The sequence below is a fragment of the Dendrobates tinctorius genome, unplaced genomic scaffold (genome assembly GCF_039654945.1).
Source record: "Dendrobates tinctorius isolate UK_male_01 unplaced genomic scaffold, ASM3965494v1 ptg000086l, whole genome shotgun sequence".
NCBI lineage: Eukaryota > Metazoa > Chordata > Amphibia > Anura > Dendrobatidae > Dendrobates > Dendrobates tinctorius.
The window spans coordinates 68,644,750-68,716,838 of record NW_027361754.1 but is presented as its reverse complement, the minus strand read 5'-3'; the positions used below and the strand labels follow the sequence as shown (position 1 = coordinate 68,716,838).

At 45.1% G+C, this 72,089-nt stretch overlaps 1 protein-coding gene across 1 annotated transcript; it reads right to left on the bottom strand.

Annotated features, from left to right (window-relative positions):
- Nucleotides 1-24,278: 24,278 nt before the first annotated feature.
- On the bottom strand, nt 24,279-67,753 carry LOC141097980 (membrane-spanning 4-domains subfamily A member 4A-like). Its single transcript, XM_073585550.1, has 7 exons — nt 67,643-67,753; nt 64,738-64,906; nt 59,917-60,048; nt 46,866-46,922; nt 35,790-35,951; nt 33,099-33,218; nt 24,279-26,726 (listed from the first exon to the last, which is right to left on the bottom strand). The coding sequence occupies exons 2-7, from the start codon at nt 64,900-64,902 to the stop codon at nt 26,619-26,621; spliced, it is 744 nt and encodes a 247-aa protein (XP_073441651.1). The 5' UTR covers nt 64,903-64,906; nt 67,643-67,753; the 3' UTR covers nt 24,279-26,618.
- Nucleotides 67,754-72,089: the final 4,336 nt, after the last annotated feature.

Here is a 72,089-nt window from a genome sequence, read left to right as displayed (position 1 = left end):
AATGATGGGAGTGATGGGTAAAACGCGGTGATGGAGAAGGCAATGATAGGAGTAGAGATGAGCGACTTTGCCTTTTTTAGGGTCGAGTCGGGTTTCATGAAACCCAACTTTCTCAAAAGTCGGGTCGAACGAAATCGGCCGACTATAGGGAAAAGTCGGAGGCCGACTGAAACACGAAACCCAATGCAAGTCCGTGGGGAAGCAAAGTCGGCAGGGAGTGGAGGACAGTAAACACACCTACAGTGCCCATTTCAATGCCAAAAACATCAATTCTTATTACTGAAGCTTGTCAACCTTAATTTACTTCATAATAATAGTTACACATTGAAAACAGGGGTTTTTTAGTCTAAAGTTGTGGGGGGGTAGGGCTGGCTCCAGGTTTTCGTGTGCCCTGGGCCAAAGAGTGTCAGTGCGCCCCTTTAACACATTCCACAACTCATGATGCTCGGATACAGCACAGAAATATAGGTATAGTACAATGACAAATACTTCACTGCTTACATGACATGACTGATCTATTTTAAATTGTACAATAGCTCAAAAAAAGGACAGTATATTACTCCATACAGTATTATAGCCACCACATTGTGCGCCATACAGAATAATGAGCCCCATATATTTCTCCATACAAAATAATTGGCCACATATAATGTTCCATACAGTATATGATGAGCTCCACATAATGCTACAGTATATGATGGTCCCCATGGACGATGCTCCAGTGTGTTATGGGCCCAAATAATGCTCCACATATAATGGGCTCCATTTCTAATGCTGCAGTGTATAATGTGCCCCATAGATTCTGCTCCAGTGTCTGATCTGCCCCATTTGGAATGCTCCAGTATATGATGGGCCTCATGGATGATGCTCCAGTGTATGATGGGCCCTAATAATGCTCCATATATAATGGGCTCCATTTCTAATGCTCCAGTGTCTAATGGGCCCCATAAATGCTGCTTCAGTGTCTGATCTGCCCCATTTGGAATGCTCCGGTATATAATGGGCCTCATGGATGATGCTCCAGTGTATGATGGGCCCTAATAATGCTCTATATATAATGGGCTCCATTTCTAATGCTCCAGTGTCTAATGGGCCCCATAAATGCTGCTCCAGTGTCTGATGTCCCCCATTTGGAATGCTCCAGTATATGATGGGCCTCATGGATGATGCTCCAGTGTCAGATGTCCCCCATTTGGAATGCTCCAGTATATGAAGGGCCCCATATATGCTGCTCCAGTGTCTGATCTGCCCCATTTAGAATGCTCCAGTATATGATGGGCCTCATGGATGATGCTCCAGTGTCAGATGTCCCCCATTTTGAATGCTCCAGTATATGATGGGCCCCATTTTTAATTAACCCAGGCATGGTATGTGAAGAGAGCTCCATGGAGTAATCTGAAGTGTGTGCTGCCGCATCCTTCACTTTTGGTGTGGGTGAAGGACACAAGTAAAGTGGTTGCTCCTGACCAGAAGCCTGCACTTACGACTCAGTGCTTGCATTTTTTTAAACTTCAGAAGAGGAGGCGATAGAGCTGGAGGCTGTTTCAGCAATGTAAGCCAAAAACAGTTCCTGATGCTCCTGCTTTAAAAGCAGTCTACCTACTCCCAGAAAACGACGCCTTACAGGCCTTTCAGAGCTACAGGAGGAGCGCAGAGAGATGGCTGCTCTGGCATGAGGCTCCTGAGTTTTTTTAGTTTTTTCCTCGTTTAATTGTTAATTCTCCATTTGGTTCACTCACCATTGCGTAGCTAAAGTAGTGTGGAGACTGCGATCAGCTGGGACCGGTGTCTTTCTGTCCTCGTGGAGCTCCGTGCCTGGATCCAGCTGGGAGAGAGTGAAGCTGCTGGCTGCCTGCCAACTTTCCTACAACTTGTACCCATTTCCAGAAAGCAGATGATCCCAGGATAGGAAACCTGGCGGAGTGTGCGGTGCTGGAGTTGTTCTGGAGATCTTGTGGTCCAAGTGGAGCTGTAGGGCTACAGGATTCGGCAGAGCTGGGAGTAGTGTGGAGACTGCGACCAGCTGGGACCGGTGTCTTTCTGTCCTCATGGAGCTCCGTGCCTGGTTTCAGCTGGGAGAGAGTGAAGCTGCTGGCTGCCTGCCAACTTTCCTACAACTTGTACCCATTTCCAGCAAGCAGATGATCCCGGGATAGGAAAACTGGTGGAGTGTGCGGTGCTGGAGATGTTCTGGAGATCTTGTGGTCCAGGTGGAGCTGAAGGGGTGAGCTGGGCAGGTTTGGACTGACTGTTGGCGTGTCCCCTGATGTCCCTGTCTTGTTGCACCCATGCCCTCCCCCCCAGCAGTGCTGGGAGCACCCTTTATGGAAAGTTGTACATTTAACTCTGCTAAGCTGTGACTGTTCAGTCTTTATAGCTACAAGCTGAGTGTAATCATGGCAACTGCACTCTGTAAACCTACTCTTATGATTTCAAGGGACGATTTATTATTCTGGAATCATCCTCAATTTCTCATGGACTCCCCTTCTTGGAGCATGATTGCTAATTCAACAATTGAGTACATAAAATCCATTACTTCTGTGAAACCTGTGGAGGTGTACTGCAAGAGAGGCAGGAGAGGAGGCGTCCTGGCACGCCTTCGGAGGAGAGGGTTCAGAACAGCTCTTCCTTCACTCCACTTGGCTAATGTCCGTTCCTTATCTAACAAAATGGAGGATCTGAGCTTACTTTGTAACATGAGATCTGATACGGCCAATTCAGCTGCTCTTTGTTTTACTGAGACCTGGTTGAATGAGACCATCCCTGATTGCAGTCTGGATCTACCTTGTTTTGTTATCTACAGAGCTGACCGTGATTGTGTAGCTTCAGGTAAACAAAGGGGGGGAGGGGTATGTCTCTACATCAACACTAGTTGGTGCTGTGATGTTAACATACTGGGAAAAGGTTGCTCTCAAGATCTAGAGTACCTTGCACTCAATTGTAGACCATTTTACTCTCCAAGAGAGTTATCATCTATGGTTCTGGTTGCAGTATATATTCCTCCTCAAGCATCTGTTAAAGCTGCTATTGGTGAATTAGCTTGCAAAATATCAGAATGGGAGAAAGGATCTCCAGAAGCATTTGTGATCGTAATGGGGGACTTTAACAAAGGAAAACTCAACCTGGATCTCCCCAAATTTACTCAACATATAAACTGCTTCACGAGAGAGAATAATACGCTTGATCACTGCTATACAGTCATAAAAGGGGCCTACAGGGCAGTGAGGAGAGCAGCAGTGGGCTTTTCAGATCATTGTCTAATTCATTTAATTCCAGCCTACAGGCAAAGGTTGAAAACATCCAAACCTACAGTTTATACAAAGAAGACATGGTCTGAGGAGGCAAAATTGCAACTACAAGCATGCTTTGAATGCACGGACTGGGAGGTATTCCAGGAAACATGCTCGGGTCTGGATGAATGGGTTGATGCAGTGTCCTCATATATCCGTTTTTGTGAAGACACGTTTATTCCATCCAAATCTGTCCACTTTCGGGGAAACAACAAGCCGTGGTTTACAAATAAAGTCAGGTTGATCCGTAAGAGAAAAGAGGAGGCTTATAAAGCAGGCGATATTACTGAATTCAAGAAACTTAGGAACTCGCTATCTAAAGAGATCAAGTTAGCCAAACACGAGTATGCAAAGATTCTGGAGGAAAGGTTCTCATCAAAAGATACTAGATCTGCATGGAGAGGATTAAGAGAGGTCACCAATTATAAAAGCCACCCCACTATAGTGAACCCCAGCAGAAGTCTGGCAGCAGAGTTAAATGAATTCTACTGCAGATTTGAGGCAAGCTCTACACACAGTGGCTATTCATCTCTAAGCTCCTCAGTCTGTTCATATAAAGATCATTCATTGTGCAACACCCAAGTAGTGATCTCCGAGGCAGAGGTGATACGCATCCTGAAGGGACTTAAGGTCAAAAAGGCACCTGGCCCTGATGGTGTATCTCCAATGTGTCTGAAAGTATGTGCTACCCAGCTTGCCCCTATACTGACAAATATATACAATGTGTCACTGAAAGAGTGCGTTGTACCTCAGTGTTGGAAAAGTTCCACAATTATCCCTGTCCCCAAGAAAGTGGGATCCTCTGAGTTGAACGACTATAGACCAGTAGCACTCACATCTGTAGCTATGAAAGTCTTCGAAAGAATTATGATGTCCCACCTGATAAAATTCACGCAGAAGCTATGGGACCCGCTTCAGTTTGCCTATAAGGAGAATCGTTCGGCAAACGACACTGTCAATCTGGCACTGAAGTACATTTTGGATCATACAGATGAACTGCACTCATATGTCCTGTGAGAATCATGTGGGAATAGTGGATGAGGGCAGGTATATCTCACCCAGATTCCTTTCCTATGTGGCCTAGTCTGGTCAGTATCGCACCTGATTGCTAATGAATAATGGGAGATGGATATAAAAGGATGCCAGGTGGTTATGTGAGTGTCTCAGCCTGGGAACACAGAGAGCCTGTCTGTGTGAGAGACACACGTGAGTGAAAGCAGTGCCCACTGCAACTGTGGTTTGGCTGGATGGGAGAAGCCCGCCAGTTGGTAGTTAGGTTGTCCATTGTTTAGTTAGTGCCGGACAGGCAAGGATTTGTTTTATGTTTTATTTCCTTTTTGCATTGCTTTCACCGTTAATAAACCTGACCCAGGGTCAGTTACACCCGAATCCCAGCTCTGCGCCTGAGTTTCATGCTGAACGCACGTGACCTTTGACCCCAGCAAAACCGATCCCGGAGTGTTTTATCACATTGTGGTGGAGAATGCGGGCATCACGTTGCAAGCATGAGTATGGAGGACGTGGTGAAAGCGCTGGTACAGTCCACCGCCGTCCAGCAAGAAGCTAATCGGGTGATGATGGCCCAGCTGAAGGAGTTGGTGGACATGACAGCTACCGATCGTTCGCTTCTCCAGCAGGTGGCGCAGCGCCTGGCAAGCTTACCTGAGGTTAACCTGGAAACAGAGTCGAGAGTGATTCACGTGAGTCGGTACTGGCAGAAGATGACGACCGAAGATGACGTCGAGGCATACCTGACCACGTTTGAACGGACGGCGGTGTGAGAAAAATGGCCGAAGGCACGATGGGCCGGCCTGATTGCCCCGTTTCTTTCCGGTGAGGCCCAAAAGGCGTATTATGACTTGGAACCTGAAGCTGCGCAGGACTTTGACAAATTGAAAGCCGAGATCTTGGCCCGGCTGGGAGTGACGACCGCTGTCCGTGCACAGAGAGTGCATCAATGGACTTATCAGCCGGATAAACCACCGCGGTCACAGATGTTCGACCTGATCCTCGTGACGAAGAAGTGGCTACAACCCGAGGTGTTGACAGCGCCAGAGATAATCCAGAGAGTCGTCATGGACAAGTACCTGAGAGCTCTACCGCCAGCCCTGAGGAAGTGGGTAAGCCATGGAAATCCTACGACGGCAGATCAACTGGTGGATCTGGTTGAATGTTACTCCGTGGCGGAAGGACTACGAGACGATGCTACCCCACCTCGTTCTTCATCATCTCCACGTGGAACCGGTAAGACTGTTCCAGGGAGTAGGGGAGATGGAAAAATCCCTAAGACAGTGGGGGAGGAAAACGGGACTGCCCGCACTGCGAGGCCGAGAGTAACGAACTATGGTCTAAGCAAGGGGCCCGTTAGGTGTTTCCGCTGCCAAGAGATGGGACATATTGCTGCGAACTGTCCAGTCACTACTGAACCCATGCAGTGCGACGTCACAGACTCTAAAAACCGCATGTCTATGGTTGCACGGGTAGTGAGTGTGAATGCCGGTCAAAAGGATGTGGAAAAACACTTGTGTGATTTAACTGTTGATGGCAAAAATGTGGTGGCATTGTTAGACTCGGGAAGTGTGGTGACTCTGGTGAAGGCCAGTCTGGTGTCAGCCCCGACTGGACCATCAGACAAATTTTCTGTAACGTGTGTGCATGGAGACACCTGTTCGTACCTCACCACGGTCATATGCATTACTACTTCCTATGGGTCTGTGCAACATAAAGTGGGACTCGTCCCGGCGTTATTGCATGATGTTATCCTGGGCCGGGATTTTCCCCACTTCTGGCAATTGTGGGAGAATCACTTGATGCTCTCGGGTAATAGTGTACATGATTCTTCTCCCAGGGCGCGTGTGGGTCCCGAACCCCTGGAAGAGGTCTCCCTGGAAGACTCGGGGGAAGAGTCTGCGGGAAATGACCTGCAGTTCCCGTTTTCAGTCATGGCGGGTGATACGGAGGAGACCGGGGAAGAGGAGGAGGCCGACAGCAGTCCACCTCCCTGTTTGCCGGATTTAGAAGTTCAGAAAGATGACTTCCAAAGCGAGCAAATAAAGGATCCTACCCTTTCTCAGGCTAGGACAAATGTAAAAGTGATAAATGGGGTACCCGTAGAACCTGGCTCTAGGCTGGTATATCCTTACATGGTTCTGGAGAATGATTTACTCTATCAGATAGAGAAAAAGGGGGAAGATACTGTGCAGCTATTAGTCGTGCCAAAACCCTACCGGCGGCAGGTGCTGGACCTGGCCCATGGACATGTGATGGGAGGTCACCTGGGAGTCCAGAAAACCACCGAAAGGATATTACACTGTTTTGTTTGGCCAGGCATGCATCACGATATTTGTGTATATTGCGAGTCTTGTCCTGACTGCCAAGCCTCTGCACTTAAGCCCCGGTTCTGTAGCCCTTTGGTACCCCTACCTATTATTGAAGTCCCGTTTGAGAGGATTGGGATGGATTTAGTTGGGCCCCTTCCACGGTCTGCACGTGGACACCAACATATCCTGGTCATCTTGGATTATGCCACTCATTACCCAGAGGCCATCCCTTTGCGTAACACGGCCACCAAGACGATTGCCAAGGAACTGGTGCATGTGTTTAGTCGGGTCGGTATACCAAAACAGATACTCACCGACCAGGGGACCCCCTTTATGTCCAGGGTAATGAAGGAGCTCTGCCGATTGTTACAAATCGAACCGTTACGCACATCCGTGTATCACCCTCAAACAGACGGGCTGGTCGAACGGTTCAATAATACTCTGAAGCAGATGCTGAGAAAGGTGATAGACAAGGATGGGAAGAACTGGGACTATTTACTTCTGTATTTGCATTTTGCCATCAGGGAAGTACCCTAGTCTTCCACGGGATTCTCGCCTTTCGAGTTATTGTACGCCCGACGTCCTCGCGGACTGTTAGACGTTGCAAAAGAAACCTGGGAGGGTCACTCCGTTTAAAACAGTGATAGATCACGTCACACAAATGCAGGTCCGTATTGCGGCTGTTATGCCTATCGTCAAAGAACACATGATACAGGCTCAAGGAGCCCAAAAAAGAATCTATGATAGGGGCGCCAAGATCCGTACGTTTGCACCCGGAGATAGGGTGTTGATCCTGGTCCCCACGGTGGACAGTAAATTCCTGGCAAAGTGGCAGGGCCCCTTTGAGATTAAGGAAAGAGTTGGTGAAGTAAATTGCAAAGTATACCAGGCAGGTAAACGGAAACCTGAACAGATTTATCATGTAAATCTGATAAAACCCTGGAAAGATCGGTCTGCCTTGTCAGCGGAGCTGGCCCGTCCCGTCTGCTCGCATACCGTACCGGAGGTACGGGTTGCAGAGACTCTCTAGGAGTGGCAAAAGACTGAGGTCAGGCAGTTTCTACTTCACAACCAAAAGTTTTTCTCAGAAAAACCCGGGCAGACTACGCTAATGAAACATGACATTGTAACGGAACCTGGTGTCACAGTTCACGTAAAGCCCTACCGAATCCCGGAAGCGCGGCGTGAAGCCGTTTCCCGAGAAGTGAAGGCAATTTTAGAGTTAGGTGTCATTGAGGAATCGCACAGTGCTTGGTCCAGCCCGATTGTGCTAATTCCTAAACCGGACGGCACCATCCGGTTCTGCAATGACTTCAGGAAACTGAATGCGGTCTCAAAATTTGATGCCTACCCTATGCCCCGGGTCGACGAGTTAATAGATCGGTTAGGAAAAGCCCGGTATATTACGACCCTAGACCTAACAAAGGGGTATTGGCAGATCCCTCTGGCGGAGGCTGCCAGAGAAAAGACGGCATTTGCTACCCCAGAAGGTCTATTTCAGTATCTGTATATGCCGTTTGGACTGCACGGAGCACCGGCGACCTTCCAGAGACTGATGGATCGAGTCCTGAGGCCACATAGGCAGTACGCTTCGGCCTATTTGGATGACATTGTCATTTACAGCTTGGACTGGGAGACTCATCTCCAGAAAGTACAAGCTGTGATTGACGACCTGTGGGAGGCAGGTCTAACCGCGAACCCCAAGAAATGTCACATCGGGCTAGAAGAAGCCCGGCATTTGGGGTATGTAATTGGGAGGGGTGTTGTTAAACCCCAGGTTGATAAGATTCAGGCGGTTCAGGACTGGCCACAACCTGTCAACAAGAAGCAGGTGCAAGCCTTCCTGGGGATCGCCGGCTGTTATCGCCGGTTCATACCCAATTTTGCAGCCATCGCTACCTCCCTGACGGATCTTACAAAAGGGAAAGACTCCGTCATGATTAAATGGAGTTTAGCGGCTGAAGTAGCCTTCCATAGCCTAAAACAGGCACTTTGCTCTCAGCCCGTACTGGTGACTCCGGACTTCCGCAGCGAGTTTGTGGTACAAATGGATGCCTCTGATACCGGTATCAGGGCTGTACTGTCACAAGTGAGGGACGGAGTGGAACACCCAGTCCTCTATCTTAGCAGGAAGCTGAATAAACACGAGCAAAGGTATGCAGTCGTAGAAAAAGAGTGCCTCGCCATTAAGTGGGCTCTAGAGGCCCTCAAATATTACCTGGTGGGCCGAAAGTTCAGGCTGATCACTGACCATGCCCCTCTCAAGTGGATGCACTTGAACAAGGAACGGAATAGCCGGGTGACCCGGTGGTTCCTTGCCCTGCAGGCCTACACGTTTACGGTGGAGCACCGCCCAGGGGTACAGATGGGAAATGCAGATGCCCTGTCCCGAGTGCACTGCTTGGCGGGTGTCATTGCTCGACCGGAGTGGTCTGAGCAGAGGGGGGGATATGTGAGAATCATGTGGGAATAGTGGATGAGGGCAGGTATATCTCGCCCAGATTCCTTTCCTATGTGGCCTAGTCTGGTCAGTATCGCACCTGATTGCTAATGAATAATGGGAGGTGGATATAAAAGGATGCCAGGTGGTTATGTGAGTGTCTCAGCCTGGGAACACAGAGAGCCTGTCTGTGTGAGAGACACACGTGAGTGAAAGCAGTGCCCACTGCAACTGTGGTTTGGCTGGACGGGAGAAGCCCGCCAGTTGGTAGTTAGGTTGTCCATTGTTTAGTTAGTGCCGGACAGGCAAGGATGTGTTTTATGTTTTATTTCCTTTTTGCATTGCTTTCACCGTTAATAAACCTGACCCAGGGTCAGTTACACCCGAATCCCAGCTCTGTGCCTGAGTTTCATGCTGAACGCACGTGACCTTTGACCCCAGCAAAGCCGATCCCGGAGTGTTTTATCACAGTCCGGATTCTTTTCATGGACTTTAGCTCAGCGTTCAATACCATTGATCCAAATTTACTTCATAAGAAAATGGTAGCTCTTGGAGTCCCTCTCAACTTATGCTTGTGGATTTATAGCTTCCTGACAGCCAGGATACAGAGTGTAAAAGTTGGACCATTCACTTCGGACACCTTGGTCACAAACATCGGGGCACCTCAGGGGTGTGTTTTGTCCCCGTTACTGTTTTCTCTCTATACGAATGATTGCATCTCTTCAGCAGACTCAGTAAAAATCTTGAAATTTGCCGATGATATGACACTGATTGGTCTCATCAGGGGAAATGCTGAAGACTTGTATCGGAGTGAGGTGAAAAGAATATGTGACTGGTGTAAAGCCAATAATCTTGTACTCAACACTAAAAAAACTGCTGAGATGGTTGTGGATTTTAGGAAAGATCAACATGAGATACTTCCAATCTACATCCATGACGAAGTGGTTCTTAGGGTCACAGAGACCAAATTCCTTGGTGTTATCATCTCTCATGATCTTAAATGGGGGAAAAATGTGGATGCTGTTATAAGAAAAGCACAACAGAGGATGTTTTTCATGCGTCAGCTGAAAAGATATGGTTTGTCTAAGAATCTGCTGATCTTATTCTTTAATGCTGTCATCAGATCTGTGATTTGTTCCTCTGATAGTCTGGTATGGGGGAGCCACTGCGCATGACAAACTCCGCTTACAAAGGACTTTCAGAACAGCAGAGAGAATTATAGGTTTCCCCCTGCCTAAAATCCAGGATCTTTATGATAAGAGTATTCGATCCCACGCATTGAAAATTTCATCCGATCCCTCTCACCCGGGACACTCCTCATTCCAACTACTCCCTTCAGGACGTCGCTTCAGAGTCCCCAAATGCAGCACCAACCGCCATATGAACAGCTTCTATCCACTCTCTGTTCAACAATTAAATCATCATGTGTAGACTATATACTGTATCTGTCTTGTTAGATGTTACTTGTTGTATCTGTTGTTATATATTATGTTGCCTCTTTGCCACAAAGAATTCCTTGTATATATGTAATATGTACTTGGCAATAATAAATTTGATTGATTGATTGATTGATTGACGCAGGCTCAACACCTCCTGCCTTAGCTGCTATTGTGTTTTTGGCACTACCAGCAGATGCACCACCACCATCATCAGTACCAGGTGGCCCCCCACACCCACGTCCGCATCCTCTTCCACCATACTTCCTCATGTTTTTGAAAATTGACCCAAAATACCAGCAGATATATGGTACTGTATCAGACGCTTACAGCTCTATACAGTCTAGGGATAACAGTAAATCTCCGTATATATTTCATGAGTCATACACAGACGCTCACAGGCTCAGTATGGATTACCCAATAAAATAAAAAGGTGAAAAAGGGTACAGTATCACCAGATGCAAGGTATATATAGTATAATGTAAACATTCTGAATTTCCGTATACATTTCAGGAGGCAGACACAAATGCTCTCAGGCCCAGTATGGATTACACAAGAATATGAAAAGCTGTAAATGGGTAATGTAACACAAGCGTACAGCTGTATACAGTATTTGGCAAATTTGAAATCTCGGTATATATTTCCGGAGTCACCCTCAGACGCTCACTCAGTCTGGGTTTGACCATAATAAAAAATGTTGTAAAAAAGTACTGGATAACAAGATAGCAAGTATATATTATAGGGTACAATTGAAATCTCCGTATACATAGTCCCGTAGTCAGTCTCAGACTAAATGTCGAACAAAGGTACTGTATATCAAGATACAAGCTGTAGCGAGTATAGGGCAAAAATTGGTAACTCCGATTCACCGTATATATAGAAGGTGTAAACCACACACGCTCAATCACTATGGATGATACCGTAATACAAAATTTGGAACAAAGGTACTGTATCAGCACCTACCAGGTGTATCCAGTCTAGGGGTAATTGTAAATTTCTGTCTATACTTCCGGAGTCAGACACAGACACTCACAGGCTCAGTATGTATTACACCAAAATTTAACAAGTAGATAAAGGGAAAGGTAGTCGAAGCGTACAACAGTATACAGTGTTGTGGTACTTTTAAATCTTCGTATATATTTCAATCTCGGTAAGCCAGTCCAGACTCTCCGCTACTGGAAACTACATGGATACAAGTACAGATGGAAAGTCGAGTGTTAGCAGAAATTTGGGAATTTCTCATCGCGGGAAAACCTCCCGGTAGATGTTGCAGAGGCGATGCAGACCCTCAATTACTGTGTCTGTGGAGACAGCGAAAACGGTTCTTTGTGAAGAAAGGATTGCTTTATCGCTGTAGCGTGGATCACATCACCGTTACTCATTTCCATCAAACTGTGATCACAGGGAGAGATGTAGACATGGTCCTCACTGCCTATCATGATGTGTCTGGTCATTTTGGAGTGCAAAAGACAGAAGCCACAGACCGTAGGCGATTCTATTGGATTGGCATGAGAGGAGACATTGAAAAATGGTGGCAGGAATGTCACACGTCTGTGACTCACACAACTGTGAAAAGTGATCATAAAGCACCACTGCATCCGCTTGTAAGTTGACGTCCATTACAAATGGTAGCCATTGATCATCTGAAGGTAGAGGCCAGCAGGATAGGGCATAGCTACATCTTAACCATCATCGATCAATACACCAAATTTCTAGTGGCCATCCCTGTGAAGGATTTAACTGCCCAGACTACACAGCAGTGGAGCAGGGAGAGGTAAGTATTGCAACTTGCAAGTGCTGTGGCCATGACCAAGCAGGGGGGGCACACTCGTGGTCGATGGTACTGGCACAGGGCCCCTCATAGTACACTGGTGTGTCTGATGGCTAGTGGGCCCCCCACCATCAGAGACACTGAATTGTATTATGAGGGGCCCTGTGCCAGTGCCTTCGGCCATCTGTGAGCCCATTCATCTGTTCAGAGCAACGGCACTTGCCCGGGTGCACCAGGTGTTGACCCCAGCCATTGGGGGGGCAGCCCACTTAGGGAGGTTTAAAAAATGGCATATGTTGATGTGTTGGCTGGACATTCTGCTGCTGCAAAGGGCGGAATTGGACAAATCCAAGGAAGAGGAGGACAAAAGCGAGGCAGTTTTCTGGCAACCTATGTGTCATCAGGGGAAGGTGGGACAAAATCCTTTGAAACACATGCATGGTTCATTTTAATGAAGGTTAGATCTTCAAAATTTTGGGTAGACAGATGGGTCCTTTTTTCTGTCAGGATTGATCCAGCAGCACTTAAGACTCTTTCAGATAACACACTAGCAGCAGGGCATGCGAGCTCCTGTAAGGCATATTGTGCCAATTCAGGCCAGGCGTCCAGTTTAGACGCCCAATAGTCAAAGGGGAATGACTTGTGAGGGAGAACATCGATATGGGAGAAGTAGTTTGTAACCATAGTTGACAACTGCTGTCTCCTGTCACTTTTAATCGATGCAGTATTAGCAGTCGTGTGAGTGGTACTTGAGAAATCATTCCACAACATGGTCATTAAACTTCTGTCTCCAACGCCACTTCGACTGTGTACACCATGAACTCATCTTCCATTGTGCCCACTACGGCTCATGGGAGAACCAGCACCGCTGCTGTGTGCTGGGAAAGCCTCAAACAACCTCTTTACCAGAGTTGCTTGTTTGTTAGCCAATATTATCTCTAGGTTCTCCTGTGGCATGATGGTGTGTAATTTGCCTTTGTAGCATGGATCAAGGATGCTGGCCAGCCAATAGTCATCATCTCTCATCATTTTAGCAATGTGGGGGTCCCTTTTTAGGATCCGCAAGGCATAATCGCACATGTGGGCCAATGTTCCAGGTGTCAATGATGCACTGCCAGTGGTGGATGGAGGAGCACTTTCTGGCAAATCCACATCCCTACAGTCACGCACAAACACTGTACCTGACCTTGGAATGCCGACATTTTCTCTTGCCCCCTGAGAAGCATCCTCCTGCCCAAAATAATCATCCCCCTCATCCTCCTCCTCTTCCTCTTCTTCCTCCACCTCATCCAGGACAGTTCCCTGACCAGACATCATCTTTAATACAGCCTGCTGACGCTTACCACTACCTGTTCGATAGTGGGACACCTCGTGTGCAACACTGCCAGCTGCGGATGGAGTGCTTGTGCGACTGCGCTCTGTGGACAAGCTTTCGTTGATAGAGGAGGAGGAGGAGCAAAAGCCTACAGCCAACTGTTTCCTATACCAAGGGCTAGGCAGCACTGTTCCACCGCCGCTGTCCCCAGTGGAGCCTGCATCCACCACATTAACCCAGTGCGCATTGATGGACACGTAACGGCCCTGGCCATGCCTATTGGTCCAAGCATCTGTTGTGAGGTGCACCTTTCCACTCACTGACTGTTTTAGTGCATGGATAATGTGGTCTTTCACATGCCGGTGGATGGCAGGGATGGCTTTTCGAGAAAAGAAGTGGCGACTGGGTAGGTCATAGCGTGGGACAGCGTAGGCCATGAGGTCGCGGAAAGCTTCGCTTTCAACCAAACGGTAGGGCATCATCTCTAATGAGATTAGTTTGGCAATGTAGGCGTTCAAACAAAGTGTACGCGGATGAGAGGATGAGTACTTTCTTGTCCTACTCAGAGTGTCTGGTAGGGTGAGCTGGACTGGAGAGCTGCATATGGGGGAAGTACCATAATAGTTTCATGGAAAACCACCCCATTTATATAAGTCAAATAAAGACATACAAATATATCACTACAAAAATGGGCATTACTGTGGACATAGTAGGACAATCGTGAATATATATATGGAACATATATGAAAAAAAAGCGAAAAAAAGTCCCACACTACAATTTTTTACAAAACTACCAAAATTATTTTATTAGAATATAACAGGAATACAGAAAAAAGATGGAGTTAGAGTCAAAAATTGACCATAAATAGCACATGGGCAGAAACATGGGGTGCACCACTGGTGCATGGACAGAGGGATACATATAATTTTATCAATACATAGTATAAAAATTAAATATTTAACATTATCCCATATTAGTGTAAGACAACCAGTCATGGTATGCAAAATAAAGACACAAATGTGGCCATCACAGATGGTGGAACCTGCCGCCAAACAAAGATGGATACAGCAAACAGTAATAACACCAAATGAATTCACTACATGATATTACCTTTAGACTGGTCGATAGTAGCAGTTCACCCAGGTGTACCCTCCCCGACGCACGTTTTGGCTAGATGGCCTTCATCAAGGGGTAAAAGGAAGTAGGAAACAGGAAGTATTTAAGATATAAGACCACCAATGAAATTGTAAGAATTAAACACATGATCAGAAAAAAATCAAATCATGTGACATGTTGAATGTCCCTCCCATAAAATGACGTTCATCGCCATGGAGAATGAAACAAACCACCACAAGTTTATTTGTAAAGTGTCAAAAAGAAAAAAGGAGCAGTGTATATATATATATATATATATATATATATATATATATATACCCACAATCCCATTATGATGTTACAAGTACCTACCACTACCTCACACAAGAATAATCGCAAAGCGCAACCAATCACAATCAATGGTGTCAGGTAGCCATGGTAACCCAGAACATACTAGGCATCTAGCGCGTTATGTACTCAAAAGCACGTCATATCTGCCCCACATAACATAGGTATAGCCATGACAACCAGTACGTGAGAAAGCCAATGACATCATCATAACATGACACATCGCCGGCTCACCCCACGACATAGGCCGCCAACCATATATGTCAGAATGACACAGGTGGCGCACTGTAGATGTGGGAGCGCATCACGTCCTCCCTCTGTGATGCGAGCGTCACCGTGCAACCAAGACGCGGGGCGGCGTCGGTGTCACGTGACCGGTGACATCACCATCACGTGACCACTCACCAGGCAACTAAGATGCCGAGAGCTGCCATGAGTGTGGGGAGCAGCAGCGCACGCACGTACCGGGAGGGCAGGAACTGCTCTGAGGGGTTTATGCCCACCCGGTATGCGCGTGTGCCGCTGCTCCCCACACTCGCAGTGGCTCTCGGCGTCTTAGTTGCCTGGTGAGCAGACTCTTCCACCATACTTCCTCATGTTTGGGAAAATGTACCAAAATTACCAGCAGAGAGATGGTACTGTATGTGGAGCGTCCAGCTGTGTAAGGTGTATTAAAAAAATTAAATCTACGTATATATTTTGTTAGTCACAGACGCTCTCACAATATGTATTGGACCGTAATCCAACAAGCAGATTTACGGAATTGTATCAGAAGTGTACAGCTGTATACGTTTTTGTGTAACTAACAATCTCTGTATGTGTATTTACGGAGTGTCACACACACACGCTGACTCTGTATAGATGTGACTGTAATGCAAACGGCAGATATACAATACTGTTTGAGAATCGGACAGCTCTATACGGTGTGTGTATGGAAAATTGTCAATCTCCGTCTATTTGTATAGGGACTGACACACGCTGTCTCTGTCTAGTTTTGACCATTATCAATCAGCAGATATATGAAATTGTTTGAAAAGCGGACAGCACTCTAAGGTGTAGGTCTGGAAAAATTGAAAAACTCCTTGGCTTTTTTTTCCAGAGTCACACACAGATAGCTTCTATTTGTCCGTGATCCAAGGCAGTACACGGTAGTGTGTGAGGAGCGTACACCGCTATACGGTGTCTGTATGGAAAATTGTCAATCTCTGTCTATTTGTATAGGGACTGACACACGCTGTCTCTGTCTAGTTTTGACCATTATCAAACAGCAGATATACAAAACAGTTTGGAAAGCGGACAGTACTCTAAGGTGTAGGTCTGGAATAATGGAAAAACTCCGAGGCTTTTTTCTCTGGAGTCACACACAGATAGCTTTTATTTGTCCGTGATACAAGGCGGTACACGGTAGTGCGTGAGGAGCATACACCGCTATACGATGTCTGTATGGAAAATTGTCAATCTCCGTCTATTTGTATAGGGACTGACACTGTTACACCGCTCCAACATACTCACCTGGCTTTCGCTCCCACGCCATCTTTGCATACTCACCCGGCCTCCGCTCCCACGCTGCAGCCTCTCACCAACCGACGGCCACGGCAGACACCTGACAGGCTCGCGGCCGATGCCATCTCTGCATGCAATGCGCATGCGCCATAAGCTGCGGCCGCGCCTCCCTTCTGCTTCTTGTGCTCCGGCTGTGCCCTGACCCGGAAGCACCTTCGGACCAATGGAAGACCAGATGGGGCCATATCAGGCCGTTTCCCCCTGAGGGAGGCGCCTGATCGTTGTGTTACCTTTCACACTGGGCCCTGCTTCCTCCTGTGCTTTCTGCAGCCTCTCGGTGCCGTCCTCGGTGTTTCCTGCAGCAGCCTTGCAGCCTGTCTTCCGTGTTCCCTGCAGTCTTATCAGTCCTGCTCCAGTGTTCCTGCTTCCTCCGTCTCCTGCCCTGTTCCTGTGTTCCTGTTCCATCCTACTCCAGTCCTGCCTCCGGTGTTCCTGTTTCATCCAGCTATCCACACTCCTACAGTCCTACTCCAGTCCTGTTCCTGTGTTCCTTCTCCAGTCCTGCCTCCGGTGTTCCTGTTCCATCCAGCTATCCACTCTCCTACAGTCCTACTCCAGTCCTGTCTCCTGTGTTCTGCTCCAGTCATCTCTCCACGTTCCAGCCTTACAGTCTACACTTCAGTCCCACACTCCCACTCCAGTCCATCCTGAGCCACCCCTCTCGGTACCGGCTACCGTGGTACTTGAACCCCTGGGCCTGCTCCTGACGGTCCCTGTATAGGGGTCGGTTCCACCTGGCAGCTCACCAGGGGCCCCTCGGTGCCACGGTCCAGAGGGTCCACTCCTGGAGAGTCCGGATCCTGACCACCCACACTAAAAGACACACGCTGTCTCTGTCTAGTTTTGACCGTTATAAAACAGCAGATATACGAAACTGTTTGAAAAGCGGACAACACTCTAAGGCCAGTTTCACATTTGCGCTTCAGAGCGCAGTAACGGCCTGCGCACGGCTGCCGCTAAGCTCCGTCCCCTGCCGCGCCTCCACTGGTAGCTCCGCCTCTGGTCGCATGATGCTGCATGTGTCATGCGTCCCCTATCTTTATCACTGAGGATGCAGGCCGTGCGCAGTATGCGTTTGGCGGCGCCTGCGTCCTTTTGACGGTGCGCAGAGCACAACCAAATTGTAACAGGTTGCGTTTGGCTCTGGTCGGCGCACCGTCAAAAGGATGCAGGTGCCGCCAAATGCATACTGCGCACGGCCTGCGTCCTCAGTGATAAAGATAGGGGAAGCATGACGCATGCAGCGTCATGCGCCCGGAGGCGGAGCTACTGGAGGAGGCGCGGTAGGGGGCGGGGCTTAGCGGCGGCCATGCACAGGCCGTCGCTGCGCCCTGAAGCGCAAATGTGAAACCGGCCTAAGGTGTAGGTCTGGAAAAACGGAAAAACTCCTCGGCTTTTTTTTCCAGAGTCACACACAGATAGCTTCTATTTGTCCGTGATACAAGGTGGTACATGGTAGTGTGTAAAAAGCGTACACCGCTATACGGTGTCTGTATGGAAAATTGTCAATCTCCGTCTATTTGTATAGGGACTGACACACGCTCTCTGTCTAGTTTTGACCATTATCAAACAGCAGATATACGAAGCTGTTTGAAAAGCGGACAGCACTCTAAGGTGTAGGTCTGGAAAAACGGAAAAACTCCTCGGCTTTTTCTTCCAGAGTCACACCCAGATAGCTTCTATTTTTCCGTGATACCAGCCGGTACACGGTAGTGTGTGAGGAGGGTACACCGCTATACGGTGTGTGAAAAAATGAACGCTCAGTAACTCACCAGGACAAAATAATAAAAGTTGGAGTGCTTTGAAAAAAGCAATTTGAACAGCAGTGTGCACACAGCAATGCAGCTAGCAGGTAGCCTTAAAAGGCAGCCTAATCACCACCAGCACTGTTGCACAAAAGCAAAAATCCTCCCCTTTCACTGCACACTAACTGTACAGTGAAAAGCGCTATCAGCAGAAGCAGTTTTTTTTTCTTCTTCCCTGCCTAATGCTCTCCCTTATTCAGAATCAGCAGCAGCACCTCTACCTATTCTAAGATTGGCAGAAGTAAGATGGCGGTCGGCGGTCACAGCCTTTTATACCCACTGTGACGCCACACAAAGCCAGCCAATCACTTCAATGCCCTTCTCTAAGATGGTGGTGGCCGCTGCCTATGTCTTCGCGTTGCCCACAGTGTGCGTCCACCTTCATTGGCTGAGAAAAGGTGCTGGAAGCATTATTTGAAACGCGACTTTGGCGCTCTGATCGGCGACCTCATGGCCGACCTCACGCTATGATCGGGTTTCGATCGGCGAAACCCGACTTTAGCTAAAGTCGGCGGTTTTTGAATTTGACCGACCCGCTTCGCTCAACTCTAGATGGGAGTGATGGGGTGATGGAGCAGGCAATGATGGGGGTGATGGAGCAGACAATGATGGGAGTGATGGAGAGAAGGCAGTGATGGGGTGATGGAGCTGGCAATGATGGGAGTGATGGGGTGATGGAGCAGGCAATGATGGGAGTGATGGGGAGAAGGCAGTGATGGGGTGATGGAGAAGGCAATGATGGGAGTGATGGAGCAGGCAATGATGGGAGTGATGGGGAGAAGGCAGTGATGGGGTGAAGGAGAAGACAATGATGGGAGTGATGGGGAGAAGGCAATGATGGGGTGATGGAGAGGGCAATGACGGTGTGATGGGGAAAAAGAATTGTTGATGGGGTGGTGGGGGAAAATGCAATGATGACGGTGGTGGAAAGGGCAATAAATGGTGGAGGTGTTGGAATGGGCAATGATGGGAGTGGTGGGGAGAAAGCAAAGATAGTGGTGGGAGAGATGAAAATGATGGAGGTGGTGAAGAGGGCAATGATGGGGTGGGGGAGAGAACAATAATGGGATGCGACGGGAGGAGGACAATGAGGGGTGTGGGGGATTGGGATGGGAGGAAAGGGAACTTATAATGGCCTTAGGAACAGGGGGAGGTGGAGGAAGACATTATTATCGCTTATTATGTCTAACACAGTTCCTTAGTATATAGTGTACTCACTAATTCTGTATAAAATCATCCTTAGTCACAGTTTCCTCTTTTATTATGTATAACACCATCCCTTATTACGTACCATCCTCTCTAGTTTATATGGTGCCATCCCTTATTATATAACTTCCTCTGCTGTTATGTATAGTGCTATCACGTACATAGTGTATTCTTGTTAATTTTGTTATGTACAGTGCCCTCTTTTATTACATAGCCCCCTCTCTTTTTAGATATAAAATGACTGCTGATCGAGGAGCCGGTGACCAAACTACCAGTCCATCAGCTCCTCCATTAGAAAGGAAGCTTTCCCATGCTTCATTAGCCATCATTGCATTATATAGCTAACAACACAGGACGGTATGTAATAAAAAACAGGGCTCTATATAATTCAATATGTACTGTACATAACAAGAGAGGGCACTGTGTAAGGGACAGCAATATACATAATAAAGGAGGCTATGTAATATAAATATATGCATGTGTGTGTGTGGCTATATAATATCTATCTATCTATATATATATATACATATATATATATACTCACGCACATGTAGCTTTGACGCCATAAAAGGAGGGTGGCCCAGACACATTTATTGCACAGGGGCCCCAAGCTGTCAGTGTCCGCCCCTGCGTGTGAACAAACGCTAAAAGCTATATTTTTTGTTTCTCTGGTTTATTTAGCCTTACAGTGGGGCAAAAAAGCATTTAGTCAGTCAGCAATAGTGCAAGTTCCACCACTTAAAAAGATGAGAGGCGTCTGTAATTTACATCATAGGTAGACCTCAACTATGGGAGACAAACTGAGAAAAAAAAATCCAGAAAATCACATTGTCTGTTTTTTTTTTCATTTTATTTGCATATTATGGTGGAAAATAAGTATTTGGTCAGAAACAAAATTTCATCTCAATACTTTGTGATATATCCTTTGTTGGCAATGACAGAGGTCAAACGTTTTCTGTAAGTCTTCACAAGGTTGCCACACACTGTTGTTGGTATGTTGGCCCATTCCTCCATGCAGATCTCCTCTAGAGCAGTGATGTTTTTGGCTTTTCGCTTGGCAATACGGACTTTCAACTCCCTCCAAAGGTTTTCTATAGGGTTGAGATCTGGAGACTGGCTAGGCCACTCCAGGACCTTGAAATGCTTCTTACGAAGCCACTCCTTCGTTGCCCTGGCGGTGTGCTTTGGATCATTGTCATGTTGAAAGACCCAGCCACGTTTCATCTTCAATGCCCTTGCTGATGGAAGGAGGTTTGCACTCAAAATCTCACGATACATGGCCCCATTCATTCTTTCATGTACCCGGATCAGTCGTCCTGGCCCCTTTGCAGAGAAACAGCCCCAAAGCATGATGTTTCCACCACCATGCTTTACAGTAGGTATGGTGTTTGATGGATGCAACTCAGTATTCTTTTTCCTCCAAACACGACAAGTTGTGTTTCTACCAAACAGTTCCAGTTTGGTTTCATCAGACCATAGGACATTCTCCAAAAACTCCTCTGGATCATCCAAATGCTCTCTAGCAAACTTCAGACGGGCCCTGACATGTACAGACTTAAGCAGTGGGACACGTCTGGCACTGCAGGATCTGAGTCCATGGTGGCGTAGTGTGTTACTTATGGTAGGCCTTGTTACATTGGTCCCAGCTCTCTGCAGTTCATTCACTAGGTCCCCCCGCGTGGTTCTGGGATTTTTGCTCACCATTCTTGTGATCATTCTGACCCCACGGGGTGGGATTTTGCGTGGAGCACCAGATCGAGGGAGATTATCAGTGGTCTTGTATGTCTTCCATTTTCTAATTATTGCTCCCACAGTTGATTTCTTCACTCCAAGATGGTTGGCTATTGCAGATTCAGTCTTCCCAGCCTGGTGCAGGGCTACAATTTTGTTTCTGGTGTCCTTTGACAGCTCTTTGGTCTTCACCATAGTGGAGTTTGGAGTCAGACTGTTTGAGGGTGTGCACAGGTGTCTTTTTATACTGATAACAAGTTTAAACAGGTGCCATTACTACAGGTAATGAGTGGAGGAAAGAGGAGACTCTTAAAGAAGAAGTTAAAGGTCTGTGAGAGCCAGAAATCTTGTTTGCTTGTTTCTGACCAAATACTTAAGGGGGTTTTACACTAAGCGATATCGCTAGCAATATCGCTAAAACGTCACTGGTTTTGTGACGTTATAGCGATATTGCTAGCGATATCGCTATGTGTGATACTTACCAGCGACCGGCTCCCCCGCTGTCCATCGCTGATCGCGCGAGAATGTCCAGCTCCATTTCTCGTCGGGCGCTTCCTGCTGAGACTTCCTGCTGTGACGACGAGTGACGCTGGACGCGGGCGGGAGGACGCAGGATCGCTGTGTGTGAATGGTAAGTATCGTGCGCTGCGTCGCTGCTGAATCGCTGTGAGATCTTTCTGTATGAAAGCTCACTAGCGATCATTTAGCGATGCACCAGCGATCCTGACCGGGTTGGATCGCTGGTTGGATCGCTGGTGCATCGCTAAATGTAAAAGGGCCTTTATTTTCCACGATAATATGCAAATAAAATGAAAAAAAAACAGACAATGTGATTTTCTGGATTTTTTTTTCTCAGTTTGTCTCCCATAGTTGAGGTCTACCTATGATGTAAATTACAGACGCCTCTCATCTTTTTAAGTGGTGGAACTTGCACTATTGCTGACTGACTAAATACTTTTTTGCCCCACTGTATATACAAGTGATTATGCAGGAAAAACTGTTTCACAACTTTTTTGGTGTGTTAAATGCAATTTAGGTTAGGTTTGGTAGTTGTTCTTGTATATCTGTAAAAGTGGTGCAATATTGCGACAAAATTATTCCCAGAAACCATATGTGAGTCAGAAATGCATGCAGGCATTTTCTCCATTCTCTTCCCATTCTGTTTCATCACTTTCCCATCCATTTCAGCCTTTTCCTCAGGCCCCCAGACCCCTTTTGTATGGTCCAGCAGAAAATTACTCGGATTTCTTATTGACTTGCATTGTACTCGCTATTCGGAACGAATGTGCGATTTTTACAAAGTATTCGTTATGAGTATAGCGATTACAAATATTATGGTACTCGCTAATCACTAGTGCACACAAATGACACACAGATAAATCCGTGTGTCATCTGCGTGACATGTATCGGCACCTGGGAAAAATCGGTACAGTTTGTGCTGATCCCAGGTGCTGACTTCTGAAGGCAACTCTTATCATTGTCAACTGGTCTTCCTGAGATCAGCGCAACCAGGCAACAATGATGGGAGTTGCATTCAGCACCCACTGTGTACATCTTGTGTAAAGTTAAGAATTAAATAAAAAAATGGTGTGGGCTCAAGCTTAATCTTCATAACCAGCATACTGAAAGCCCACTATAGGGGCTGATGTTAATAATCTGGGAAAAAGGATCCTAGGCTATTCATAACAGCTCCCAACTGGTTGCTTAGCCTTTTCTGGTGAATTTATGGACAACCCTAGAAAAAAATGATCTATTAATTCAAACCAGCAAAGCCTAAACAGACAGACATGGGTTGATATTAATAGCCTGGGAAGGGGCCAAAGATATTGCCCCCCCCATCCCCGGTTTCCAGCATCAGTCCTAGCCTTTACTGGTGAATTTATTGATGACCCTAGAAAAAAATGTTCTATGAATTCAAACCAGCAAAGCCTAAACAGACAGATGTAGGTTGACATTAATAGCCTGGGAAGGGGCCAAAGATATTGCCCCCCCATCCCAGGTTACCAACATCAGTCCTCAGCTGCCCCAGAAATGGCGCATCCATAAGATGTGCCATATCTGATGCTTAGCCTTGCTCTTCCCCTTGCCTTATGACTGTGATAAGTGGGGTAATAGGGTTGAGGTTGATGTCAGCTTTGTATTGTCAGCTGACATCAAGACCAGAGGTTAGTAATGGAGAGGTGTCTATAAGACATCCCCTTTACTAACCCCATAATCATATTGTAAGAAAGACACACCAAAAATAAAGTCCTTTATTTGAAATAAAACTCAACATATACTTTTACACATTTATTAAAAAAACAAAATAGATGCCTGTAATCCATTTAAGCCTGTGTCCTCTGAAAAAGACCAAAAGAAACGAAAAAAATAAACAACCATATTCCTCACATGTCCGAAGAGAAGATAATCTGTTTGTCCCATGCCATAATCAATTATTGCTTCATCTGGATTTCAAGCTGAAAATTGGCATGATGCGTTCGTTAAGGCTGAAATCCAGGAGGCACTGAGCTGTAACAAGCAGTAACGTCATAGAGGTGTGGTTCCCACACTCAGTTCACTGTGAACAGGGTGACTTCAATGAGGTCACCACTAGCACCGTGAGAAAAATTCACAGCTAACTGTACTGCTTTTCCCAGGTGCCGGTACATGACGGACGCCACATGGATTTGACACATGAATACACGGACAGCAAACGGACGCAGACAGCAAATGGATACACGGATGTCACGCGGATGTCACAATGTCACATACGTACGTAGGGATGGCACATGGACATGGACCATGGATCTCACCAGTACTGTTTTTTTCCTGTACAGAAATCACCAGGATGTTTGAAAGAGGCTGATGAGTTAGGATATTCTTCTGTGCTAGTATGTGCTAGTGATATGGAGAAGTTACAGTGGCTGTTGGGATTAATAAGCATCAAAGTACAACTTTGTGGAAAATATTGGTGCAACTTAAGCAATATAAAATAATTTTATTTCTAGGCACGTCAGGAGAATAAGCCGTGTAAAAAACTGCATGTGAACAAGTGATTAATTATATTCACATATACCACTAAATGCTATATAAAATATTAAAACAAACTACAAAAAATGCGTGCAGCCAGAAGTATAAATATAAATTCAATGAGCAAAATACAGACAATAGATAAAAGACAAAGGTTTAAATCAGGAGAAACACCAGAGAGCGACAAACACAGCGGGAGAAAATGGTGTATAAAATGAGTACAATTAATATGCATATAATAACACCAAATAAAGAGAATATTAAAAAAATGAGAGAAAAAGGGAGAAGATGACAATTGACCAACAAATAGTTATTTGCAGAAAAATAAATTAATAAGGCATAGTTCAGTAAATAAAGCTGAATATGTAATGAAAATAAATGAATCGGAAATCAAAAGGCATTTTTACCTCTATGTTGCTCAGGCTGGAATGCATATTCTGCTCATCACACTTTCATTCTCACTTATATGCACCATTGACTTATTTACTTTCTATTTTTATTATTTTTTCTTCCAAAAAATTTTTTATTTTATTTTCACAATTTATATTGTTCCTGATTTTTTATGTCCTCTTTATGTAAATAAATACATTTTCATGAGCATTATGAAAATGTTTTTGTCTATTTTATATTTTCATTTATTTTATATATTCCATATTCATTTGCATCCCCCTTTCCCTTCCCTATAGTCACATCTCTACATGTGCTAATCCTGGTTCTGCTTAGTTTATCGCTTCAATTTTCCCTTTCTGAGCACTTAATCTCTCTCCCCATCCTGCTCCTGGTGCGCGCTCGCTGGCCTCTGTCGGGCTGGTACATTCCCTGCCTCGTCTGTTTGAGCATGGTTTGGCTCGTGTATTGGCCTCCCATGTCTTTGTCGTTGACGAGGCCGTGGTTGCCCTCATGTGACCTGCCCCACCTCTGATGACGCATCGCGGGATGTGGTTGCCTTCTGATGGCATCCTTTACCTGAGCAGCTATCACCAGTGACAATTGCCTGATGGGGGATTTTCATTGTCTCAGGGGAGTTTAAATGAAGTGATCACTGGTCTGATGCCTCCTCTTGACGAAGACTCGCGCCAAAACACATATAGGGGATAGCGCCATTCCAACGGGAAGGACATATGGTTAAAGATGCCTTTTGACCTCCGATTCATTTATTTTCTGTCAGGATCCTGTCAGCGTTGGCAACTGCCACGGATGAGCAAGGTGACTTACCCACACTGCGGGAGAGCACGGGGCCCAATACGGTAGTGAAGGTTTAAGCAGACAGGACCTGAGTCACGGAAAATAGTAAGGAGTACTAGGACCTACGATCATGTGACTGCAGGGGGCGGGGCTTAGCGTCCTACTATTGCAGATGATGTAATGTACCTACTGCAGGAATACTGTAGTAGAGGAGAGGAAAACGCAGGTCAGACAAGCAGAGGTCATACACGAGAGGGTGGTGCAGTACCAAAGGGAAGAGCAGAGAATAGTCAAGTCACAAGCAGAGAGTCAAACACGAGAGAGCGGTGCGGTACAAGAGGGACAGGCAGAACTCGTAACAGGGACAGAACCAAATCAAAACCAAACAAGCAACAAGTTATCAGGCACAAGGCACACGTATACAAGAGGTCAACTAACTCAGCCCAGGGCAGGAGTATAACTGACACCGGACCCAGGTCCAGTGAGCATGAAATAACCGCCGTCTGCCAGAGAGAGGCAGAAACAATTAATCCCATATCTGACCAGGACGGGCCAAAGCCAAACCCCGTCCTGGATCATGACATTTTCATTACATGTACAGCTTTGTTTACTAATCTCAGTCTAATTTATTTTTTTTGCTGCAAATAACTGTTTTGGTCAATTGTCATCTTCCCCCTTTTTCTCTCATCTATTTAATATTCTTCTTTTATAAATGTTTTTTAAATGTTTAAATACTGTAAACATTTGTTTTCTGTCTATTGCCCGTATTTTTCTCCATAAATTTATATTTATACTTCTTCAGCACACATTTTTGTAGGTTTTTCTAGTTAATTACCGTAGGCATTTTTAGTCTTTTTATTCCAATATACAATTGCCTTTGGTGTTTTAATTATTCCATTACTTCATTCTTCATTTATTTATCATTCTTTTGCACCAATTGTTTGCCTCCTGCCCTTTTTGTTTATATAAAATAATAGTATTTAACTGAATATTCACAAAATGATATATCACTAGACAAGTAATATAATCACAGTTTGCATATAAGGATCAAGTCATTGATTTGTTTTCTTCTTGTCGTTGTCGGTTCTTAAAGACTCGTGACTTCATGTCTGTGTGTTTAAGGCGGACGTTAATGCTGCTGTGGAGTCAAGAGGACCATCCTTGGTGGTATCAGGTACGTTCAAAGACGATGTTTGATAGATGACCACCACCTAAAATGAAAAAATGAGAATATGAGTAAAAGTCTATGCTGTCATCTGTAAAAAATGTATACAATTAATTTGCATGCATACTGTATATATAGTATATTAAAGAAAAACACTCCTCAGCAATGAAATTACAACACCAAGAATGAAATGTCAAGGAGATATGGGAATCATAGGATGGATAGGCATGGTAATGATATTCAAATGATGAAAAAGCGCCATATTCCGAAATCCCGGAACTTACAGCCTCTGCTGCTATCACTGTGGTTATTAATGGTCGCACTGAATGCACTTGGACAAATCATCAAGATCCTCTGCTGGCAGCGCCTGTGTAATCACCGACCAATGATGTCCCAGAAGTTTGCATAAGAAGTTGCCAGCAGCAGATCTTTATGATTTGCACATCTATTATACATACTATCATTTATAATGTGTTTATCATGTCTTTGATTTTACATCTGAATTGATGGGTGTTTTCAATCCATACAATTTGCTAGCAACTAATTGAATAATTAACACACACATTTGTAAGTTCTCTGGAATGCTTTAAATTACTTTTTGTTCATTGTGAAACAATTTAAGCCATGATTAAGAACCTTTCAATATTAAGGCTGTGTGCCCACGATGCGATTTTTAAGCGTTTTTGCTGCGAAAACGCTGCGAAAATGTTTAAAAATCGTGTACAGAACGCACCCCATGCATTCCTATGGCATTCCGCACATGCTGTGCTAATGCTGCGCTTTTTTCCACGGTGGAATCGCATCGCGGAAAAAATCGCAGCATGCTCATTCTTCTGTGCGGAATCACAAAGAATTGCCGCGACTCCGCACCCATAGGAATGCATGAGAATCGCTTACTTCCCGCATGTGGCTATGCCCACCATGCGGGAAGTTAAGCGTCTCATGTGCGGTTGGTACCCACGGTGTGGAGGAGAGGAGACTGTCCTCCAGGCCCTGGGTACCATACCCCTGTAAAAAAAAGAATAAAAAATCGGGGTATATTTACCTTCCGACGTCCCGCGCTGCCTTCCACAGTGTTCCCAGTAATGCCTTGCGGCAAGGTCCTGTGATGACGTAGTCTCACGTGACTCTAGCGGTCTCGTGAGATCGCTATAGCAACACGAGACCAACGTCATCACAGGTCTCGCAAGGCAACGCTGGGAACGGGAGCGTCGCTGAGACTGCGCGGGACGTCGGAAGGTAAACATACCCCGATTTTTTATTTTTTAATTATTTTTTACATTCTTTCTTTTACTATTGATGACGCATAGGCGGCCTCAATAGTAAAGACCTGGTCACACTTGTCAAACACTATGTTTGACGAGTGTGACCAACCTGTCGATCACTTTACAAGCGGTGCTTCAAATCGTTTGGAAAGTGCTTGAATATCGCACGCGAAAATTGCGGCAAAATCGCGAACATAATTGCGGTAAAATCGCGGTAAAATCGCACGGAAAAAAACACACAATTTCTGGGAAGGAGTCTGGTTTTCAGTGTCCAGATTTAAACGCAACGTGGGCACATAGCCTAAGGTTCAAAACGTGTAGGTTCTATGACTATTTTTTTGAACTTGGAATATTTTCAGTTTATATATCTAACTGGATTTTAAAATAATGCAATAGAGGACCAAAAATGCTGGAACTTCATTTTGTTTCATGCTTCTATCCAGTATATGTAAGTGCCAACATAGTCTCACTCATGAAACTTCTTAACTCCACCACACTCAAGCCAAGTCGGATGCTCCTTTCGGATAAAGAAAATAATCAATACAGATATTGCTGTTACTTGTTAAATGCCAGCTATAGAATAAAATCATGTTTTGTTAATTTTAGCTAAAGAACCCAGTCAGGCCGGAAGACATCCTTGGAATACCCAGTAAGCTGATGCCCTCTAGATACAAATCTGCTCACAGAAACAATCTGTCTTGATGTGTTTTGACAGCTATGGTCCTTGAAAGCTACTGATGTTTTCTGTATTTTTCGGACTGTAAGATGCACCAGACCATAAGACGCACCCCAGATTTTCAGAAGAAAAAAAGGGAAAAAAGTAATGTGTCAAATGGGGGTCCATCTTAAAGTCTGAATTCAGCTTACTGGGGGAGTGAGAGATCAGCAGCATTGCTGGAGCAGGGTCACAGTAGATGTTTGGTGGTCCGTCAATTATTTGACTCCAGGGGCGGCGCATGTGCAGATTGAGATCTCGGCACCGAGATCTCGTTGCAGAGATCACAATCTGCACATGCACCACCTCCGGTGGCCATTTTCTCGGGGGGGGGCCACCGCATTGCAGCAATGGATGTTTGGGAGCTCGGGCTTTCACAAAATGTTGGTGTAGCCCCCACACTACTGAGCACTGCTGAATCTACTGCACCAGCCTGGGATGGGAGTCAGATTATTGCCCTGCAGCATTGGACCACCAAATACCCTCTCTTTTAAATCCACGGCCGGCAGAATCGCCTGGCTCCTGCTGCTGCCACACTCCTGGTAAGTACATTCAGACTATAAGATGCCCCTACAGTTCCCCAAAACATTTTTGGGAAGAAAGTGCGTCTTATAGTCCGAAAAATACAATATATTTTCTTTATGCATTGTTAAATCATTTCTCATGTGCAATATTCTTTGATTTGGGCAAATACATAAGCTCCATGGTTCTGAGCCGGAATATTGACCTAAACAAAGCACCCTATGCAGCATGGCAGATCTCTCTCTTACATTTGTAGAGATCTCCATATACATACGTAAGTTTCATCTCTCATCTTTGCCTGTCCGTTTTTTATTGTAACTCTTATTCTAAGTGAATTTGTTTTTTTATTCAAATCACCAGTGAAGACCGGATGTCCATTAGTACAGTTTTCCATATCATCTATAAACTGGGTTTACCAAAAACCTAACATTTTTTAGCCTTAAACTTGCCAGGATTGCATCCAAAAAAATTACGCCAGCTCTGGCAAATTCAGGACTTTTGGCAACTATGCAAGAATGTAAAATTCTATATGGTTTGTAGTTCTGCTTAGCTTGTCACAGTATTTGCTAATACATTTTTCAATATCTTATAGCTATGGAAGAAATATTCTTAGCCTAAGAACCTGTAAGGTTCCAAACTTGTAGATTTGGTGTCCACCATGATATCTTATATCGTCTTCATTTTTTATTTGTTTTTAACGATATCCAAATAAATGTGATGTTTTATATAGAAAAAATATTTTTTGGCAGTTGATGGATTTTTCCACTATTTCTTCCATGGTTTCAGCTCAGGAGCCAGGCTGATCCCTCCGTGCACCATGCCCTGCTTCAATATACACTACTGTTCTGCCCTATGAATATAGGGCAAATATGTCTGTATTATGTGCTGGTTTAGTTATAGCACCATCTAGTGGTGGCTGAATTTATAGCTGTGTCTTTTATAGCTTTTATAGCCTGTGCCTTTAATAGCAGACAGAGTGTTGCATTCTGGGATTGAAGCAGTGTATTCTGGGATGAGGAAGATGCCATTTTCTTCTGTGTATTTCATAGGACACACGTTTCTTTATTTGTCCTCCTGTAACTCCCCTACTTGAGTCGCTATCCTGGTAAAGCATATCTAGTAAGATTAATATCTTTTCTTGTAATGCAGTGTTGAACAGAGATGTTATTAACTGTATGGCAGCCAGTGCTCATTAGATGTAATTAGACACCTGTGTATTCCATGTAAAGTTTGCATTACACTGTATACTTCCTGTAATTGTGTTAGCTGTGTGATCATCTGCCCAATACTTACCCATGTCGTTTGTATTCTTTATAGTTTTACTGCATGTTCTATACTCTTCACTAATAAACAAGTTAGACTACAGAGAACAGTCTGCTTATTTTGGAAGATAGAAGGTGGTTTATGCTGTATGCTAGATTGCACACCGTGTCAACGTGTATGAAGGCAGAACTACCGTTCAAAAGTATGGGGTCACCCAGACAATTTTGTGTTTTTCCTGAAAACTCATACTTATATTAATCAAATGAGTTGCCAAATGAATTTAAAAACTAGTCCAGACATTGACAATGTTCTAAAAAAAGATCTTTAATTGAAGTAATAATTTTCTCCTTCAAACTTTGCTTTTGTCAAAGAATGCTCCCTTTGCAGCAATTACAGCATTGCAGACCTTTGGCATTCTAGCAGTTAATTTGCTGAGGTAATCTGGAGAAATTTCACCCCATGCTTCCAGAAGCCCCTCCAACAAGTTGGTTTGGCTTGACGAACACTTTTTGCAAACCATACTCTCAAACTACTCCCACAACAGCTCAATGTGGTTGAGATCTGGTGATTGCGCTGGCCACTCCATTACAGCTAGAATACCAGCTGCCTGCTTCTTCCCTAAATAGTTCTTGCATAATTTGGAGGTGTGCTTTGGGTCATTGTCTTGTTGTAGGATGAAATTGGCTCCAAACAAGCGCTGTCCACAGGGAATGGCATTGCATTGCAAAATGGAGTGATAGCCTTCCTTATTCAAAATCCCTTTTACCTTGTACAAATCTCCTACTTTACCAGCACCAAAGCAACCCCAGACCATCACATTATCTCCACCATGCTTGACAGATGGCATCAGGCACTCTTCCAGCATCCTTTCAGTTGTTCTGCGTCTCACAAATGTTCTTCTGTGTAATCCAAACACCTCAAAATTAGATTCGTCTGTCCAGAACACTTTTTTCCAATCTTCCTCTGTCCAATGTTTGTGTTCTTTTGCCCATATTAACCTTTTCCTTTTATTAGCCAGTCTCAGATATGGCTTTTTCTTTGCCACTGTGCCCTGAAGGTCAGCATCCCGGAGTCGCCAAAACACTGTAGACGTTGACACTGGCGTTTTGCGTATACTATTTAATGAAGCTGACAGACGAGGACCTGTGAGGCATCGATTTCTCAAACCACAGACTCTAATGTACTTGTCTTGTTGCTAAGCTGTGCAGCGGGGTCTTCCACTTCTCTTTCTACTCTGGTTAGAGCCTGTTTTTGCTCTCCTCTGAAGGGAGTAGTACACACCGTTGTAGGAAATCTTCAGTTTCTTGGCAATTTCTCACATGGAATAGCATTCATTTCTAAGAACAAGAATAGACTGTCGAGTTTCACATGAAAGCTCTTTTTTTCTGGCCATTTTGAGAGTTTAATGGAACCAACAAATGTAATGCTCCCAGTTCTCAACTAGCTGAAAAGAAGGTTAGGTTTATAGCTTCTCTAATCAGCCAAACTGTTTTCAGCTGTGCTAACATACTTGCACAAGGGTTTTCAAGGGTATTCTAACCATCCATTAGCCATCTTACACAGCAAACACAAAGTACCATAAGAACACTGGAGTGATGCTTGTTGGAAATGGGCCTCTATACACCTATGAAGATATTGCATTACAAACCAGATGTTTGCAGCTAGAATAGTCATTTACCACATTAACAATGTGTAGAGTGTATTTCTGAATAATTTAATGTTACCTTCATTGGAAAAAACTGTGCTTTTTTCCAATGTATATTCTACAGCGGTGTGCTGATGAACTGTTCATTTTTCTTATCTTAAAGATGCGCTGACATATTTACCAACATGACCAGTGGTAAAATAGGGACACTGAGCTCCGCCAATAGTCTCACCCCTAGGAGGCTAAAACAGGGTAGCAATGCACACTTTTGTGAGTGGTTTGTAACTCTCTCCTCTTCCTTTCCAGCCAAAAGACATGCCCTACTTTCTGAGATGGTTTCTGAAAATTTGGGAAAGTCCTGACAAACTCAACACCATAAGTGAAGAAATATGATTGTTTGAAGTCATAGGCCCAATACCTTATACTGCAATTTTGAAATTGCAGTGATTTTACTCTACTGATTTCTTGATATTAAAGACCTTGCATAAATAAAAAAGAATTGAATCAATATTACTAAGATCACTCAGGTGCAAATGCGACTGCATCTCTCTCTGCTTACAGATGAGTTGGTCACTTGTATTCAATATCTAAGCAAAAAGTATGTCTTGGAGTTAAGAATCCACCACAATTCCAAACCTAAGCTTATCTATTCCCCACCCAATCCTTATTTTCAATGAATACCTCTGGATTCAATTTCCATTCTATTAAAATGGCCTATTCAATTGCACAGCTTAAAAGTCTCCTTACACTGGCATGTCCAGCATGTCAATCTCCACAAGGAGCGATGTTACCCATAACCCCTTAGAGTTGGAAAAGTTTGTCAGTGTCACTAAATACGGCTCCAAATCATAGGAGAATATGGTGAATCATAGCAATACGACCCTTAGGGGATCTCTGCCCTCTTGCACACTGCAAATTCTTGCGCATCTGCGGTAACTTTGCAGCCACCATTTGTAATCGGTGGAACCTTTTTTGTAGATGCAATAGAAAATGGAATCAATACTGTACCGTTTCATTAAAAGATGATCTGCAGACAGTTTTGCACCCAAACACACTTGTGGATATGGTAATGCAAAACATCAGCAGGAAAAGCATTACGGTAAAGAAATTAACGCCAACTAAAATGACCTGAAAAGAAAAAAGGTACAAATTATTTAAAAAAAAATTGAATTACTTGTGTTTTACAGAGTAAAATTAAAGTTAAGATTCTAAACAAAGTACAATAAATGACAGACGTAAAGGTTCTATCTATAACTAAAATGAAAAAAGGAAATGCAGTAACTATTAATTAGTTCAACTTCTCTACAGCTCAGATGCAAGTCTATGTGAACTGTGTTGTCTGTTAGTGCCTCCATTTCCTTTGCTTCATATTTCAGAGTGTGTGTTGGGAACGGCGGAACGCACTAAATAAATAAATAATAAAGTGCGTTCGCCGCTCGGGTCCACCGTGCAGAAGGTGATATCATTGCTGCTGAGTAATGGCAGACACGCTATATGGCGGTATAAAGCGCACGGGTTAAACGCCACCTGATGTGCGCTGAGTGGACTCTGTTAGCTCACAGAGGCGCTGTAACATAAACGCCGAGCCTGTTAGTCTCACAGGTCTCAGCTAAATTGCACGCGCGGTATACGGTCACAGGACACGGACCCAAGGCTGAGGTCGGTGTCCGTATAGACCTACAGTGCATTCGGCGTCGCTACCGAAGACGCCGGTAAGTGTTGCTAACTGCAGCGCAGGGGTAACCACAGCCGCTCTACGATAGTGCCGTGAGAAATGACACAATCGGACCCTAGTGTAGAGATGCGGTGTGCACAGTGGCCTATGGCTTGCCCCTGACTGGCGCTATCTCTCTAGTTCCCTATCCACATGCATAATATCAGAGGGAGGGGAATCATAATAAGTCAGTCACCAGAATCATACATCCATCACCATTCACACATCTAGCAAGTAAAGTCTATACTAGCGCATGGCCGAGCGGCCGTGCGGGCCTTTTATAGCCGTGCGCTTCCAGGATCTTCCAGATCTCTGGGATGGACCAATCAGATCAGGAGAAGGACCTGAGCACGTGACTCCCGATCTCCAGTGGGAGATCGACTCGTGAGCATGCCCAGTAGTGCGGCAAGAGGACATAGCCTCTGGAGTGGTGTCCTGCAGAGCAGGCTGCGCTACCATTGCTGGTCCAGAGGTGGCAGCAACAACCTGTTAGGGACGGCGGAATGCACTAAATATAAATAATAGGAAGTGCGTTCGCCGCCCGGGGTCCACTGTGCAGTAGGTGTAACAACCGCAGCTGAGTAATGGCAGACTCGATATATGGCGGTATACTGTGCTCGGGTTACACGTCAACCGAGGTGCGCAGAGCGGACTCTGTTAAACTCACAGAGGTGCTTTAGTACAAATAAAGCATAAACGCCGAGCCTGTTAGCTTCACAGGTCTCAGCTGGCGTGCACACACGGTATAGGGACACAGGACATGGCCCAAGGCAGAGGTCGGTGTCCGTCTTGACCTACCGGGCGTGCGACGTCGCTACCGCGGACGCCAGTAAGTGCTGCTAACTGCAGCGCGGCGGTAACTACTGCCGCTGTACGACAGTGCCGTGAGGCATCATACTATCGGACGCTAGTGTAGCGTGCGATATGCACTGTGGCGTATGGCTTGCCACTGACTGGCGCTGACTATAACTCTAATTCCCTATCCACATGCATAATATCAGAGGGAAGGGGTTTCAAATGAGTCAGTCTCCAGAATCATACATCCATCACCATTCACACATAGCAAGTATAGTCAATACTAGCGCATGGGCGAGCGGCCATTCGGGCCTTTTATAGCCATACGCTTCCGGGACCTTCCAGACCTCTGAGATGGGCCAATCAGATCAGGACAAGGACCTGAGCACGTGACCCCCGATCTCCACTGGGAGATCGTCTTGTGGGCATGCCCAGTAGCGCGGCGAGAGGACTTAGCCTCTGGAGTGGTTTCCTGCAAAGCAGGTTGCGCTACGATTGCTGGTCCAGAGGTGGCAGCAACATCCAGACCTAGAGAGCTGGTCTGAGCAGGGTGCCTGGATTGCTGAGATTGCTGTGCAGGTCCCTGAGCGGTCGGAAAGGAATGGGAGACCGCTGGATGTATGGCCTTGGATTCCTGCTGTGCAGCTGCAGGAATCTGATGCCTAACACAACCAGATCCAGAGAGCTGGTCTGAGCAGGGTGTCTGGATCGCCGAGACTGCTGTGCAGATCCCTGAGAGGTCGGAGGGGAATGGGAGACCGCTGGCTGCATGGCTCTGGATTCCTGCTGTGCAGCTGTAAGAACCTGAAGCCTAACAGTGTGTGATAGCAAGAAGCAGGGGACAATTTTAGGGGCGATGACTACAGGTGCTGATTACATTAGCAATTTCATTTTTCATCTGGATGTCACATAGAAATATAAACAGCACAACATTGATTTTTCTTTGATGGAAGTCAAAGATGATGCCTTGGGTAAAGATAGAGATTCTTTAAGATGATGAATGCATTTAGTGAATTTGGTTGTGCTGCAGTTTCCGAAACGACCAACGGACGAAGGTGGCCCTGCTCTTTGAAGACCACAACCATCATGTTCTTAACTCATAGAACCCCTTGAAGTAATATTGCTCATAATAACTGAGTATGGACAGGGTGCTATAACCTCTATTTAAAGCAAATGAAAAAGTTTCTTACCTCGGGATCAAAGGCTCCTATGCATTGCAAATCGTCATTATAATGTGCACAGTATGATGAGCTCAGGTAGTATGGACGGAATATAAGATCAATTATAGCAATTATTATTCCACAAGCTGCAGCTAAAGAGCTCAAAATGTTCATCACCAAACCTGACTTTACCTGGAACACAAAATCATTACCGAATGGGGTTGTCAGATTAAGAAAGAATGTATTCAAGTGCTTTATGAAGAAATTTAGAGAAGACAACCTGTGTCCATATTTCCAATAATGGCATATAGACATTGTAAAAGGGATCACCAGCTTGGGATCTCTGTCTATGACTTGTTAGAGTGGCTTGCACTTTGGTTGATTTGAGCAATCTAAAAATCCAATACAAAAAAGGATAGTCTATTTAATATCGGGAAATCAGTCTTTAGGACCAGTCGGAGTGGAGATATTTATCAAGAGTTACTTTGTCCGTGTATTTTTTGGTTTCGGAAAACTTTTGTTGGTTTTCAGAAATAAAATAAGCTAGCCATTTTTTTCTTAAAGGGTTATTCTCAAGTTTGGAAGTATTATCCTATCTATGGGGGTTGGGGATCCAACCGCTAAGACTATCTCTGGTGGGTCCATTTAGGCCTCATTCAGATGTCCAAAGTTCTTGTACGAGTGTACAGTATCTAAGGTTTTCACGTCTAGCGCTTGTGCCTATGATAGTCTATGCGGCTATGTACATGCCAGTAAATTTTCATAAGAGCGCTGAAGCAAAATCGGCAATGCAATTATGTGGGTCTGTGAAAAAATTCAGCATGCACGCAGATGACATTGGTGTGAATAACCGATGACACTCAGACAACGCTCTAATCAAACTGATTAAAGTCTGATCAGAATAATCATTCTATTTTTCACATACTTGAGATTCCTTGATGTGCGAATGAGGCCTGAGAATGAATAGAGCAGCAGTGCGCATGATTGGCCTCTTCTCCATTCACATGGTGATCTTCAGAACCCCGATTCTTGGGATAAGTGAAACCTCCAGAATTCAGAATTCAAGCATTTGGAAGATACCCTCTATCCATTAGATAAGGGATAACTCCTGAACACCCCGGCTTAGTAAAACATGTTAGCCTCTCACAAAATCCTGAAGATGTCCATCTAAAGGGCTAATTTTGAAGAAATTAACTTATAAGGCATCTATCACTGCTTGATGACTGCTCTTTTTTTTTATTAAAAGAGAAGACACTAGACTGCCCTGGACTAAATATTTTTCTAAATATGACCAGTTATTATAAAGCCAATCCAATTATGTATGCAGCATCCAGATGATCCCACTCTCCAGGAGGTGGCAGATCTTCACTTATAGGTTGTCGGATCACAAAATGGTGAGCGGCATCCCACAAACCTCCAAATCAGCGTTTAAAAAAGTACCAAAACCAGAAATGTTGCTATTTTGACTAAAGGAGCCCTGTTTGCATCATTGTAGCAGCAATTACAGATCAGTAATAGTGATGAGCGAGCATGCTCGCCACTACTCCATGCTCTCCCAAGCATCTCACTGCTCAAAATTCTCGGAGCTCGCTGAGTATTTCTGGGGTTACTCGGCGGGAGCCCGGGTCCCCGTTCTGAATGTCGGGTGCTCTTTAGAGAGCCAATCAACATGCAGGGATTGTCTTCCACACACAGTAATGCCACAGCCATGTTGGTTGTGGCATTACAGTGATTGGCTGGCAGCACAGAGTCATCTCATCAGGTTTATATCAGACCTGGCACCGCCATGCTCGTCACAGTCTGCTCCTTAATCAGTCAGTGTAGGGAGAGTTGCTGCTGAGCTAGGGAAAGATTTATTTGCTTTGTACTTAGGTTGGGTGTATCATATATAATACACATATCCATCTCAACTAACATTCCTTCTGAGGACTAATAAAGCTGCATAGATATCAGTGCTAGGCAGGCAGGCAGTGTATGTGGCAGACTTCAGGGCATATAGCAAGAGGGTCCATTCCAGTTCTGTCTGCTGATACTGCCTATTACAGATACAGTGGGGAAAAAAAGTATTTAGTCAGTCAGCAATAGTGCAAGTTCCACCACTTAAAAAGATGAGAGGCGTCTGTAATTTACATCATAGGTAGACCTCAACTATGGGAGACAAACTGAGAAAAAAAATCCAGAAAATCACATTGTCTGTTTTTTTTTCATTTTATTTGCATATTATGGTGGAAAATAAGTATTACCTGTAGTAATGGCACCTGTTTAAACTTGTTATCAGTATAAAAAGACACCTGTGCACACCCTCAAACAGTCTGACTCCAAACTCCACTATGGTGAAGACCAAAGAGCTGTCAAAGGACACCAGAAACAAAATTGTAGCCCTGCACCAGGCTGGGAAGACTGAATCTGCAATAGCCAACCAGCTTGGAGTGAAGAAATCAACTGTGGGAGCAATAATTAGAAAATGGAAGACATACAAGACCACTGATAATCTCCCTCGATCTGGTGCTCCACGCAAAATCCCACCCCGTGGGGTCAGAATGATCACAAGAACGGTGAGCAAAAATCCCAGAACCACGCGGGGGGACCTAGTGAATGAACTGCAGAGAGCTGGGACCAATGTAACAAGGCCTACCATAAGTAACACACTACGCCACCATGGACTCAGATCCTGCAGTGCCAGACGTGTCCCACTGCTTAAGCCTGTACATGTCCGGGCCCGTCTGAAGTTTGCTAGAGAGCATTTGGATGATCCAGAGGAGTTTTGGGAGAATGTCCTATGGTCTGATGAAACCAAACTGGAACTGTTTGGTAGAAACACAACTTGTCGTGTTTGGAGGAAAAAGAATACTGAGTTGCATCCATCAAACACCATACCTACTGTAAAGCATGGTGGTGGAAACATCATGCTTTGGGGCTGTTTCTCTGCAAAGGGGCCAGGACGACTGATCCGGGTACATGAAAGAATGAATGGGGCCATGTATCGTGAGATTTTGCGTGCAAACCTCCTTCCATCAGCAAGGGCATTGAAGATGAAACGTGGCTGGGTCTTTCAACATGACAATGATCCAAAGCACACCGCCAGGGCAACGAAGGAGTGGCTTCGTAAGAAGCATTTCAAGGTCCTGGAGTGGCCTAGCCAGTCTCCAGTGCTCAACCCTATAGAAAACCTTTGGAGGGAGTTGAAAGTCCGTGTTGCCAAGCGAAAAGCCAAAAACATCACTGCTCTAGAGGAGATCTGCATGGAGGAATGGGCCAACATACCAACAACAGTGTGTGGCAACCTTGTGAAGACTTACAGAAAACGTTTGACCTCTGTCATTGCCAACAAAGGATATATCACAAAGTATTGAGATGAAATTTTGTTTCTGACCAAATACTTATTTTCCACCATAATATGCAAATAAAATGAAAAAAAAAAACAGACAATGTGATTTTCTGGATTTTTTTTTCTCAGTTTGTCTCCCATAGTTGAGGTCTACCTATGATGTAAATTACAGATGCCTCTCATCTTTTTAAGTGGTGGAACTTGCACTATTGCTGACTGACTAAATACTTTTTTTTCCCCACTGTATTTCTAGACATAGCCCCAGGTATCAGGGGCCAGGAATATTTTTTTTTGGATCTTAATCCTGATTTTTTGCTTTAAAACAATCAAGAGAACACCGTTTTTCTGCTACATTTGCTTGTTGGCACTGCAGAATATAGCCAGATCCTTTCTATATTACAGCACTAAAAAAAACGCTATATATCAGTGCACTCAAAATTGTGCCATTTTAGGCTTCCATTTCAATTTTGTTGCAGTGTTTTAGCCAAGTTACTGACACCAGTTTGCTGAAAAAAAAAGTTACTTACAGGCCAAATATTTCAAACCATGGTTTTCCGTCACACGGATCACATATAAGTTCGCTCCAAATTCAGCCATTTGTAGTGAACGTGTAAAATTTTGTCCTCCATTCAAAATGAGCAAGGCGCGTGGCAAGGGACAGGGAACTGGATGTGATGATGATGGTGCATGCAGAGGCCAAGGCCGTGGCCAAGCTGAAATTGTGCCACAACAAACACCCATATCTTCTCGCCCAACTTTCCTGTTCGAATAACTAGGGGACCAGAGAAGCACACCACAATTGAACCCAGAGCAGTGTCAAAAGGTTATTGGTTGGATAGCAGATAATGCTTCCAGTCACTTTGCCACCACTACCCTGTATTCCAAATGGTCAAGTTTCAATACCCGTGAGTCTGGACCGCATATTCCTCATACTGATCCTCCTTCCTCCCACTATGCTGAGTGCCCAGAGACAACTGATCCCACACTTGGACACTCCGAAGAGCTGTTCACTTTTCCATTTATAGATTTGGGCCTCTCACCTGGTCCAATTAAAGTGGAGCAAGAGAAAATCGCATGTAGCGATGCCCAAATATTTGAGCAGCCATGGTCAGACAAAGGCGATGGTGGGAAAGTGTCAGAAGAGGTGGACGATGATGAGACACAATTGCAAGAAAGTCAGGAGGAGGACCAGGGTGCGGAAGTGAAGAACGAGGTGGTGGGTGATATAGTAACTGACCCAAGCTGGCAGGAGGACATGCAGAGCGAGGACAGCAGCACACAGGGGGAGGGAGGCATATCACCCCAACAGGCAGGAAGAAGCAGTGTGGTGGCCACAGACAGAAGGCGGGCAACTATTCCCCGTAACATCAACATGACAGAATTAGCCAGTTAAACTGTTAGGTCATCCTGAGTCTGGTTGTTTTCTAAAGACTCTGCCGATAACCCCAAAAAGGCCATTTGCACCACCTGCCAGGCCAGCGACCAGCATCAGCAGGGGTAGCAAAACTACCAGCCTGACCACCACCAGCATGATCAGGCACATGGTAGCAAAGCACCCGACTTTGTGGGCCGAACCCCAGGGTCCAGGAACAGTGTCTGTGGGTGACACCACTGCTTCTTCCACTGTTGTGCATGCAAGCCAATCCCCTGTCCATGGTGCATGCAAAGATGCCTCCTGTCCTGCCCTTGTCGTTGCACATACTCAACTAGCACCATCAGCAAGTACGTCCACGTACTTGTCCCAGTGCAGCTTTCAGTTGTCCATACCCCAGTCGTTGGAACGCAAATGCAAATATGCAGCAAACACCCCACAGGCCACACTGCTAAATTCACACATTTTGCGACTACTTGTGTTTGAAATGTTGCCTTTTAGGCTCGTGGAGATGGAAACTCTCTGCAACCTGATGGCGGCAGCCATCTCTCGGCACTCGGTCCCCAGCCGCCACTATTTCTCCCTGTGTGCCGTCTCCCCATTACACAAGCATGTGTCCCACAACATTAGCTATGCCCTCAACAATGTAGTAACTGGGAAAGTCCACCTAACCACGGATACGTGGAAAAGTGCTTGTGGGCAGGGACGGTACATCTCGCTGATGGCACACTGGGTAAATATTATGGAAGCCGGGACCCAGTTGGACCTTAGGATAGAACATGTCCTCCCGACGCTGAGGATTGCAGGCCATACGTCAATCAGGGTTGCCCACACAGTCTACAGCTCCTGCACCTCCTCCTCCTTCACCTTCTCTTTAGCCTCCATCTCCAAAAGTAACATATCAGTCACAAGCTGGAAGTACTGCAGCACTGCCTCAGCCAAGCAGCAACAGGTTGTGCTGAAGCTAATATGCTTACATGACAAACCGCAAAATGCTGAAGAGTTGTGGACAGCTCTGAAAGAGCAGGCAGATCTGTGGCTGACTCCGCTGAACCTATAGCCAGGCATGGTCATGTGTGACAATGGTTGGAATCTGGTAGCAGCTCTGAGGCGAGGCAAGCTCAAACATGTACCATGCCTGGCCCATGTGCTTAACCTCGTGGTTCAGTGGTTTCTAAAAACCTACCCGGAGGTGCCGGATCTGCTTGTTACAGTACTGTGTGCCCATTTTAGAAAGTCAGCTACAGCTTCCGCCGCCCTTGCTGTGTTTCATCAGCATTTGCAGCTACCGGCTCACTGACTGGTTTGTGATGTCCTCACGCATTGGAACTCTACCCTGCAGATGATGGAAAGGATTTGTGAGCCGAAGAGGGCAGTTGTTGACTGCCAGCATGAACAAGGCCGTCAGTATTCAGTTCAGACTAGACACATAAGACCTCAGGAGTGGACATCACTGTCAGACATATGTACCATCCGCCAAAACTTTAAGGAGACCACAAAGATGGTGAGCGGCGACGACACCATAATTAGCGTCACCATCCCGCTTCTCTGTGTTCTGAAACGCTTTCTGCTCACAATCAAAGAAGATGCAGGTGGAGCACGATGAGATGGAGCAAGGAACCATACTGGGTGATTACACATAGCCCAGCCTCATGTCATCCCAACGTGGATTGGGTGACAATGAGGAAGAAGAGGAGGAGGAGGAAGAACAGGAGCTACTTTCATGCGCTATAGACGGTACTATCTGCACAACTGTCATACCGTCTGTTCAGTGTGGATGGCCTGAGGATAGGGAGGAGGAGGAGGTGGATAACATGGAAGTCTTGCTTGTTAACAGTCTGGCACGCATGGCTGAGTTTATGTTACGCTACCTTTCCAGTGACCCTCGCGTTACGTTATCCAAATTTTGGGTGACAGTCATTACTGGTTGGTGACATTTCTAGACCCACGTTACAAGGAGAACTTTCTATCTCTTATTCCCGAGGTGAACAGGTCTACTAAAATGGGGCAGTACCAGAGGGCCCTTGTTGCGGAATTATTAATAAAATTCCCATTTAAAAACGCTGGTGGCAGACATCACAGTTTGTTGGACAACCAAGGAGTACAGGTGAGAGAGACACAATTCCAAACCAGCAGAGGCAGGGGAACATTGGCAAAGTTCTGGGAGAGTTTTCTCAGACCATCCCATCGCAGTGGCCCTGAGGCGTGGGGTCCTGTCACAAGGAGTGCCAATTTTTAGAAGATGCTGAGGGAGTACCTTGCTGACCGTACCAACGTCCTGCGTGATTCCTCTGTGCCTTATAATTATTGGGTATCCAAGCTGGACATGTGGCATGAACTGGCTCTCTACACCTTGCTGCTAGCATTTTGTCAGAGCGGGTTTTTAGTGCTGCTGGTGGAATTATAACTGATAAGCGCATCGCCTGTCAACTGAAAATTCTGACAGGCTGACTCTTATAAAAATGAACAAGGGCTGGATTGGGCCAGACTTCTCAACACCACCGAATGATAGCAGCGTATCATAAACTCAAATCCAGTGTCTTTGTCAAGGTTGGCTGATGAGAAAACTGGGACAAGGGGCACCTTTCCTGGCCCTGACTCTAGGGGGCACCCTAACACGCCCTGTTCCCCGGGATACCTTAGATGGCGAGGATGCCGGGGCCTCCGCCCTAGTCCTGTCTCCTAGCTTTAGCCCTGCGTCTGTCCCCTTCCCCCCACCCAGGGAAGAGAGGCGCTACCGTGTACCAAAGTACACCACCCTGACAGACAGGAGAACGAGAAAAGGGTAAAAGAAAATTCCACTCACAAATAATACTCTCACAAACAACAGAGGTATACACCAGGGTGTGAAGGACGGGGGGAGAAAATAAAGCAGGAATGGATGAGGAATCTCCAAGCGTACAAACCAAGCAACCGTTGCACAATAAACTCCTCCAGCACTCCAAACACCAGCTTCTCCCTCTCCAGATCTTTGTAGCAAATGCTAACTCAGACAACGATCTGGCCTGCAGAGCTAGCTTTTATAGGAGAGAGGAGTGGTTAACCAAGCACAGCTGCAAGCAGGGATTTCCACATGGCCGATTAACCCCTGTCCTGCTGAAAGAAAACAAACACCCCTAATACGCTGGAGAAGTGCTTCTTCTCAGCGGCAAAGCAGGAGCCATGAGACGCTGCGGTTTTCTAGCTCTATTCTGTCGCTGTAACGCTGTGACAGTCTTTTTTTAGGATGTCTATTCCCATACACCTCTTCACACCCACACATGGGTTTATGCTTCCTGATTTTGGCTATTTGCTGTTGTCCTCCTACTTCTCCTCATCCTCATCCTCCACCACCATATCACCAGGGTGACCGTGGTCCATGATGCAACACCCACATAATTTTTTCAAAGGGTGTTTATGATGCCCATAAAAACAATTTGTTAGACTGTGTGCACATGTATACCCCTGTGGGGTAAATGTTTGTCAGCTCATACACTTAGTGCATGGGCATTACAAGTATAGGAGACCCGCTCCTTTCTAATAGGAACATTTTTTCATGAGGCTCTCCTGTATGTCTCGTCAAAGGGGTATTGGGGTGTGTCCAAATTTTTGGCAGCCCTTGCATTCACTGCATAGGCAAACACTATGGGAGACCCACTTCCTAATAATGGGAAAATTTTTTCATGAGGCCCTGCTATACGTCTCTTCAAAGGGGTATTATGGTGCGTCCAATTTTTGGCAGCTCTTGCATTCATTGCATAGGCAAACAGTATGGGAGAACCGTTTCCTAATAATGGGAACATTGCTTTCAGGAGGCCCTCCTGTATGTCTCTTCAAATGGGTATTGGGGTGCATCCAAATTTTAGGCAGTCCTGCCACTCACTGCATAGGCAAATACTATGGGAGACCAACTTCCTAATAATGGGAATATTGTTTTCAGAAGGCCCTCCTGTACTTCTCTTCAAAGAGGTATTATGGTGCGTCCAAATTTTTGGCAGCCCTTGCATTCACTGCATAGACAAACACTATGGGAGACCCACTTCCTAATAATGGGAACATTGTTTTCAGGAGGCCCTCCTGTACGTCTCGTCAAAGGGGTATTGGGGTTCGTACTAATTTTTGGCAGCCCTGCCACTCACTGCATACGCAATAAGAGTATAGGAGACCCACTGTTTAATAATGGGAACAACAAAGCATAGCCAGCTGATGGATCTCTAAGAATAGTGAGGGCCGACTGCTGGCCCTTTAAGAATAGTAAAGGCAGCCTGATGGCCCTATAAAAATAGGCTTTGTAACTTTCAGAGTCCCTCCTTCATAAATAAAACAGAATGTGTCTGATGTGTCACACACCACATGGTCAGATAAGGTTGTAAAATGTTAAAATGACATTTCCCAGTGAATGCATTTGTCTTGGTTGAAAGCAATGCTAAAAATCAAAAACGTATCAAAAACACTACGTGTGAACATAGCACAAGGTGTGGAGGAGCATTTTTGTTTTTGGTTATTTATTTTGCCTTATATACAAGTCATTACCCTGGAAAGGATGTTCCTTAACATATTTACCAGGAAAATCCATTTTGGTTTCCTTTTTGTATGTTTTATTGTGAGTCTGTAAAAGTGGAGTAAGACTCTAACAACATTGTTCACAGCAGTGACCTAGGAGTCAGAAATGCTTCCAGGGGTCTTCCCCATGATGTTCCCATGTCATTTGAGCATTGTTCCCATCGATTTCCACAATATCTAGTCCCTCTAAAGACCGCCGGGGGGGGGGGCACCGGAAAAATGCTCGAATTTCTCATAGACTTACATTGAGCTCGTTGCTCGGGTCGAGCACCCGAGTATTACAATTTGCTCGACCCGAGCAATGAGCACCCGAGCATTTTAGTGCTCGCCCATCACTAATCAGTAACATTAATGCACCAGTTACCTACAGGTAATTACTATTTTAATGATGCAGTTAGTTCTCCATTAGTCAAGTGTTCTACTGGCACCCTTACATGGAGCACTCTGCAGACACCCTTTTGTGGAGCACTCTGCAGGCACCCTTATGTGGAGACCTCTGTGGGCTCCCTTATGTGGAACATTTTGCAGGTGCAATTATGTGGAACACTTTGCGGGTACTATTATGTGGAGCGCTCTGCGGGTACTATTATGTGGAGCACTCTGCAAGTACACTTATGGGGAGCACTCTGCAGGCACCATTATGTGGAGTACTCTGCAGGCACACTTATGTGTATACCCAAAAAGAGACTAGGATTGTCAACTACTATCAAGTATAAATGTACAACCTCATCTTAGATCATAAATAGATAGTTAGAAAAGATATCTCACCCATAGTAAACTTTGTGTGCAAGTGCGGGTAGCAGCAGCCCCAATGCGCATTTCTCTTGGGCTTCTTCAGGGGGCTGGCACATTTATGTGGTGCACTCTGTGGGTACTATTATGTGGAGCACTTTGCAGGTACTATTATATGGAGCACTCTGCAGGCACACTTCTGTGGAGTACTCTCAGGCATACTTATGGGGAGCACTCTGCGGGCACCCTTTTGTGGAGCACTTTTTGGGTACAATTATGTGGAGCACTCTGCAGGTACTATTTTGCGGAGCACTCTGCAGGTACTATTATGTGGAGCACTCTGCAGACACACTTATGGGGAGCACTCTTCGGGCACACTTGTGGGGAGCACTCTGCAAGCACCCTTATGTGGAGCACTCTGGGGGTACTATTATAAGGAGCACTCTGTGGGAACACTAATGCGGAGCATTCTGCGGGTACTATTATGTGGAGCACTCTGCGGGCACCTTTATGTGGAGCACTCTTTGGGCACACTTATGGGGAGCACTCTGCAAGCACCTTTATGTGGAGCTCTCTGCAGGTACTATTATAAGGAGCACTCTTCGGGCACACTTATGGGGAGCACTCTGCGAGCACCCTTATGTGGAGCACTCTGGGGGTACTATTATAAGGAGCACTCTGCGTGCACACTTATGCAGAGCATTCTGCGGGTACTATTATGTGGAGCACTCTGCGGGCACCCTTAAGTGGAGCTCTCTTTGGGCACACTTATGGGGAGCACTCTGCAGGTACTATTATAAGGAGCACTCTGCGGGCACACTTATGTGGAGCATTATGCGGATACTATTATGTGGAGCACTCTGAGGGCACCCTTATGTGGAGCACTCTGAGGGCACACTTATGGGGAGCACTCTGTGAGCACCCTTATGTGGAGCACTCTGTGGGTACTATTATGTGGAGCATTGTAATGACAGTATTAACAGGTTCATTTTGATGGCATGGTTAATGGAAGCACTGCACCTGACTTAGCCTTAACATATGGAGGACCATAGAAAAAATCAATTGCATGCATTTCAATTCTTCCTGAAAATATCCTTAAAAGAAAGCAAAGATGATTTTTATTTCTTATTACCTTTCCCACTGTTGGTTTCACTGAAGCAGCCACAGACAGTGATCCGGAGATAATAAACTGTACAAATTAAAATAGAGCAAACTTATATTTTATTTTACTGTAAGATTAAGAAAAAAGTGAACCAGTCTAACCAGTATCATTTTAGAAAATGTACAGTTGGTAATATAAATAATATGCTTAAAGTGTTTTTCCACAATTACAATAAAAATTCCTTTATAAAAAATAAAAAAGCAGCTCTCGGGACCATTGGCTTGGTTTTGGCAATTTAGACTTTTCCCTTTCAAATGGATGAGATACAATATTAGACACACTGAAATAAGTGAAAGGAGAGGAAACCTTTGTGTCTCAGTAGCATAGGATTGAGGTAAATCCAAGGAGGAAATGAGCAAATTCTAAACTTAATGAATCCACTAGAAATTGCTAAAAATGTGAATTCTAAACCAACATCATTTTGAGAGATTTAATTTACAGGGGTCCAGGAAAATGGCGTTTATCCGGCTGCCATATTACTGTATTCTGAGGGCCTGGGAATGGATTAAAAAATAATGAGCTTGTATAATCACCTATCTACATCCCTGTTCATACATGTCCGCCAACTGCAGCTGCTGCTCCACTTTGTTGGCCCCTGTTGATCAGACCACAGAGTTCATGTAGAGCACTGTCTATGTCCCCACTCCCCCTTGACCGCTGGGGCAGGACAGAGATGAATGAAAAGGAGCATATGGGAAGAAAATAGAGGAGCAGCTGGAGTGCCCGCCAAGGCAGTGAGGTACTCGGTTCCGGGCCGCTTTCTTAAAGGGACAGTGTCACAGCGGCGGTGACCCGATCCGTGGCCCTGGGCATCCAATAAAAGGGGTGTATTTACAAGGGAATGAAAAAGAAAGAGTTTTTGTAATGAGTTTGTGACGCTACCCATGGTATCTGATCAATAGTGACTAGCGCTGCAGTGCAGATCCGTTGTGACTGATGGTGATGCAGCTAAGTTGGTAAAGTTCTCCACAGGTACAGCTGAGTCCCAGGGCAAGTGAAAGATGTTGACGAATAGATGGGGATGTAGTAGGTAGCAAGAGATGCAGCAGTGCTGAGAAGGTGATGCAGGAAGAATTCAAAGGGCACAACAGAGTGCAGTTTCCTTTACCTTTTACTGTGCTTTGGAGGTACAGTCCAGGATTCAGATTACATATGGTACAGGAGTCGGTCAGCCTGTATGCAATTTGGGAATCTCTCTATGCAGGTGGGTTGTGAGGTCTCCATTCTAGTGCTATTCTGAAGTACTTGCAGTTGTGAACTCCACTCAAGTTCCTTTTTCTGTCTGTTACATAGAACTCCACTCGCATGACAAGTAGCTGTAGCCTCCTTCATGAACTGCCCTTAATGGCATCTCTGGCTCGCATGTTGCTACTGTGTCATTGAGCCTCTATTCCTCTGGTTTATGTTGTGGGACCTTTAGTATCCACACAACCTCGGACTCTGTCGTTCGGTCTCTGCGCTTCAGCTTAGGGGTGAGCTCCTCTATAGCTCCAAGCCCCAGCTCCTTCTCCCACTTCCTGTCGCTTTCCTGTCCACACTTCAACTACTCACTTCCTATTTCTGACCACAGTTAGGTTCAGAGTTCCCTCTGCTGGCCTGGAGTAGGAACTGTGTTGAGTGCTGGAACTACCTGACTAACGTCAGGTCCACAGTCAAAAAACATAATTCTGGCATTTTGACTTTTTTCTCGCTACGCCATATACCAATTGGATTAATTATTTTTATAGATTGATAGATCAGGTGATTCTGAACACGGCGATACCAACTATATGTATTCTTTTTAATTGCTTTATTTTCAATGGGGCAAAAGGGGAGTGATTTAAACTTTTATAAAAAACATTTTTTCTCATTTAACACTGGCTTCAATAGTCTCCATGGGAGACTAGAAGCTACAATCATCCGATCACTTGTGCTGCATAGAGCAGGACTTCATCCCTGCTCTATGTAGCTAAAATGATCACTTGCTATGAGCGCCGATCAGCGCTCATAGCAATCCAGCATTGACAACCACAGGTGTTAGGCGTGGGGTTCCTGCAGCTGCACAGCAGGAATCCAGAGCCATACATCCAGCGGTCTCCCATTCCTTTCTGACCGCTCAGGGACCTGCATAGCAATCTCGGCGATCCAGGTGCCCTGCTCAGACCAGCTCTCTGGGTCTGAATGTCGCTACCACCTCTGGACCAGCAATGGTAGCGCAGCCTGCTTTGCAGGAAACCACTCCTGAGGCTAAGTCCTCTCGTCGCGCTACTGGGCATGCCCACGAGACAATCTCCCAGTGGAGATCGGGGGTCACATGCTCAGGTCCTTGTCCTGATCTGATTGGCCCATCTCAGAGGTCTGGAAGGTCCCGGAAGCACCTGGCTATAAAAGGCCCGAATGGCCGCTCGGCCATGTGCTAGTATAGACTATACTTGCTATGTGTGAATGGTGACAGATGTATGATTCTGGTGACTGACTCATTTTAAAACCCCTTCCCTCTCATATTACGCATGTGGATAGGGAATTAGAGTTATAGCGGGGCCAGTCAGTGGCAAGCCATACGCCACAGTGCATACCGCACTGCTAGTGTGATGCCTCACGGCACTGTCGTACAGTGGCAGCAGCTACCGCCGCGCTGCAGTTAGCAGCACTTACCGGCGTCCGCGGTAGCGACGCCGCACGCACGGTAGGTCAAGACGGACACTGACCTCTGCCTTGGGCCGTGTCCTGTGACCATATACCGTGTGTGCACGCCAGCTGAGACCTGTGAAGCTAACATTTAACGTTTAACCCGAGCGCAGTATACCGCCATATAGCGAGTCTGCCATTACTCAGCAGCGGTTGTTACACCTACTGCACGGTGGACCCCGGGCGGCGAACGCACTTCCTATTATTTATATTTACTGCGTTCTGCCATCCCTAACATTATACTAGCGCCAGGGTCTGGCTAGTAATGGCGGACCTTCAGAAGTTGCAGCGGTACATTCGGCAGCTGGAGAGCAAGTTGGTGGCTATCGAGAACTGCACCTCAGCTGCGGATGCTACGCTAGCCGCAGCTCAGGCAGTCGCAGAGGCTGTCTCACGCGTGCCCACACTCACGCCTATGCCGACAATATCTCGCCTCCCGCTCCCCGACAAGTTTTCGGGTGACAGTGCCACCTGTAGGGGATTCGTGAGTCAGTGCTCTATCCAGCTTGAGTTACTGGCTGCACGGTTCCCTACAGAGCGGGCTAAGGTGGGATTTATTGCTTCTCTTTTATCTGGCAAGGCATTAGAGTGGGCTACGCCATTGTGGGAGCGTGATGATCCCATGGTTCAGGGGGCTGCTCAGTTCCTTGCGGCTCTGAAGCAGGTATTTTTGGGACCACGGATCACGCACGACACCTCTCTCCAATTGTTGGCCCTAACACAGGGGTCTCTCTCGGTCAGCCATTATGCCGTCCGATTCCGGACATTGACTTCTGAACTAGAATGGCCCAATTAAGCACTCATCCCTGTGTTTTGGAGAGGGTTGGCAGAGCATGTCAAATATGCTCTAGCAACCAGAGAGGTCCCCACAAGTCTGGAGAAAGTGATTGCCATCTCCACTCGTATTGATCTCCGGTTTATGGAGCGTGGGCTGGAACGTGCGCAATCCAGACGAAGGGTTAACTTGGCTCCCACCTTCACCGAGCCGCTAAGATCTCCCGCTCAGGAGCTTACATCCTCCAAACCTATGGAGGTGTCTCGCGCCGGCCCCAAGCCACATCCGGTGAGAAGCTCCGCATGTTGTTACCAGTGCCGTCAGTTTGGTCACTCGGCTAGCACGTGTACTCTGCGGTCGGAAAAACGATCACGTCCAGTGGTCGTAGATGGTGGTCAGACAAATATGAGACCCTTTTCTCCCAAACCGGTATTCCAAGGGACATTAGATAGCGGGGCCTCCACCTGGGAGGTAGAGGTTACCGTGGATTCCGGGGCTGAGGGGAACTTTATGTCCTCGACCTTCGCCCAGAAACACGCTATTCCACTGGTGTTACTGCCCCAACCTCTGACCATCAGGGTGGTTAATGGTGCACCTTTACCATCTCAGGTGACCCACCAGACAGCCCCACTCGGGCTCTCAATCTCACCCTCTCATCGTGAGATTCTGTCCTTGTTCATTTTGCCAGATGGCATCGACTAGGTGCTTCTCGGAGTTCCCTGGCTCCTTTGTCACTCCCCTCATATTGATTGGGCTTCGGGGAATATACTGGGTTGAAGCAAGGACTGTGAGGGAAGGTGCCTGAGGGGTAGTGTTCAGGTAGCTTCCATTGAAGTGCCTGCGGATCTCTCCGTGCTTCCTAAATCTTACCACCAGTACGCTGACGTCTTCCCTAAAAAATCTGCGGAGACACTCCCACCGCACCATCCTTACGATTGTCTGATAGATCTTCTGCCAGGCACGGAACCTCCTAGAGGCTGTGTCTCACTCCCTGAGACAGAGGCTATGTCTCAATATATCTGGGAGAACCTGGCTAGAGGTTTTATCAGAAAGTCGGTGTTGCCGGTTGGTGCAGGGTTCTTCTTTGTGCAGAAGAAGAGCGGAGAGTTATGTCCCTGCATTGACTACAGAGGTCTCAACGCCATAACAGTTAAAAACAAATACCCTCTCCCGTTGATCTCTGAGCTATTTCACAGGTTGTGAGGGGCCCGGATCTTTATGAAATTAGATCTACGGGGGATGTACAACCTGATCCGCATTCGCGAAGGAGACGAGTGGAAGACAGCCTTTAATACCAGGGATGGCCACTACGAATATCATGCCTTTGTAATGCGCCTGCTGTCTTCCAGGATTTCATCAACGACGTCTTCCGCGATATGCTCTCCACCTCAGTGGTGGTCTATCTGGATGACATCCTCATCTTCTCGCCAGATTTGACCTCCCACCGGATAGACATCTGGAGGGTCTTCGACAGTCTGCTGGTGAACTCTCTTTTTGCCAAGCTGAAGAAGTGCCAGTTTGAGCAGGAGTCCTTGCCGTTCCTGGGCTACATCATCTCGGCCCAGGGGTTGGCTATGGATCTGGCCAAACTGCAAGCGGTAATGGACTGGCAGGAACCACACTCACTCAAAGCGGTGTAGCGCTTCCTAGGGTTCATCAACTATTACCGCCAGTTCATACCTCACTTTTCCACACTGTTAGCTCCTTTGGTTGCTCTCACAAAGAAAGGAGCTAATCCTAACGCATGGTCTGAACAGGTCTCCAAGGCCTTCTTGTCTCTAAAATCCCATTTTGCTGGTGCTCTCATCTTACACCGTCCCGATGTGGATAAACCGTTTATCCTGGAGGTAGATGCCTCTTCCGTCGGTGCAGGAGCAGTCCTTTTCCAGAAGGATGCTCAAGGTCGGAAGCATCCCTTCTTCTTCTCTAAGACCTTCTCACCGGCAGAGAAGAATTACTCCATCGGGGACAGGGAGCTGCTAGCAATGAAGTTGGCCTTTTCCGAGTGGAGAAATCTCCTGGAGGGAACTCAGTTCCCCTTCCAGGTGTATACGGACCATAAAAATCTGGTCTATTTACAAATGGCCCAGCCCTTGAACTCTCGTCAAGCTAGGTGGTCGCTCTTCTTCTCCCGCTTCCGCTTCACCTTGCACTATCTCTCTGGAGAGAAGAACGTCCGTGCGGATGCTCTCTCGCACTCGGTGGTCTCAGCGGAGGAAAGGGAGGCTGAGCCACGGCTAATTCTCCCTTCGGAGAGCTTTATAACCGTGGCTCCAGTTGCTCTCGAGTCAGTGACACCGGGCAAGACCTTTGTGCCTCCTCAGCTACGGCCGGAGGTTCTCGTCTGGGCACATGCGTCCAGGGTGGGTGGTCACTTTGGCAATAAGCGGACCACAGAACTCCTGGCAGGGTCGTATTGGTGGCCGCACCTGACTCGAGACACTAAGGAATACATACAAGCATGCGTCTCGTGTACACGGAACAGGTCCTCTAGACAGAGGCCGGCTGGTTATTGTACCCTCTGCCGGTGGCGGATAGACCTTGAGAGATGGTTGGCATGGATTTTGTGGTTGGCCTGCCCAAGTCTGGTGGCAGTACGATCATCTGGGTGGTCATCGACCATTTTTCTAAAATGGTGCATCTGGTGCCACTCGCACGGTTGCCTTCCGCTCTTGGTCTTGCCACACTGATCATAAAACATGTATTCCGTCTGCATGGCATGCCGGACAAAATTGTTAGTGATCGAGGTCCCCAGTTCGCGCCCCGGTTTTGGAGGGAGCTCTGCAGCCTACTCAGTATTGAGCTAAACCTGTCCTCCGCTTACCACCCCGAGACGAACGGCTTGGTTGAGAGAGCCAACCAAACCTTGGTCAGGTACCTGCGGTATTTCAGCTCTGCCAGGCAGGATGACTGGGCATCCTTGCTACCATGGGCTGAATTTGCCCTGAATAATGCAGTGGCTGATTCCACGGGTCAGACGCCATTCCTTCTAAATTACGGCCAACATCCGCGCATCCCTGTCCCGATGCCAGTGTCCTCCACTGACTCCAGGGTGGCAGACTGGGCAGTGGAGGCTTGCGACATTTGGGATCGCACTCAGGATGCTATTCGTGCCTCTAAAGAAAGAATGAGGACATCCACCGACAGACATCGGCGACCTGCTCCAACCTTTTCCCCCGGTGACTTGGTGTGGCTCTCTGCTCGAAACATCAAGCTGCGGGCCGAGTCCACCAAGTTCGCGCCGCTATACATCGGATCTTTTAAGGTTCTCGAGCAAATCAGCTCGGTGGTCTACCGTCTGGCTCTTCCTCCACATTTAGCCATTTCTGACGTTTTCCATGTGTCCCTTCTCAAACCTGTTCACATGGCCCGGTTCTCTGAGTCATCTGCCGGGTCATCAGACTTGTCTTCGGATGAGTTTGAGGTTAACGCCATTGTGCGACGTAGGATTGTGCGTCGCAAAAAGTTTTATTTAGTGGACTTGAAGGGTCATGGTCCAGAGGCCTGGACCTGGGAGCCAGTGGAGAACATCCACGCTCCGCTCCTGATCGCGGCCTTTGACCATAGTGAGGTTCAGAGGGGGGCCCTAGGAGGGGGGTAATGTTAGGAGTTGGGTTCCTGCAGCTGTACATTCCTTTCCGACCGCTCAGGGACCTGCACAGCAATCTCGGCGGTCCAGGCGTCCTGCTCAGACTAGCTCTCTGGATCTGGATGTTGCTGCCACCTCTGGACCAGCAATGGTAGCGCAGCCTGCTTTGCAGGAAACCACTCCTGAGTAGTGTTGAGCGATACCAGCCGATACTGAAAAATATCGTATTGGAATGGATCGGCCGATCTAAAAAAAGTATTGGGCATCGCCGATTCCCATACCGGAAGTCCCATTCAAGCCTATGGGACTTCCGGTATCGGAATAAGAAAAACCCTTTTCTGTCCTTGTACAGCCTCTCGGGGGTGTGTACGGACCTTCCGGGGGTCTGTGCCGACTGCCCGGGGGTATGTGCGGACTGCCGGGGGTCTGTACCGGCCTGCCGGGGGCTGTGCCGACTGTCCGGGGGTCTGTGCAGGCTGTGGGGGTCTGTGCAGGCATCGTCCGATGGGACTACAAGTCCCATCGGGCTATGCCTGCTACTATGACGGTGATTGACACATTAGCCAATGATGGGACAGTAGTAGTCCCATCATCCGGCTAATGTGTTAATGTAAAAAAAAAAAAACATACTACATACATACTACATATATACATACTACATACATACTACATATATACATACTACATACATACATACTACATACATACTACATACATACTACATATATACATACTACATACATACTACATATATACAACATTCATACAACATACATATATACTACATACATACAACATACATACTACATACAACATACATACATAGTACATACATACATACTACATACATGCTACATATATACTACATTCATACAACATATATATATATACTACATACAACATGCTACAGACATACAACATACATACTGCATACAATACATTCATACAATACATACATATAGACATACAGTACATACAACATAGAGTACATGCTCACCATTACTTGTCACTTTGATCCCCGAAGTCAGTATCATCTAAGGAAAAATATGAAAATAACAAACCACCAAATACTCCCTGATCCGCAGAAATCCACGAGTGAGTGTCCCACGCCGATCTTCCGTGGAGAGCAGCAGCATCAGCTGATGTGACCGCTCTCTACGGGGCTCAGGTATCCAGTGTCGGGAGGTAGGTATCCTTCCGCACTGTATTCCTCCGCCACCGTAAAAAAATAGTCCCTAGTCTCACTTTATGGCAAATGCTGCATGGGAACTTTTTCACACAGCAATGCCAAAAGTGAGACTAGGGACTATTTTTTTACAGTGGCGGAGGAATACAGTGCGGAAGGATACCTACCCCCTTCACTGGATTCCTTGAGCCCCTAGAGAGCGGTCGCATCAGCTAATGCTGCTGCTCTCCACGGGAGATCGGCGTGGGACACGCATGGATTTCTGCAGATCAGGGAGTATATGGCTTGTTTGTTATTTTCATATTTTTCCTTAGATGACACTGGCTTCGGGGAACAATGTGACAAGTATTGGTGAGTATGTACTCTGTGTTATATGTACTGTATGTCTATATGTATGTATTGTATGAATGTATGAATGTATTGTATGTAGTATGTATGAATGTATGTATGTTGTATGTATGCAGTATGTAGTATGTATGTATGTTGTATGTCTGTAGCATGTTGTATGTATGTAGCATGTATGTAGTATATATGTATGTTGTATGAATGTGGTATATATGTAGCATGTATGTAGTATCTATGTATGTTGCATGAATGTAATATATATGTAGTATGTATGCATGTATGTTGTATGAATGTAGTATATATGCAGCATGTATGTAGTATGTATGTACTATGTATGTATGTTGTATGCAGTATGTATGTTGCATGAATGTAGTATATATGAAGCATGTATGTAGTATGTAGTATGTATGTATGTAGTATGAATGTAGTATATATGTAGCATGTATGTAGTATGTATGTATGTTGTATGTAGTATATATGTATGTTGTATGAATGTAGTATATATGTAGCATGTATGTAGTATATATGTATGTTGTATATATGAAGCATGTATGTATGTTGTATGAATGTTGTATATATGTAGTATGTATGTAGCATGTATGTAGTATGTATGAAGTATGTATGTAGTATATATGTATGTTGTATGAATGTAGTATATATGTAGTATGTATGCAGTATTTATGTAGTATGTATGTAGTATGTATATAGTATGTATATATGTAGCATGTATGTAGTATGTATGTATGTTGTATGTATGTAGTATGTATATAGTATGTATGTAGTATGTATATATGTAGCATGTATGTAGCATGTATGTAGTATATATGTATGTTGTATGTATGTAGTATGTATGTAGTATGTATGTTGTATGTATGTAGTATGTATGTAGTATGTATATAGTATGTATGTAGTATATATGTAGTATGTATGTAGTATGTATATATGTAGCATGTATGTAGCATGTATGTAGTATGTATGTAGTATATATGTATGCAGTATGTATGTATGTAGTATGAAAGTAGTATGTTTTTTTTTTACATTCAACACATTAGCCGGATGATGGGACTACTACTGTCCCATCATTGGCTAATGTGTCAATCACTGTCAGTGTAGCAGGCATGGCCCGATGGGACTTGTAGTCCCATCCGACGATGCCTGCACACACACAAGACCCCCGGCAGGCCCGCACAGACCACCGGCAGCCGGCACAGGCACCCGGCAGTCAGCACAGACCCCTGAGAGGCCCGCACAGACCACCAGCAGCCGGCACAGGCACCCGGCAGGCCCGTACAGACCCACGACAGTCGCCACAGACCCCCCGCAATCGGCACAGACCGCACATCATGATGCGCACAGACCGCGCATCATGATGACGTCATTTCAGCAGCCAATCACAGCCATGCTAATAGTTAACATGCCTAACAGGATGTGCCCACACTTCTGAGGATTCCCATTGGCTGAATTAAATCGAGCAGGCTGATAGCTTTATGGGAACTTCCGATTCCGGTATCCGATATGAAAAAAGTATCGGAAGTCAGTATCGGAATTCCGATACAGTTAATATCGGCCGATACCCGATACTTGCGGTATCGGAAAGCTCAACACTACTACTGAGGCTAAGTCCTCTCGCCGCGCTACTGGGCATGTCCACGAGACGATCTCCCAGTGGAGATCGGGGGTCACGTGCTCAGGTCCTTGTCCTGATCTGATTGGCCCATCTCAGAGGTCTGGAAGGTCCTGGAAGCGCATGGCTATAAAAGGCCCGCATGGCCGCTCGGCCATGCGCTACTATAGACTATACTTGCTATGTGTGAATGGTGACGGATGTATGATTCTGGTGACTGACTCATTATAAAACCCCTTCCCTCTGATATTACGCATGTGGATAGGGAATTAGAGTTATAGTCAGCGCCAGTCAGTGGCAAGCCATACGCCACAGTGCATACCGCACCGCTACACTAGCGTCCGATAGTGTGATGCCTCACGGCACTGTTGTACAGTGGCAGCAGTTACTGCCATGCTGCAGTTAGCACCACTTACCAGCGTCCGCGGTAGTGACGCCGCACGCACGGTAGGTCAAGACGGACACCGACCTCTGCCTTGGGCCGTGTCCTGTGACCATATGCCGTGTGTGCACACCAGCTGAGACCTGTGAAGCTAACAGGCTCGGCGTTTACGCTTTAGCGCCTGTGTGAGTTTAACAGAGTCTGCTCTGCGCACCTCGGGTGACGTTTAACCCGAACGCAGTATACCGCCATATAGCGAGTCTGCCATTACTCAGCAGCGGTTGTTACACCTACTGCACGATGAACCCCGGGCGGCGAACGCACTTCCTATTATTTATTTTCAGTGCGTTCCGGCGTCCATAACAACAGGGGTCTCTGGCAGATTCTGGCTTGTCATGCCAACCTATCTGTGACCCACTATCATGTGACACGGGCGCCGATGGGCAGGATTAATGATGCGTTTCTGGTGCGAGCATGTTAAATGCCTCTGTCAATCTTTTAGCAGCCATGGGTGGATCGCGATTCCACCCCCAGCTGCTAGGGGCACATGTCAGCTGTTCAAATCAGTTGACATATGCCTGAAAAGTTGCGAGCTCATTGCCAGAGCTCACAGCAAACAGGGAGAGCCCATCTTAGACGTAACTATACGTGTAAGGTGGGAAAGGGGTTAAATAAGCACTCACATCAAAGTTTTTATCCTCTTAATATATTGCATTCACCATATTATACAGCACTGTGGACTTACAGTTGCACATTTTGCCTTTCTACCCAGATAATCCTCCTTTTTTCTCTGATCGATGTATAAACAGGAAGTCTCTTGTCCCTGCAGAAATCATTCTCCTCTCGAACTCCTGACCCAGCTGCTCTCCCTCCCTTCTGCCATGGATCTTTGCAGTGACTCATGACTCATACAGGGAAAATTGAACTTTTATTCCAATATGTACAGTATATAGGGTCACAACTGTAGTGTGAAGTGACCTACTAGTTCCAATAGGCAAGAGTATGTGGGAGATGCATAATTAATATAAGGGGGTTTTAGACCGTTATCCCCATAAATTAATGGTCCAAATGATCCCCTATATTTTAGTCAGGATGATGGAGGCAGAGACAACATATAAAATGCCAGTTGATGAATATATTGGCATTAAGTGGCTCCTATCAAGGAATTTACAGAACTAGTGGGTCACTTCACATTACAGTTACGACCCAATATACATCCATAATGGATGTATGTACATTCATTTTAGATATACTAATTTTAAGTCATTGGAATAAAAGTTACATTTTAGTTACACAGTATCTTTTTCTCTTTCTCTATTGTATCTATGAATAATTTAGTCGTGAACACCTATGTGTAACTTTGTCTGGTTAGGATGGATTAATCACTATTTTACAGGGAAAATTGACCTCCTGTTACTACACAGAGCTTAGAAGGACCCAGACAGTTAGTTTTTAATCACGTGATGTCATAAACCTAATGGAAAAGAGAAAAATTAGCTGGGTAGAAAGGAAAAATGAGCAATTATAAGTACACAGTGCTGTATAATATGATGATTGCTATATATTAAGAGGATATAATTTAAAGGGAATCTGTCACCTACCATTTGGCGGGCGATGAAAACGAGGTCGGTCCGGTCCGATGGGCGGTGTTCCCGATGTGTGCCGCCTCCCCATCCTTGTCCGCTGTCCGCAGGATATTGCTGAATTGGAGTAGGTGTACGACATTTTTTGCGCGTGTGCTAAGCATTCATAGCTAGCGCATGTGCAGTATGCTTTGCCCAACTGCGGACAAAGCCGAAAAGCCGGACTGCGCATGCACCTGTTAACTAAGCCCCGGAAGTATTTTGCTGTGTTCCGGGGCTTAGTTAACCGGGGCATTTTCCAATAACCCAGATAGAAGATGGCAGTTGGTGCTTATAAAGTTCTATGGAAAACTGTAACTGTTGTTTCTAGATTCTCCCCTGTCTGTAGCTCCTCTCCTATCCCCCACTCCATAGAATTTTAAAAGCACCAACTGTCATCCCTTTTTTTATTTGCTCCAGATTTACCAGTTCTCTGAATGCCGAACCCTGTATAACCCTGGGCTCCTGGATGTTGTTGCAGAGGATGTAAGTGCTTCCCCTGCTATTTCTACTTTGCTACATACATCTATACAATATGTCTGTGTACTTTTTCCTCCTTAACTAATAGTTTAGTGATCTGTACTCTGTTACCTCCTTTGTTGTAAAAGAAATCAGTTCTCTGTGCACTGCCTGGCTATGGAGCTTGCGGTGAGCTTGTGTCTATACACAGGAGCCAGGCAGAAGAGGCAGAGCTACAGAGAGGAAGGAGAGAAGGAGGCTGAACCCCTATGCAGGAAAATGATGCTGTGATTACAGGAATGAGGCAACCACAGAGGGGAATATAAGGCAGTCATGGCAAATATACATTTACTTTAAATGTGTCTATCTTACCAACATTCCAGTCCATATTGTGATTCTAGTGTGGGACACAACTGACAAGCGATAATAATATCTTTGACGGGAGGCTATTGACATAAGAATGCCGATGGATATAAACAGGATCCCAGTAAATATCTGTGTTGTCTGCAAAATAAGAAATTAAATGAATCCATTTATAATATAACTGTAGGCGATCAGCATATTTATATGCTGGAAAAGGAGTATAAACCTATAAGTATATGAAATGGCAAAGTGTAACAAGGCTTACTAATAGAGATGGGCAGGCCCGTATTTGCCACTAGCTACCGGAGGTCCAGTTCCTAGGGCGGCGGATTGCAGGGGGCTGTGCCCGGCTCGAGATTTAAAAAAGAAAAAAATATTATTATTATTATTATTATTTTTAACTATTTCACCCCTGGGTCATTTTCTGTTTTTTTGTTTGTTTGTTTGTTTTTTCGTTTTTGTGCTCCACTTCTTCCCAGAACCATAGCTTTTTTATTTTTCTGTCAATATGTAAGGCTTGTTATTTCTGGGACAAGTTGTACTTTTGAACGACTCCACTGATTTTACCACATAATGTACTGGACAACGGGGAAAAAAATCCAAAAAGTGCAATTCCACAATTTATTATTATTTTTTTTACCATGTAAATGCTAAAAGTGACCAGCCATTATGATTCTCCAGGTCTTTACGATTTTGCAGTTAACAAACATGTATAGGTTCTTTTTTAAGTGGTAAAAAAAATTCCAAAGTTTGTTAAAAAAAATTAAAAAAAATAAAAATGGTGCCATTTTTCGAGACAAGTAGCATCTTAAGTTTCAGGGATCTGGGGCTGGGTGAGGGTTTATGAAATCAGCTGTTGGAAAAGATGCAGGCTCAGCGCTGGAGCCTGCAATAAAGGGGGAGACAAAACATATTACGTATTTATATGTCGGGAAGGCGTTAAATCTCTCTCCTCCATACTGTCCATAAAAATGGATATATTTAATGGTGGGTTACAGAGCGGATCTGCCTGAAAAAGGAGCTACCCTTAGTCTGACTAATCAGTAGGGGAAGCACTACTTAAAGTGCCGATGGCAGCATGAATGCCAAATACGGCCCTGGTGATGGGTAGTTATGGATTTGCAATTTTGTTAAACCAGGGAGCAGAGTCTAAGAGATTGTGATAAAGTATTCTCCAAGGTGATATCTTCAGAGTAATAGCTGAAATGTGGCACCAATGCCATCGGCAGAAAATGTAGTCAGGTGGTGAATGGTGTCTCGCCAATCTGCAACCCATTACTCCACATCATTTCCTTAAAGTGTAAACGTTGCTATAATTTTTATTTCATAAATTAATAGTAGAAATGAAAAAAGGCAACTTTGTAATATATCTACTTCTGTCTCCTCCAGGACTGATCATTTAGTCTCAAAATGTTCAATTATCAGTCAAAATCTGTGTTTAAGAGCAAGAGGACATAAATCAACAATTCGATATATTAATAAATATAATAAAAACTAATATAAAAAATAATAAAATAAATATATTTAAGTAGTAGATTTACATCCACTTAAAGGTTGAATGGCAGACCATCCAGATTACAAGAAAGAAAAGAAACCACTGGGAATGGAGGGAATTTAAATGGAAGGGCAGAATAAATTCAAAGCAAAATTACATTTAAATTGAAATGCCTTATTAAAATATGACACAAAAAATATACAAGATTAATTGATGGCATCAAATAATAAATATGTATATAAATCACAAAAAATTGATAAAGCCACAAACAAACCATCAACACAACAAATAGAATTAATATAATAAATATTGGATGGAACCACCAAATGGCTACACAAAGTAATAAAACTATGAAATATAAAGCATAGCCATGGTGGCGCAAGAGTTAATATAATATGGTGTTGTACCCAGGTAAGTAGCATAAAAATGGCCAAAAAACAAGTAAAAAATAGATAAATGTAAATATTTTTTATGACCAGATAGATAGCACCCAATAGAACATAATGCATTTAATGTGGCACCTGTATATATCAAGGTGAGCCGACCAAATAACATAGAATAAAATAGTGCTGATCATGCATAAATACCTGAAATACATAGGTGGTGGAGATAGCCTGGAGAAAAAACGTGCCCCGGCGCGCATTTTGGATAGATATCCTTCACTGTGTTTAGTGAAGAGACTTTTACATTACTGAGAGAGAACATGACAGTTGACCACCGATAAAATCTCAAGTAGACCAGATGGTGGGGGGGGGTGGAGAGCTCTGCCTCTTGTTCTTCACGTCCTCGTACTCCCTCATCTCCTCCCCTCTCTAACCTTCTCGTACCCTCTCATATCCTCCCCTCTCTATTGAATTTCCACATCATACTGTGGAAGGAGGCACTTTAGGGACAGTAATGTTGTGAAAGCATCATACTGTACATGTGAGTGGACTGTGGGATGTAATTGTAGGGGATATTCACTGTGTGGATATCATACTGTGTGTGTGTGTGAGTGGGGGCATTTTTGGTAGAGTCATACTCTATTATTGCCATGAAAGGGGAGTAATGTGTGAGAGCACTAAGGGGCTTAGAAGCTTTAATTGCAAAATTACTGTGCGTATGTCACAATACATGTCCCTCTACCAATTTACAAAAGTTGAGAAATATGGCCTTGCCTACTTCACCATATATTTTTTTTAGGAGGAAAGGTAGGTTATTTTAGCGTTTTGTGCCCAAGTCTGCACTGGAGGGCAGCCATGCATAGGGGCCTACTGGGGGAGTTCACACCAGTGCCCCAAAAAGTTTAATTTAAAACAAAAATGAGGCTCAATTGCAAGGAAAATTGTAATCATGAAAGCTATGTATTTTTTTTATCAAATGTAAGCCACTTGAGCCCAATCCTACACTGCAGAACACCATGAGAATAAATACCAGTTGATGCACTGTTCACCATCCAACCTGACGGAACAGGAGAGGATCTGCAAGGAAGAATGGCAGAGGATCCCCAAATGCAGGTGTGAAAACCTTGTTGCATCATTCCCAAGAAGACTAATGGCTGTACTAGCTCAAAAGGGTGCTTCTACTCAATGCTGAGCAAACGGTCTGAATACTTATGACCATGTAATATTTCAGTTTTTATTTTTAAAAAATTTGCAAAAATTTCTACATTTCTGTTTTTTTCAGTCAAGATGGGGTGCAGAGTGTACATTAATGAGAAAAAAAATGAATATTTTTGAATCTACCAAATGGCTGCAATGAAACAAAGTGTGAAAAATTTAAAGGGTTCTGAATACTTTCCGTACCCACTGTATGTGTGGGCTCATGCTGTATATAGGAAGGCTGTGTGGGGGCTCATGCTGTATATAAGATGCTATTTGCTGGCTCATGCTGCATATAAGGATGCTGTGTGGGGGTTCATGCTGTTTGTAGGGACTATGTGAGGCCTTATGCTATATGTAGGGGGCTATATGGGGGCTCATGCTATATATAGGGAGGCAGTGTGGGACTCATGCTGTATATAATGAGGAACTGTGGGGGCTCATACTGTACATGGGATACTATGTGGGGGCTCATTCCGTATATAGGGGACATGTCAGGCTCTTGCTATAAATAGAAAGGCATTGTGGGGGGTCATGCTGTATATACAGAGGCAGTCGTGGCTCATACTGTATATAGGAAGCTATGTGGGGGCTCATGCTGTACATAGGGAGGCAATGTGGATGCTCAAACTGTATACAGAGAGACAGTATGGGGTCTAATGCTGTATTTAATGATGCTGTGTTGGTGCTCATGTATGTAGGAGCTATGTGGAGCCTTATTCTCTATATAGGGGCTCATGCTGTATATAGGAAGGCAGTGTGGGGGCTCACACTATACATAGTAGACTATGTGGGGGCTTATTCTCTATATGTGGTGGTTCATGCTGTACATAGGGAGGCAGTGTGGGGGCCATGCTGTATATAGGGAGGCAGGAGGGGAGCTCATACTGTATATAGGACGTTATATGGGGATTCATGCTGTAAATAGTGAAGTGTAGGGGCTCATGCTGGATATAGGGAGGCTGTGTGGGGGCTAATGCTGTATATAAAGAGGCTGTGGTGTGGGCTCAAGCTGTGTATAGGGTGCCTGTGGTGGGGGCTCATGCTGTATACAGGGAAGTTGTAGTGGGAGCTCATGCTGTATATAGGGGATGTTAGCATACTCAATTATGCTCAATATTAAGTGAATATACAAGTATAAAATAATAATTATAATTGTAATTAATATGTTAATATTAATAATGTGCATAATTAATTTCAGACTATTGGTTCGGCCCTCCACAACAGTCACGGTTTCTCATGTGACCCATCCGGAAAATTAATTTCCCACCCTTTACATAAAGGGTTTGTACTATGTTCTGTCTTCAGGAGCACACTATTCTCCTGCCTCCCAGCTTTTTGCTAACGGAGAGGTCTGTGCTCTTGAAGATTGACAGTCCAGACCATTGATATGGTTGAGCCGCTGGACCCAACTGCGCTTTCTCCAATGCTTCTACCAGAGGCACCGTACTTTTGCCTTTGCAGCATTGGATAGATTAAAAATTAAAAATTTCTACATTCTCGAGAATGGAGGAGATTTTTAATATGAAATAAATTGCACAGTTGCTTATTTTCCCAATCAGTTTGTAATATTATCCATTTATGATGATAAGACAAGCCATTTAAGCTGATTTGACATGGATTTTAGGGCTGGCAGCTTAAGCTTTTGGATTGACACCTATTTGTGGAGCAGTTGGGAGGATCAACTTGTGTTACTCAATATTGCTGTAAATCCTGGTAGAAAACAACTGTGTTACAAATATGACATGGACTTACCCCTAAAACTTCAGGTTCTCCCTTGTAAAATGTAACAATTTGTGTGGGTGGGCTGGCTGGAGCAACGCCGGTCTCTCCTTCTCCAGGTCCATTTCTTTGATCATTTTGTGGTCTCACCTGAGAAATAACCACAACACCACCCGCATCTGCTCCGGCTGTAGACATGGATCTTAACATGCAAGGGGAAGTGACATAAATTACATGTAACATATGAAAATCATATTTCTTAAAGGGAATTAATTCGATTATGTGACTATGCCAATTGTATGGAATTTGTTTTATGCTTTCCTAGATTTATGAAATAAAAACAATTAAAAAAATCATTAGCTTCTGTGTTGCCATAAGTGATTTTTTTTTTTGTGAAAACAGTCAATGTTATTATTAGTACCATTTTGGACTGATGTCTTTTTTTTTTTTTTTTTTTTAGTTTTTTTAGGAGATGAATAAAGGTGAAAATAGCAAGTATATGCTTTTTTTTAGTTTCTTTCATATATTTGAAGGGAATCTGTCACCCTTTTGAGCTTTTTGAGTTAACAATATGGGCATACGGGTTGTATACAGCTGAAATTAGTCACACCTCCTGGATGAAGCCTGAAGAGAAAGGTAGGAGAATTCTTGTAAAATGAAGACCGGACGCAGTCTTACCTTCCGGGCAGTCTACACCCCATAGCCTGGAAGATTGAAAGTATAAAAGATGATTTTTACTGAACAGAGCATTATCTAGAAGGCTCACAGCTATGACTAGTTTCAACTGTATACAAACTGTATGCCCATATGTGAAGCAGTGACAGGTATTAAATGCGAGGGTCGCTATGTATCTTCTAGGATACACATAGTAGAGTATTAAACCCGCTGGAGTGCATTGCAGTCAGAGGCATAGCTGTGGCTGCAGTGCAAAATAAAAGTAAGTGTGGACACCTGGTCAAGTTATTTGACCAAGGAAATGTTTAGGAATCCCCGTTAAGGGCTTTTATTTTTTAAGTGAATTACAGGATGGTAGTGGGGCAGTTCACTCCCTCCGGACAGAGTCTTACATGTAGCCCATGGCCACAGATTCCATTTAAAAACCCTGCAGCAAAGGGTTGGGGGTGTCAGAGTTTTGTTTGCAAACTGCAGAGTAGGTGGCTCAGCAACATCCGGCTTAGGTGTGCAGTAACACAAAGCCAAGAGCAGTGAACGCCTGGCACCCCTGAGCATGATACGGTGATGCAGTCACCCTCAGCAACCGGTCTCATATGCGAACTGTTGAGACGCCCGGCTGCGTGCTGTTCTTTGGATGAGTTGTTTGGACATTAAACAGGTTTGCTGTGAACTTTCCTGTGGTCCCTGCTTACCTGTGACACTGCATCAACCCCGCTGCACTACACCATATTAATAACTCAAAAGGCTAAAAAGGGTAACAGATTCTCTTTAAATCTATGAACAAAAAATCTAAATAAAGCAGATATTGCTTTTTCACATTTCTTAAAAAATGAATGACAAAAAAAAAAACTGTAAAAGTCATCAGTCCAAAATGATACTAATGATAACATTGATTCAACCCACAAAAAAAAAAATCACTTATGGCTCTCAAAATTAGGCAACACAAAAGCTGATGATTTTTTTAATGCATTTTATTTAAAAAAAAGTCTACGAAAGCTAAAAACAAATAATGTACAATTGGTATTGTCATAATCGAAGGGACCTATAAAATAAAGCCAACTTGTCACTTTTACTGCACAATGAGCGCTGTAAAAAACAATAAAAAAATCCCCTAACAATGAAACCTTAAAAAGAAAAAAAAATAAAAATATATATATATATATATTGCTATTTTTGCTCCAATGTTACCCCCCAAAAGATGTTAAAAGTTTTTAAACACATTATTGTCCCTATTCATCATTTGCATTTTTTAAAAGTCACCTTTCTATTATGATTTGTTTTTGCTGGGAGAAAAGGAAACTAGAATCAATAATAGTTCAATAGGGTCTTATTCCAATTGCAAAAGAAATAAGTAGCAAGGAATTTGCTCACCTGGCAAAGTTGTGCTGCCACTACAATATAATAATGAATGGTAATGGCTGCTGCAGACCAGCAAAGTGATCAAGGATAAAAAAAAATGGAATGGGTTTTTTTTTCTGCGCTGCCAAAGAGTCCAATATTGAACCCAGAGATCGTGGATGAATAGACCCAGGAAACCCGGAGAAATTCAAGTGCGGTTGCATTGTCTTTGGGATTCAAAAATTTTGCTCTAGTCCCAAAATTCTTTTTTTCTCAACCTTCAAACATATTTGCATCATACCTTTTGGAAACTGTCTAAAAAACTGACCGACATACATAAAGTAACTTCGGGGGTCAGAGGACTGGAGAAGAGTTGTCCCGAATGTTGCGACTTTTTTTGAAAAAGTTGAATTTCATGATTGTCTAAAACACCTGTAAAAGCCTCATTGACATAAAAAGTAACTATACTGCAAAAGGCAATCTGAAAAAAAGATTCAAATTGTTTGATGAATTTGTTGCAAATTACAATGACACTACTTGCAAGGTATTCACCCCCCCAAAAAAAAATTTGTCAGAAATTCAATAATGAATCTGGCCCTGTAGTTTATATACTTAGAGTGAAAAGAAGAAAATATGGCTCTTCAAACATAAAAAGAAAAAAAGACATATGTCAAGGTCCAAAATAACTGGTTTCTTAAGGGTTAATATTAGATCTATTGTTTTTTTTTTTTACTGGATTATGTCCAGAGACTGAAACTGAATTGCAGAACTGAACACATCAGCACTAAACTCTCTCCCATCTTCATAGTTTGCTACAATGTATCACATTACATTTTGCTACAAAGTATCACACAATGGATTATTGTAGAGTTCACTCCCTGTAGATCTTTAGCACCTTGTGCTGCTAAACCTGAAGGAGACTTACCCAGAGGTTTCCTCCCCGATGGTCCAGAAAATATGGAGGAACTGTTTACTGAAATTGCACAATGCTCATATGACTCCATATAGGGAGGAGGAGTTGGGGTTTCCAGTGTTCCTAGGAAATGTGCCTGTTCAGATCAGATTATTTTGACTATGTATGTGACTCTTGTGACTTTTTCAAAGCTACTTTTTCATTTTTGGATAGAAATATCGGTGTATAGTAATTCTGATTTGAAGGATTTATTTGATTTGATAGTTTGCAGCACCACCATTTTATGGAGCATTGAGAGGTCTTGGGTTCAAACTCAAGTAAGGACAATATCTGCTGGAGTTCGGAGGTTCTACTTGTCATAGGTTTCCGCTCACATCTCGTACAAACTCTGGCTTCTTATAAAATTGGTCCTAAGGGTGGTATGGAAATTAGACGGTGAGCAGCAGGGACTTGAGCGAGTGATGATTGTTACCTCTTTACATCAATGTGGACAATATTTGAGGAGATGTAAAATCATTTGGAGTATGTAGATGTGAAGGAGGCATGTGTCATAGGAATAGGAGAGAGACTAATAAATGTTTCTGCATATAGATATTTTATCTGATTGTGAATTCAACCATTTCAGATGGACATTTCTAAGTTAGGTTCCCACTAGAGTTGAGCGAAACGGGTTGAAAAAATTCAAAAGTCGCCGACTTTTGGCAGTCGGGTTTCATGAAACGAAACCCGACCCCAAGGATGAGGTCGGCCACGAGGTCGGCGACTTACGCGCCAAAGTCGCGTTTCAAAAGTTTGTTTTGCACTCTTTTTCAGCCAATCAGGATCCACGGACACTGTGGGCAACGTGATGACCTAGGCACGGGTCACCACCATCTTTCAGAAGGGCATGCAAGTGATTGGCTTGCTTTGGTGGGCGTCACAGGGGGTATAAAAGGGCGTGCACGCCGACCGCCATCTTACTTCTGCCGATCTTAGTATAGGGAGAGGTTGCTGCTGATTCTGTAGGGAGAGCTTTAGGCAGGGAAGAAGACAAAAAAACTGCTTCTGCTGCTAGCGATTTGGCCTGCACAACACACAAGTCACTGTGTGTGCAGTGCAAGGGGAGGCTATATTGTGGTGTATCAGTGGTGTTGGTTGTTGGGCTGCCTTTTAAGGCTTCCTGACACGCTGGCATTGCTGTTTACCCACTGCTCCACAAACTGCTTTTTTAAAAGCAATCCAATCTCCCTTATCCTCTAGTCACTTTTGTCACAGCTGTGCCATCGAGCCTGTCACATAGCGCTCAGATATCAGTGGGCCTCATACAATCCACAAGTGTCCAGTGTCCAAAAGTGTGCGCAGAGATTCAAAATCTCCATTATCCTCTCGTCACTTTGGTCACAGGCAGCTGTGCCATCGAGCGTGTCACATAGCGTTCAGATATCAGTGGGCCTCACACAATCCACAAGTGTCCAGTGTCCAAAAGTGTGTGCAGAGATTCAAAATCTCCATTATCCTCTCGTCACTTTGGTCACAGGCAGCTGTGCCATCGAGCCTGTCACATAGCGCTCAGATATCAGTGGGCCTCACACAATCCACAAGTGTCCAGTGTCCAAAAGTGTGCGCAGAGATTCAAAATCTCCATTATCCTCTCGTCACTTTGGTCACAGGCAGCTGTGCCATTGAGCCTGTCACATAGCGCTCAGATATCAGTGGGCCTCACACAATCCACAAGTGTCCAGTGTCCAAAAGTGTGCGCAGAGATTCAAAATCTCCATTATCCTCTCGTCACTTTGGTCACAGGCAGCTGTGCCATCGAGCGTGTCACATAGCGCTCAGATATCAGTGGGCCTCACACAATCCACAAGTGTCCAGTGTCCAAAAGTGTGCGCAGAGATTCAAAATCTCCATTATCCTCTCATCACTTTTGTCACAGGCAGCTGTGCCATCGAGCCTGTCACATAGCGCTCAGATATCAGTGGGCCTCACACAATCCACAAGTGTCCAGTGTCCAAAAGTGCGCGCAGAGATTCAAAATCTCCATTATCCTCTCGTCACTTTGGTCACAGGCAGCTGTGCCATCGAGCGTGTCACGTAGCGCTCAGATATCAGTGGGCCTCACACAATCCACAAGTGTCCAGTGTCCAAAAGTGTGCGCAGAGATTCAAAATATCCATTATCCTCTCGTCACTTTGGTCACAGGCAGCTGTGCCATCGAGCGTGTCACATAGCGCTCAGATATCAGTGGGCCTCACACAATCCACAAGTGTCCAGTGTCCAAAAGTGTGCGCAGAGATTCAAAATCTCCATTATCCTCTCGTCACTTTGGTCACAGGCAGCTGTGCCATCGAGCGTGTCACATAGCGCTCAGATATCAGTGGGCCTCACACAATCCACAAGTGTCCAGTGTCCAAAAGTGTGCGCAGAGATTCAAAATCTCCATTATCCTCTCATCACTTTGGTCACAGGCAGCTGTGCCATCGAGCCTGTCACATAGCGCTCAGATATCAGTGGGCCTCACACAATCCACAAGTGTCCAGTGTCCAAAAGTGTGCGCAGAGATTCAAAATCTCCATTATCCTCTCGTCACTTTGGTCACAGGCAGCTGTGCCATCGAGCATGTCACATAGCGCTCAGATATCAGTGGGCCTCACACAATCCACAAGTGTCCAGTGTCCAAAAGTGTGTGCAGAGATTCAAAATCTCCATTTTCCTCTCGTCACTTTTGTCACAGGCAGCTGTGCCATCGAGCCTGTCACATAGCGCTCAGATATCAGTGGGCCTCACACAATCCACAAGTGTCCAGTGTCCAAAAGTGTGCGCAGAGATTCAAAATCTCCATTATCCTCTCGTCACTTTGGTCACAGGCAGCTGTGCCATCGAGCGTGTCACGTAGCGCTCAGATATCAGTGGGCCTCACACAATCCACAAGTGTCCAGTGTCCAAAAGTGTGCGCAGAGATTCAAAATCTCCATTATCCTCTCGTCACTTTGGTCACAGGCAGCTGTGCCATCGAGCCTGTCACATAGCGCTCAGATATCAGTGGGCCTCACACAATCCACAAGTGTCCAGTGTCCAAAAGTGTGCGCAGAGATTCAAAATCTCCATTATCCTCTCGTCACTTTGGTCACAGGCAGCTGTGCCATCGAGCGTGTCACATAGCGCTCAGATATCAGTGGGCCTCACACAATCCACAAGTGTCCAGTGTCCAAAAGTGTGCGCAGAGATTCAAAATCTCCATTATCCTCTCGTCACTTTTGTCACAGGAAGCTGTGCCATCGAGCCTGTCACATAGCGCTCAGATATCAGTGGGCCTCACACAATCCACAAGTGTCCAGTGTCCAAAAGTGTGCTCAGAGATTCAAAATCTCCATTATCCTCTCGTCACTTTGGTCACAGGCAGCTGTGCCATCGAGCGTGTCACATAGCGCTCAGATATCAGTGGGCCTCACACAATCCACAAGTGTCCAGTGTCCAAAAGTGTGCGCAGAGATTCAAAATCTCCATTATCCTCTTGTCACTTTGGTCACAGGCAGCTGTGCCATCGAGCGTGTCACATAGCGCTCAGATATCAGTGGGCCTCACACAATCCACAAGTGTCCAAAAGTGTGCGCAGAGATTCAAAATCTCCATTATCCTCTCGTCACTTTTGTCACAGGCAGCTGTGCCATCGAGCCTGTCACATAGCGCTCAGATATCAGTGGGCCTCACACAATCCACAAGTGTCCAGTGTCCAAAAGTGTGCGCAGAGATTCAAAATCTCCATTATCCTCTCGTCACTTTGGTCACAGGCAGCTGTGCCATCGAGCGTGTCACATAGCGCTCAGATATCAGTGGGCCTCACACAATCCACAAGTGTCCAGTGTCCAAAAGTGTGCGCAGAGATTCAAAATCTCCATTATCCTCTCGTCACTTTGGTCACAGGCAGCTGTGCCATCGAGCGTGTCACATAGCGCTCAGATATCAGTGGGCCTCACACAATCCACAAGTGTCCAGTGTCCAAAAGTGTGCGCAGAGATTCAAAATCTCCATTATCCTCTCATCACTTTGGTCACAGGCAGCTGTGCCATCGAGCCTGTCACATAGCGCTCAGATATCAGTGGGCCTCACACAATCCACAAGTGTCCAGTGTCCAAAAGTGTGCGCAGAGATTCAAAATCTCCATTATCCTCTCGTCACTTTGGTCACAGGCAGCTGTGCCATCGAGCATGTCACATAGCGCTCAGATATCAGTGGGCCTCACACAATCCACAAGTGTCCAGTGTCCAAAAGTGTGTGCAGAGATTCAAAATCTCCATTTTCCTCTCGTCACTTTTGTCACAGGCAGCTGTGCCATCGAGCCTGTCACATAGCGCTCAGATATCAGTGGGCCTCACACAATCCACAAGTGTCCAGTGTCCAAAAGTGTGCGCAGAGATTCAAAATCTCCATTATCCTCTCGTCACTTTGGTCACAGGCAGCTGTGCCATCGAGCGTGTCA

Coding starts and splice junctions, on each gene's coding strand:
- LOC141097980 (XM_073585550.1), bottom strand. CDS start 64,902: ATGTCTACAGCCGGAGCAGATGCGGGTGGTGTTGTGGTTATTTCTCAG. Junction 46,923..59,916: donor CAATATGGACTGGAATGTTG/GTAAGATAGACA, acceptor TAATTTGTACAG/TTTATTATCTCCGGATCACT. Junction 33,219..35,789: donor TAGGAGCCTTTGATCCCGAG/GTAAGAAACTTT, acceptor TTTTCTTTTCAG/GTCATTTTAGTTGGCGTTAA.